This window comes from Papaver somniferum, chromosome 2 (assembly GCF_003573695.1).
Source record: "Papaver somniferum cultivar HN1 chromosome 2, ASM357369v1, whole genome shotgun sequence".
NCBI lineage: Eukaryota > Viridiplantae > Streptophyta > Magnoliopsida > Ranunculales > Papaveraceae > Papaver > Papaver somniferum.
The window spans coordinates 204136968-204209056 of record NC_039359.1 but is presented as its reverse complement, the minus strand read 5'-3'; the positions used below and the strand labels follow the sequence as shown (position 1 = coordinate 204209056).

At 35.7% G+C, this 72089-nt stretch overlaps 4 protein-coding genes, 1 long non-coding RNA gene, 1 other non-coding gene and 1 pseudogene across 9 annotated transcripts; 2 read left to right on the top strand and 5 right to left on the bottom strand.

Moving 5' to 3' along the window:
• Positions 1 to 28661: 28661 nt before the first annotated feature.
• LOC113350297 lies at positions 28662 to 32703 on the bottom strand. 4 transcript variants are annotated; one of them, XR_003360714.1, is made up of 10 exons: positions 32496 to 32703; positions 32287 to 32404; positions 32117 to 32173; positions 31955 to 32030; positions 30158 to 30348; positions 30003 to 30074; positions 29751 to 29903; positions 29521 to 29635; positions 29344 to 29421; positions 28662 to 28939 (listed from the first exon to the last, which is right to left on the bottom strand). It is a non-coding gene; the product is annotated as an uncharacterized LOC113350297 (long non-coding RNA). The 4 variants fall into 4 exon arrangements; XR_003360712.1 differs by having other exon boundaries at positions 29521 to 29903; positions 32117 to 32192; XR_003360711.1 differs by having other exon boundaries at positions 29521 to 29903.
• Positions 32704 to 35708: 3005 nt separating this feature from the next.
• LOC113350295 (U1 small nuclear ribonucleoprotein A-like) lies at positions 35709 to 38326 on the top strand. The gene is made up of 5 exons (XM_026594416.1): positions 35709 to 35880; positions 36001 to 36173; positions 36288 to 36381; positions 37241 to 37329; positions 37807 to 38326. The coding sequence occupies exons 1-5, from the start codon at positions 35808 to 35810 to the stop codon at positions 38083 to 38085; spliced, it is 708 nt and encodes a 235-aa protein (XP_026450201.1). The 5' UTR covers positions 35709 to 35807; the 3' UTR covers positions 38086 to 38326.
• Positions 38327 to 38354: 28 nt separating this feature from the next.
• Positions 38355 to 39526, bottom strand: LOC113350296 (phylloplanin-like). The gene is made up of 2 exons (XM_026594417.1): positions 38927 to 39526; positions 38355 to 38840 (listed from the first exon to the last, which is right to left on the bottom strand). Exons 1-2 carry the CDS (start codon positions 39111 to 39113, stop codon positions 38563 to 38565), a joined length of 465 nt encoding a protein of 154 aa, XP_026450202.1. The 5' UTR covers positions 39114 to 39526; the 3' UTR covers positions 38355 to 38562.
• Positions 39527 to 52225: 12699 nt separating this feature from the next.
• Positions 52226 to 54597, top strand: LOC113350294. Its single transcript, XM_026594415.1, has 4 exons — positions 52226 to 52371; positions 53066 to 53424; positions 53804 to 54165; positions 54284 to 54597. The coding sequence occupies exons 1-4, from the start codon at positions 52305 to 52307 to the stop codon at positions 54387 to 54389; spliced, it is 894 nt and encodes a 297-aa protein (XP_026450200.1). The 5' UTR covers positions 52226 to 52304; the 3' UTR covers positions 54390 to 54597.
• LOC113350293 (3-ketoacyl-CoA synthase 7-like) lies at positions 54449 to 56442 on the bottom strand. The gene has a single exon (XM_026594414.1). The coding sequence runs from the start codon at positions 56406 to 56408 to the stop codon at positions 54972 to 54974; it is 1437 nt and encodes a 478-aa protein (XP_026450199.1). The 5' UTR covers positions 56409 to 56442; the 3' UTR covers positions 54449 to 54971.
• Positions 56443 to 56769: 327 nt separating this feature from the next.
• Positions 56770 to 56843, bottom strand: TRNAI-UAU. Its single transcript has one exon. It is a non-coding gene; the product is annotated as a tRNA-Ile (tRNA).
• Positions 56844 to 57513: 670 nt separating this feature from the next.
• LOC113352609 lies at positions 57514 to 58935 on the bottom strand (annotated as a pseudogene).
• Positions 58936 to 72089: the final 13154 nt, after the last annotated feature.

The following is a 72089-nucleotide window of genomic DNA, read 5'->3' as shown; positions in this document are numbered from 1 at the left end:
AAGGTTGAATGTGAATTGTATGCTGTGTAATGTGGAGCATGTTTATACCTGTTAGTATCATGATTACAAGCATGTCCATGTTCTAATTCACTTGCTAGGGTTTAGAGGAAGCTCTTGATCATATGCTAGGAATGTTAATGTATTTGTATGTTCTTTTATTGAGCTGAATTGCCTTAGGATGAATGCTTAGCCATTTGGGCTACCTGCTTGTGATCACCTGTGCTGTTAGAAGACAGCTGATACTAGGAGTGGAGCTAGGTCTTTGGCCAAGAATTCAATCCACTAGAGAGACTGCCTTAAGCTAAACTAGCTAGAGAAGCTAAATGCCTGTGATTAGTTGTGCTGATTAAAGACAACTGATGCTAGGGGTAATTTGGCTAGGATAGTTAGTAGAATCCTCATTGTAATCTTTCAGGAAAGAACAAGACTTACATTGCATCATAATTTCCTTAGCCTAGGGTCAAGTAGTGGAATCAAAAGCCTTAGTACCTTCCTTTGAACTCAGATAACCTTAGAAATTTAGAAAACTTTAGCAAATCCTCCAAGTCCCTGTGGACAAACCTCTATTTACATTCTATCTTCATCAAGACCCTGTATACTTGTAGGTAAAACATAGGTTGTAGTTTTTAGGTCTCATTCCTTGAGCTACCACCTATCCCTTGAACCAAATTTTGCGAACTTTGTTGATCAAGAGAAACCAGAAGAATGGCTTGTTGCCAAGTCCGCGAACTACCGAACTTTTCATCCCGAGAAATTCTGCTGGAGTTGACAAACTTGTTGCGTGAGTACCAGTCCGCGAACCCAGTCTTCAAACCGACGGAAAGTCTTTGCCGAGATTTTCTGCTGGAGTTTGTAAACTCTGCCGGGTTGCTTAAGTCCGCCGAACCTATTGTGTTAACTTAAGAAGGTTATATATCTGAAGATGATTTCTGAACTTAAACATATAAAGACTAAGGAATGCAGTTTGAAACCGTGGCTATAAAAGTTCATGAACCGATTCAAGTGAATCAAATCATCTTTTCTTCAATTGTGTCTTGTGTAGTACATAAGAATTCCTTACAATTGAACAACTCTCTAACTAGTTCATTTGAAGTCATTTGAACTAGTTATGTGAAGAAGAATATGGTTGGTATGAAATGCTCATATGGCTAACCATTTGGTTAACTATTGTTGAACCAACAAATGTACATGTTTGGGTACGGTTAACAAACCTAGAAGCGTGCATTTCATTTGTGTATAACACGCTAAGTTTTCGATCTAACGGTTTAGAAATATTAGCTTAAATCTAAATCAGGTTTTCATCTAACGGTGGATATTGTTTGCTTTGTGACCAAGGAGAAACCCTGATTTGAAAGACTATATAAAGAAGACATCTAGTATTGTGCAAAACTAATCCCCACACTTCACGTGTGATACTAGTTTGCATGCTAGAGTCGATTCTTCTTCTAAAACCAGGTTAACGACTTAAAGACTTCATTGGGATTGTGAAGCCAGACCGATACTACTTTTATCGTCGTTGTGTGATCTGATCTTGCATCTTCTATCGTACGAGTACAATCAGATTGATTGGATTGAAATTAATATCTCCGATAGGCAAGATATAAAAAATAGTCATAAACATCTTCGTCTCATTGTTTGTGATTCCGCAACATCTTGTTTCGCTACCATACGATTAAGATTGTTGTGAGGTGATTGATTTATCTAGGCTGTTCTTCGGGAATATAAGACCGGATTATCAATTGGTTCCTGTTCACCTTGATTATTATCAAAAGACAGAACAAAAACTTTAGGGTTTTTCTGTGGGAGACAGATTGATCTTTTGATAGACTTATCTGTGTGAGACAGATTTTTTTATTGTCAAAGCCTGCGATTTTGGGTCGTAGCAACTCTTAGTTGTGGATGAGATCAACTAAGGGAATCAAGTGCGCAGTATCCTGCTGGGATCAGAGGCGTAGAGAGTATAACTGTACCTTGGATCAGTGGGAGACTGATTGGGGTTCAACTACAGTCCAGTACGAAGTTACCTTGGAGTAGGCTAGTGTCTGTAGCGGCTTAATCAAGTGTGTGTTCTATCTGGACTAGGTCCCGGGGTTTTTCTGCATTTGCGGTTTCCTCGTTAACAAAATTTCCGATGTCTGTGTTATTTCAGTTTCCGCACTATATTGTTTTATCTTTATAATTGAAATAATGCAGGTTGTGCGTTAGATCATCAATTAAAGTAATCCAACCTTTGGTTGTTGATTGTCATTGATTGATCTTTGGGTATTGTTCTTTGGTACCATCCAAGTTAATCCTTGTATTTGACTAGTACTCGCAGTATCTGTTTGAGGAAATCAAATCAAGAGAGAGAGATATAAACTCGTTTATGTACTTTCAATTGATTGAGTCTTGTTTTATCTTAAAAGTATATTCGAGTTTGTCCATACAGATTGCTAAGAGAAATATTGGGTGGTGTTGTTAGACCCCCGCTTTTTTAATTAGTATCATAGCAGGAAAACACCGTAAACCTGATAAGTTTGTGTTTGTTCGTTCTTTATAAATTGTCCTATGGGAAATTTCTTTGGAAAACTTGCTCTTGGCATATGTAACGCACGCAAGAAATCCTTAAAGATTGTTCAAAGATTATTATGGCCAAAACCTCTGGTTTCTCATGATAATCTTACTTCATCTAAAAGGGGAGATTTAGATGTTAAGAATCAATCAGAAGGAAAAAATAAAAAGAAGGAAAGATTGAGAAAACGCTCAATACGCTCAAGGATATGGAACCTCACTAGATTAACTCTTGATCTCTTTGAGGAATACTATCATAATGGATCAATTGATAAAGATCTGTTCAAAGCGTTCGAATGCGTTTTTAAATTCTTAGAAAAACTTAAATCTGTTAAGTCTAAGAATCATTCCGAAAAGCGGTTGTATGTGTTAAACCTGTTAATACTGTGCAACCCAGAAATCAGAGGTATCCTTCTTCTAGCCAGAACAAACGAAGGATAGAAAGCTCTAACTGCCCTGACTATCATCATTACTTTGATTATACTACAGGGACTGTTCACACATATCAACCAGAAATGTCGCATGAGAATTCCTCTGCGTATTATGCCTCTTGGTAACAAGGCTGGCATTTCCCCATTTGTATATATCTTGGAATGGGGCAAGAAATGGTTTGAATTGTGGACAGTTTTGTTATTCGTTGTTTGAATATCAATTTTAGCTTTCTATTGCATCTGTTGTCATTCACATGTGTGTTGTCACGGAATACATAACCTTTAATGTACAAATGGCTAAGAAAAACCCATCTTTCTCATGTGGGTCGCGGTTCATAAACGGGTCCAAGCCCATGTGTGGTCGTATAAAGAAGAGGTTCGCGCACTCTAGTCTTCTTCTTTATCCGTCCGCGTACGTGAACCTAGGGTTTTGTGTATTTCCTCCATTAAATCTTCCTTGGAGAAATCGAAAAAAAAAAGGTGTACAAATCTCACTCCAAGTAAGTAAAATCCTCTTGATCCTTTCAATTTCCTAGACCTATGATGAATTCTAAGGGCACAAAAAGGAGTTCTAAGAACTCAAAATCCTCTAGCTTGAATCCTCCTTGTGACCAAAACTCTCTTAGAATTAGGTTTGTGGATGATTCTTGTGCTATAATGTTTGATAAGATTGCTTCAAAAGGTATCATTCTAGGAAAGGGGTTGGCTTTCTCTAGTGGGCATGAAGAGGATTTGGTATGTTTTACAAAATTCAAGCTTGAAAATATCTTTGATGGTCTTGGTCAAGGATTTGATTCTCTTAAAAGGATTTTCTATGCCAATATTCATGATGTTGATTACAACAAGATGGAATGCAAATCCATGATTGGTAGAGAAAGGTTCCTTGTTGATAGAGAATTAATTTCAAGGATTACCAAAATCTCATTGGGGGACGTACGGCTACCTAGACCATGTGATTAACGTCCATCTTGTGATGATATCTCGATTGGGCTTTGTGGCAAGAAGGTCATCTGGAGTCACAGAAAGTTCCCTACTAATGATCTTAGTATTTCTTTGATGGCTTTTGGAAAACTTGGTATCCCCAATCTTTGTCCCTCCACAACTGAAAATTCTTGGTGGAGTCACGAGTTTGCGGAATTGGCCTATTTCCTTGATTCGGGTATTTCAAGTCTCGATATTTGTGGTTTCATTATCTTTCAAATGATTTTGATGACTTCACCCGTCAAAATTTTGGGTTACCCTTGCTTTATTAGTCAAATTTACCGTGATCGTGGGTTTGATTCAATATGCAACTCTCTTGGGGTCCCCAAAGCGGTTCGTCCGTGTACCTTTAGGCGCATAAGGGAAAATGCTTGCAAGCGACGAAGAATTGCTTCTCTTGATTTTAACGACCCTACTACCATAAGCCTTCTTCAAAAAATTCATAAAGGTGTGTGTAAGGTTGATTTAAGATTAAATTGTGTTCAAGAACAATTGTCCTTGATTGCAACAAAGTTTCCCGAGCTCAAGGAAGATTTGAACGCAATTCAAGCATCTTGGAGTATCTCTGATGAAGAAGAAGATGAGTAATTCGTGTTCTTATTGTTGCCTAGTATGTCTTCTTTTTGATTTAGTTGGAAGAATAACTAGTGCTTGAATAGCAATGATTGTGACTACACATAGCTATTATTTTTTCATCTTCTTGTTCTTTTTTAGGTTTATTGGTTTAAATTCTAAAAATATTTGGAGGATGATGGTTTGCAGTATTTAATCTTTGTGATTTGTTATCTTGCAATTTGTTATGGGATATTGGTGTTTACGTCCGTGAACAATGTTGTCCCATATTTTGTCAAAAGTAAAGTCATTCATGATCGGTATTCATGTATTGATTTAAGGATGAATAGACTTTTGACATATATAAAAGTTAAGCCTATATTGTCAATTCTTTGATGGAAGATATGTTAAAATCTTTTGTGTTCAAGGATTATGTCTATTAAATATCGTTATGCAAATAGTGATGGAAGATAGAATGAATCCTTGTGTATTCCACAATATTGATCTTCACTGAGCCATATTTTATGTAATGCTATGAGGCTCCGTAATGTGTCTTATGTCGAGCACGATACAACCAAGTTGATTAATTTTTGATTAGCTTTGTTGGTTGTTCCGTAAGGTACTTTATATTGAGCATTCTTGAACTAAATTAATCATCTTGTTTGGTTATTTAGTTATTGCTCCATAAGTCTTTTTATGCCGAGCAAAACAGATGACAATTAAATTGATTACTTTTGTAATTAGTTTGGTTGTGTATTCCAATTAGATTAATTATGGGTTTACTTGTGATTAATTTGATTGAGTTTTTGGATCTAGAAAATCATTCTCATGGTTTTTAGTGTCCAATAAAAATCCTTCTTTTCTTTTGAAATTAAGGTCGCTCTTGTTGTTCCCTTGGGAATGACATCTAATGGGGGAGAGTTCTTTTGAACTTGTGCTTAATGGTCATATCTTGAGGGGTGTGCAGCTGTGGAATTTTAGAGGGGTTATCTTGTATCTTTAAACTCCTTGATGAATGTTATTAGCTTCGGCTATATGATTGCATCTAAATTAGATGGTATGTATTTTTATTTTAGTCATGAAATGTCTCTTACGGAAATTTCATTATGATCCCGTTCTTGTACCTTTTCCAATTTTATTGACAAAAAAAAGGGAGAATTAATATGTAGTTCACACTACAAATACATATGGTTTTCAGATCATTATGTAAGGGGGAGTAGTTTCCATGTGAGATGGAGTATTTACTAAGGGGGAGTGATACATATCACCATAGTATTATTTTTGAAGTTGTGATACAATTGGACTTTGAAACTGTGTAATAATACTATGACACTGTATAATAATGATCGAGACCGATGCTTTCTCATTGTTATAGCTACGGATCTTCAACAACGGTGATGCTAAACTTACAACCTTTGGGATCATTGGAGTACTTGGAAGTGACGAAGATTTCGAGGAATGTTGAAGATTAGACATGTGGAATAGGATCTACTAAAGTTTCTTTATCTTTTTTGTATTCCATATATATTGATAGTTTTGTCACTAAAATTGACAAAGGGGGAGATTGTTATAGCATTTCTCGGTCAAACTCGCATGCATTGCTATCTCAAGCATGTTTATCAATGTTAGTGATCAAAACTATAAGTCTTGATTTCTAGTCTATTATAGCTAAGTCTCGGACTAGGATAGAAAGTGTAGTTGAGCTCAAGGACTTCATGGCGATTTATCATTCAAAAAGAAGAACTACTCAAGGAACCGGTGGAACTTCTCGACAAAAAGGTATGTGAATACTTAAAATTATCTGTCACTCAAAAGTCTATCTACTCTATCTCCTACTTATTGAGACAAAAAGTCGTATGTTATATATAGACTTAGATTATACACATTTGGTATTTCGATCCGAGTATACCTCGTCTATCTATATCTCGAAATATGTGTTGGTAAGTGTTTCGCTTCGACCATGTTTATCTTTACCTATTGACGAAAGTCATGATATGTTTCAATCACTTTGAAAATTTCTTTTACGAGAAATGGTGTAACAACTATATAACGTCTTCTAAGAATGTTTCAATGGTTGGAATGAGAGTTTAGATTACAAAACCAGTGATGGACATAAGTACTGTTGTGGAAACACATATGTGCATAAGTTATATCCCTTGAACCAAAGTTTTCTAAATTTGTTGATCAAGAGAAACCAGAAGAATGGCTTATTGCCAAGTCCGTGAACTCAGTCCACGAACTGCCGAACTTCTCATCCCGAGAACTTCTGCTGGAGTTGACAAACTAACTGCGTCCACGAACCGGAAAGTCTTTGCCGAGAGTTTCTGCTGGAGTTTGTAAACTCTGCCCGGTTGCTTAAGTCCGCGAACCTAGTGTGCGAACTTAAGAAGGTTATATATCTGAAGATGATTTTTGAACTTAAACTTATAAAGACTAAGGAGTGCAATTTGCAAACCGGGGCTATAAAGTTCATGAACCGATTCGAGTGAATCAATCTTTGCTTCAATTGTGTCTTGTGTAGTACATAAGATTTCCTTGCAATTGAACAACTCTCTAACTAGTTCATTTGAAGTCATTTGAACGAGTTATGGTTGGTATGAAATGCTCATATGGCTAACCTTTTGGTTAACTATTGTTGAACCAACAAATGTACATGTTTGGGTACGGTTAACAAACCTAGAAGCATGCATTGTTAAGTGTGTGTAACAAGATAAGTTTTCGATCTAACGGTTAAGAAATATTAGCTTGAATCTAAATCAGGTTTTCATTTAACGGTAGATATTGTTTGTTTTGTGACCAAGGCGAAACCCTGATTTGAAAGACTATATAAAGGTTACATCTAGTATTGTGCAAAACTAATCCCCACACTTCACGTGTGATACTATTTTGCGTGCTAGAGTCGATTCTCCTGTAACCTTTGGTTTTCTTCTTCTAAAACCAGGTTAACGACATAAAGACTTCATTGGGATTGTGGAGCCAGACTGATACTACTTTTATCGTAGTTGTGTGATTTGATCTTACATCTTCTATCGTATGAGTACAATCAGATTGATTGTCTTGAGATTAATATCTCCGATAGGCAAGATATAAAAAGTAGTCACAAACATCTTCGTCTCATTGTTTGTGATTCCGAAACATCTTGTTTCGCTACCATACGATTAAGATTGTTGTGAGGAGATTGATTTATCTAGGCTGTTCTTCGGGAATATGAGACCGGATTATCAATTGGTTCTTTTTCACCTTGATTATTATCAAAAGACGGAACAAAAACTTTAAGGTTTTTCTGTGGGAGACAGATTGATCCTTTGATAGACTTGTCCGTGTGAGACAGATTTGTTTATTGTCAAAGCCTGCGATTTTGGGTCGTAGCAACTCTTAGTTGTGGGTGAGATCAGCTAAGGGAATCAAGTGCGCAGTATCCTGCTGGGATCAGAGGCGTAGGGATTACAATTGTACCTTGGATCAGTGGGAGACTGATTGGGGTTAAACTAAAGTCCAGTCCGAAGTTATTTTGGAGTAGGCTAGTGTCTGTAGTGGCTTAATACAATGTGTGCTCAATCTGGACTAGGTCCCGGGGTTTTTTTGCATGTGCATTTTCCTCGTTAATAAAATTTCTGGTGTCTGTGTTATTTCAGTTTCCACATTATATTGTTTTATCTTTACCATTTAAATAATACAGGTTGTGCGTTAGATCATCAATTAGAGTAATCCAATATTTGGTTGTTGATTGTCATTGATTGATCTTGGATATTGGTCTTTGGTACCATCCAAGTTATTCCTTGTATTTGATTAGTACTCGCAACTTCTGTTTGAGGAAATCAAATCAAGAGAAAGAGATATAAACTCGTTGATGTACTTTTAATTGATTGAGTCTTGTTGATTCTCTTAAAAGTATATTCGAGTTTGTCCATACAGATTGCTAAGAGAAATATTGGGTGGTGTTGTTAGACCCCCGCTTTTTCACTGTCAAACTCGACATCCTTCAAGTGAACAGTGGTTAGGAGTCCCCAGTTCCATCTATCAATCATGCTTCCCAGGAGAGGTTGGGGTTTGGCAACGGCTTCCCTTGCTGGAAACAACTGCTTTCCTGATGTTTTGCGGTTGAGGGATACAAATATGTCTTGACGCTGCGCCTTAGAGAAATATAGAATTTCACATAAATGTTTCATCATAGACTGCACGATTTTGTGGGCTAAGTCCCAGAAATCATGCAGCTCCTGACGGGAAGAGGGTCTCTGTGAACTCAGGAGGGTTGCTGATTTTCTTTGCCTCAGTTTTGGTGAAGTCGTTCCTGATCTTCACGTATGATGAAATTGGTTTACTGATTCCCTTCTACTGGGAATTCAATAGAAACGCGAGCCTCCTCATCTATAAACGTGCGTCCTGCTTAAGTGCCCGCGTCGGATGTTAAAAGTATTCCTTGTCATCTCCATCTGGGGTTGACGTGACTCTTGTGGTGTCTGCTCTGTTAGTGTCTTAAGGAAAATAGGTATCTCTTTCTGAGTTGTAGCCATGTCTATCTGAGCCTTACGAGAAACTTTTGTCTTTCCATCAAATCAACAGTGATAAGAGGCGGTCGGCTTCTTATGGATCCTAAAGTCTCGCGTCCTGATGGTGGAGTAGCAGCGGCTCTGGTGATGGTTGGAGGTGTCACACTTGAGGAAACGTTGGGGGTGGCGGCAGCGGCTCTGGTCCTGGTGATCAGAGGTGCAACGCCTGAAGGAACATTTTCTGCGCCGCTGGTGTTGACAGGTGGCGTATTAATGCCACTGGAAGGAACGTTAATACCGAGGATGATTTCAGCGCTAGTGTTTTCAGGGTTTGTTGCCGATCCGGACCTGAGTTCTACCATCTTGAGACCGGGGTTGAAAAAATGAAATTGGAAATTGATATTGTAACCAAGAGATTAATCTCCCACTTTGGTCGCTAATTGCTTGTGGTTGAAAACGGTTTCTGCTGATTTTGGTAAATTCGTGTGTGTGAATGAGAAACGAGTCTAAACCCTAAACAATGTACTGCACGGGAGTAATTTTGATTCGAGAGATAAATCTGTACAAATCTGGCCTAATCCAAGAAATGGCCGTTCCAGGCTTGCTTCGGTCACAAAGTGAATGAGAAGGGTTGGTCTTAGAGAGGGAAGCGAAGAAAGTGTTGAGACCAGAATCGTCGTTCTGGAAGTATGGGTGTTTTGTGACTTGTATCAGAAAATTGGACTGCCTAGCTGAATGAAAAGTTGTCAGGTGATTTCTGAATGTTGTATTGTTATCCTGACCAAAAACCCGTGTCTTTGTGGAAATAGGTGAGACCTATTTATACAAGTCGCAACACAACGTACCATGGTCTCGTAGGAAGTGGAAACGATTCAGTAGTGTAAGAAGGGAGTAACGGATAACGCCTGGAATTGATGTTTCCATAATGAAGGATACGTTTAACCATTACTTCTTTCAATTACTAACCGCCCCTCTTTATGACACTTTCTTGTAACGGGCATATTGCACACCGCACGCTGTAAACCGCCATACCAATACCCTGATGAGTATCCCCCAGTTTGTGACATGTTTTGATGTCTCGAGTGTTTTCGTGAAAAACATGTAGCACTCTGCTACGTGTGGCAAATTGAAATTGAGAGGCTTGCCGCAGGTAAATAACATGTGATGCTATTAGGCTCGTCTTGGCTGGTCGCCTAAAACTTGCCACGAGCTCGTCGGCTTGGTGGTGAACTTCGATGGCTGAGATCGCATCTTATGAAATAAGGGTAGCCGTTGATTGTGGATACCTTGTGTTGGCGCCTGAAGATGGTGCAGTGGCGTTTTTGGTGCACGCCAGTAGCAATGCGGCATGGTTGGCATGGCTCGTGCATACCAGGGCACGGTGGTGCAAGTGGCGCTTGGCGTAGCCATGGCCATTAATTTTAGGCGGCTGGTCGCCTGAAAGTTTCCACAAGTCTATCAGCTCGGTGGCAAACTTGGATGGCTGAGATTGCATCTCATGAGGAAGGATAGCCGTTGGTTATGGATACCTTTTGTCGGCGCCTGGAAACTTTGTCTAAATTAGGGTTTAGCATGCCGAAACCCTAATTAGCGTATATGGCATGCCGTTTGGCATGTGCGCCTGGCATGCACGTTTTTGGCGGTTTAGGCATGTTGTTTGGCATGTGCGCCTGGCATGCACGTTTGGCAAGTTAGGCATGTCGATTGGCATGTGCGCCTGGCATGCGCGTTCGGCGAGTTTGGCATGCTGCTTTGCATGCGCGTCTGGCATGCGCGTTTGGCGGGTTTGGCATGCCGATTGGCATGCGCGTTTGGCGAGTTTGGCATGCTGCTTGGCATGTTTGGCATGTTGATAGGCATGTGCGTCTGGCATGCACGTTTGGCGGGTTTGGCATGCCGATTGGCATGTGCGTATGGCACGCGCGTTTGGCGGGTTTGGCATGATGTTTGGCATGTTTAGCATGCCGATTGGCATGTGCGTCTGGAATGCGTGTTTGGTGCGGGTTTTGGGAGGCCAATTGGCTTTGTGACCATCTAGCGTGGTTTCCTCCTTGTCAACGCTATGGCGAGTTTGAAGCAACCTGATTGGTTGTAAGAGGGTCGGCCAAGCATGGGCATGGCTACACTTCTGTGTGAGTGTGGCGGATTTAAAATGACCTGATTGGTCGATAGGAAGTGGCGTCGTTAAGCTAGGGCGTGGCCACACTTACAGTGTGTTGTGGGGGATTGTAGTTTGGCTAAGCATAGTTTTTCGACCAACGAGGTCTAGTGTACTGCGTGAAACCCTAATTTTGCAAATTAGTCAGGTTTATGAATTTTGTGAATTATCACAATAATTGGCTGGATTTTGTATGCTACCATAAAAATCCTTATCTACATAATGCAGTGTGCTTTTCGTCTGAGCATTTCGTGCAATGGCCTTAACTTTGGTACTTGGAGGTTCATGCTACTTCGCTGCGAGTGAACACAAATCCTTCATGCCATACCAATATTAAGGGTTCTGCCGGGGAACATAGCACAGGAAAGTACTCAGTGAATCTTGTATTGGCGAGGTGCCGAAATTTACAGAGTGTTTGGGATGGTTGCTACATTCGCCAGTCTGGATAAACTTCATGTAAATATATTGAATGGCTCAATAAATATGCTGGTGGAGAGGTTAGCACTCACGGTACCGTTTCCTTGCAGAGTGACGTCAGATACTAGGTTTTACGATTTTAACCCTAAGCTAAAAACCACCATCAACAACAGTGTAACACCTTAAAAAGGAAAAACTCTGTTTTGATGAATAAGTCATCTCCTGCACCTTCTTCTGTTTCTCACAAGGCTTTACCTAGTGTGAAGAATAGTTTTTCTAAAGAATTACTCACTATGAATCACTTGCGAAATTTGCATGTGGCAGAAGAAGTTATGGATCAAGGCAAGCAGATCTCTAATCCACGATGTTGTTCCTTCTGTGGGAAAAAGAATCACTATTCTCTCCATTGCTTTGCTAGAAAGAAACAAATCTCACATCTTCGTAAGTTGCTTCTCTCTACCGTCAATGGAGTAAGTCATCCGACATTCTCTTTAGTGAATTTTTTCCCTATAGAAAACCAGAATTCTTATAAGAATGATCGCTCTTCTAGAAATCATCAAAGGATGCATGTTCCTCTGTTTGGTATAAACTCTTGTGCCATTAATGAACAGAGTTCATGCACTTATAAGAATGTGTCTGGTAATTCTAAGTCAAGGAGACGGAAATCCTTTTTCTCCTCTCCTCTGGTACCTGTTTCTAGAGGGCCTAGACTTAGCCCTTAGAAAAATCCTTCTGATGGATATTTAAAAAGGTTTATGACAAATTCTTTTGGAATAATTCATAATCGATGGGAATAAGGAAATACATAGTTTAAACGCTCAAAGAACCTATACAACTCTTGTCCCACGATTCCCAGTGAGATTAATTCTCACCCCTTTACCTGATTCTAGGTAATCTAATCCTTGAATCTATCTTGAGAGGTACAAGGATGATGATTGTGGGAGTCTCAAGACTAGTTGTATGTTCTTAATACGTTTTCATTATCTTCTGAGTTATCGATGTTGCTATCAGTCTCATGCTCTAATTTGATGTTTTTCTCTTTAAATTATTGAGCCTTTTTTTTGTTTTCCTCTTATTGGGTTTTCTTTTAATCCTTCTTATCGTGTAACTGGTCCATGAACGTTCGTGTCCCTCCATGCGTGTTCATAGAGTTTCCTTAATGAGAAGCTTCTTCTCTTATTCAACTACATATATATGCTCTATATTGTAGTAATCCATCCATATCAAAAAAATTATATGGAGAACTCTGCAAAATCCCAAGAAATTGTGCATCTTGATATGGAGGAAGATACTCAAGGACGTGATTCGGTTCAAGAGCTGGTTCTGAAGAAGATGATTGCAATGAAAGAGCACAACTCCTGAGTTGGTGAATCTGTTAAGGATTTAACTCGCTTTCAGGATGATTCCAAGGTCGAATTTGCAAACCTTCAACTGCAAATAAACCAACTCTTAGATGGTCAGGCCAGAATCCTTGCTAATCAGAATATTCTGATACGAAATCAAAAGAATCTCATCATGGACTGTGTCAAGGATAGAAAACTTGCTCGGGTTGTTGATCGTAAAGTTTGTGTTCTAACTCACGAACATGGAGTATCCACGGTCAAGAGAATCAAGGAAATCAGTGATACCTTCTATGATGGATTCATTGAAAGGTATGAGGTTCTCAAAGAGCTTTGATTTTGTCCAGGAAACTTCTTATGAGAATTCTTATTCTTGTTTTTTTAGAAGGATTACTAGGGTTTGGAATAGCCATTATTGTGATTACACATAGCTAGTTCCAAACGTTTTTTTCATCTTCAATGTTTTTAGATTTATTTATTTAAATTCTAAGTTATTTGGAAGATGATGTTTGCAATTTTAATCTTTATGGTTTTATATATTGTAAAATATTATGGGATATGTTGTTTATGTCCGTGAACCTTGACTGTCCCATACTCTTTCAAAAGTTATCTCTATTATATGTCGGTACGAAAGTATTGATAAAAGATAGAATGAACTTTTGACAAACAAAAGTTATGCCTTTTATGTCATTATGCAAATATTGATGGAAGAAGGGATGAACTTTTGTTTACAAGAATTATCTTTTTTATGTCATTGTGCAAATAGTGATGGAAAATAGAGTGAATTCTTGTTTACTTCGTAGTATTGATCTTCCCGGATCCACATCTTTGTGTTTTTATTGTGTTGCTCCGTAAGTTCTCTTATGTCGACCATGTTCAATTGAATTGATCATCTTGTATGGTTAATTTTATTGATTTTTGGATACAAATTCATGTTTTCATGTGATTTGGTTATATCCAATGAAATCCTTCTTTTCTTGTAAAAGCAAGGTCGCCTTTGTTGTTCTCTCGGGAATGACATTTTATGGGGGAGAGTTCGTTTATGAACTTGTGCTTAATCGCCATATCTTTGTGGGGAGTGCAGCTGTGGAATTTTATAGGGGATATCTTGTCTCTTTATAAACTCCTTGATGAATGCATATAGTTTCGGCTTTATGATTACATCTAAATTGGTTGATATGTTTGTTATCTTTTGGTCATGAAGAATCTCTATGGAAATTTCATGAGGATCCCACTATTTTTCGTACCTTTGCCAATTTTTATTGACATAAGGTGGGAGAATTATTGTGTAGTTTCATACTTTACGGATCATTATGTAAGGGGGAGGGGTTTTCATATTGAGATGATTTTTGACTAAGAGGGAGTAATACATATCACCATAGTATTGTTTTCAAAGTTGTGATGCAATTGAACTTTGATGTTGTGTAATAATACTATGACACTGTTTGACAATGATTGAGAGCATTTGTTTTCTCATTGTTATCGCTACGGATCCTCAACAACGATGATACTAAACTTACAACCTTTGGAATCATTAGACTACTTGGAAGTGACGAAGATTTCGAGTAATGTTGAAGATGCCAAGGAGATCAAGCATTTGGATGAGAAGATACAAAGTTTTTATTTATTTTGTAATCCATATGTATTGATAGTTTTGTCACTAAAATTGACAAAGGTGGAGATTGTTAGAGCATTGCTCGGTCGAACTCGCATGCGTTGCTATCCAAGCATGTTTGTCAATGTTAGTGATCAAAACTATGAGTCTTGATTTCTAGCCTATTTAGATGTCTCGGAACTAGGACATAGATTGTGTTGTTGAATTTTAGACTTCATGGCGTTCATCTCTTGAAGACGAAGAACTACTAAGGGGAGCTTGTGGAACTTCATCGATAAAAGGTATGTGGAGACTGAAACTTATCTATCACTTGGAAAGTCTATTCTACTCTATCTCCTATATTGAGACATAAGTCGTGTTATGATATAGTTTTCTATTATAAACATTTGAGATTTCGAGCTGAGTTTATCTCTCTTATATATTTCTCGGATTATGTGTTGGCAAGCTTTCGCTTTAGCCGAATTCATCTTACGTTCGTGACGAAAGTCCGAATAAGATCATATGAAAATTGTCGAGTTACATGTTACATGGTTTGTGTGATACAATAATTTGGTGTTGTCTTGGAATGTTTCATTATGATAATTTCAATAACTTGAAAATCGTTTTGACGAAAAATAGTTTGTGAACAATAACTATATAACGTCCTCTAAGAATGTTTCAATCATTGAAATAAAGAGTTTCGAACCATGTGACCATGTTTGGATATAAACATAGTGTGTTAATCACATTAGTGTACAAGTCCAAAATCGGGAACCTGAAGTATGCGTACCCGTACGCGTACTGGTGGTTACTGATGTCTGAGCAAGTATGCGTACCCGTACGCATACCGGCGGAAAGTTCACGTCCGTGAAAATCTGCTGGAGTTTGGAATGTGTTGAAGTATGCGCACTCGTACGCGTACTGGCGTAACCAAACTCAAGTCCGGCTACTCAAGTATGCGTACCCGTTTGCGTGCTTGAGTGGGTTACTTTCTAAAATCGGATGTGTACATGAACTTATACATTTATATAATAAGGAATGCAATCTTTGAAAAATGTGGCTATAATGTTCATGAATTGATTCGAGTGAATCAAACAGATTTTGTTTCGGTTGTGTTCTTGTATACTTCTATGAGAATGTAGCAATTGAATGACTCTTTAACTAGTTTCATTTGAGTCATTTGAACTAGTTATGGATAAGATGAATATGGTTGATATGAGAGTTATCATATGGCTAACTTCGGTTGACCATAGTTGAGCCAACATAGGTGTCTACGTTTGGGTACGGTTACATAAACCTAAATGAGGGTACATTTCATTTGTGTGTAACAAGCTAAGTTCGATCTAACGGTTGATAGATATTAGCTTGGTTGAATCAGGTTTTTCATTTAACAGTGAATATTGAATGCTTTGTTACCAAGGTAACTTAGAGTGAAAACCCTGATTTGAATACTATATAAAGGAGAACTCTAGCAACTGGAAAACCTAATCCCCACACCTCCTGTGTGTTACTAGTTGGAATCCAGAGTCGATTCTCCTTTAACCTTAGGTTTTCCTAAACCTTGAAGGTTAACGACTTGAAAGACTTCTTTGGGATTGTGAAGCCAGACACAACTATCTCTTGTAGTTGCGTGTTCTGATCTTGCCCGATTCTATCATTTGAGTACTATCTTATCTAAAATTTACTCGAGATTAATTTCTCCGATAGGCAAGATAAAACGTGAGCACAAATATCTTCGTCTCATCGTTTGTGATTCCACAACATCTAGTTTCGCCATCTTACGATTTAGATTATTGTGAGGTGATTGGTAATACTAAGCTGTTCTTTGGGAATATAAGTCCGGTTTATCAATTGGTTCCTGTCCACCTTGATTTATCAAAAGACAGAACAAAAACTCTTGGGTATTTCTGTGGGAGAAAGATGTATTCAATCCTATAGACTTTTCTGTGTGAGACAGATTTGTCTATCAAGTCTTCGACTTTGGGTCGTAGCAACTCTTGGTTGTGGGTGAGATAAACTAAGGGAATCAAGTACGTAGTATCCTTCTGGGATCAGAGACGTAAGGAACGCAACTGTACCTTGAATCAGTGTGAGATTGATTAGGGTTCAACTACAGTCCAGTCCGAAGTTCATTGGCAGTAGGCTAGTGTCTGTAGCGGCTTAATACAGTGTGGTGTTCAAACTGGACTAGGTCCCGGGGTTTTTCTGCATTTGCGGTTTCCCCGTTAACAAAATTCTGGTGTCTGTGTTATTTCTTTTCTGCATTATATTTTGTTATATAATTGAAATATCACAGGTTGGGCATTAAGATCAATCAATTAGAATATCCAACTTTTGTTTGTTGATTTACATTGATTGACACTTGAACATTATTGGTCTTTGGTACTGTTCATGTTTACTCCTCTTATATTCAATCGGGCTCGCAGATTTCTATTTGATGATTGCAGATTGAATTAAGAGTTAGAGATATTAAACTCTTTGATATACTTTTATCTAGATTGAGTCTGACTCTAGTTGATTCTCTAGAAAGTATATTGGAGTAAGTTGATTTGATTTTTAATTTGTTGTCGTAGTAAATAAGATTCGAACTCTAAGACTTGTGAAGATTAAGTTTAAAGATTTAAAGAAAATAATAAACAAAGGAGAGAGTTACCGTGACTAGGATTTCACCGAATTCATATCAATAGGTTCAATTATTTATTCTTCAGCAATTATAGCTCAATAAATAAAACATGGACTCTTATTTTTTCCAAGGTAGAGTCTCAAAATATTAGTTATAAATCGTAAGAATGGGACATCAAACATTTAAGCAAGCATGACCCATCAAATAAAATAATAACTAATTAATTCAAATCATAAATCAATTTAAAATAAGTGCAAAAGTCATAAAAAGAATATAATAAATTCACCCATATATGAAATTCGGATTCATCCGTCGACCCAATGAAGGGGTTTAACTCCTCGTATTGTAGATACGCTCAAAATTCATTTTTATTACTCAAAAGTGATTAAAAGAGGTGAAAAGATAAGAAAACTGAGTTTCGCAACGCTGTAAAGCCGTTACAAAACTGTTACAATAACTGTTATAGAAAACAATTGTTTTGTTCTGTCGCAGAAAATTGTCGTTCTCGTAAAAACAGTGACAGTTCTAAACGACAGACTACAAGTGTAGTATGTTCTTCTTCTTCTTCTTTTCTGCAGCAGCAGAAAAATCTGCTCTGCAATCCTCTACTCTTCTCCCCAACTCTCGATGCCCATCTATGACTCCAGTAAAATCATTATATAGTCTCAGCAACACCTAATATCTCTTGTTCAATGCGCAAATATTCTCTCTTTACTCCATTATTCTCCACGGGAATATTTTCCATTATTATCACGCGATTCTGAGTTGTTTGATTCATCCCAAAAACCCCCATTAGACAGCCGCAAATATTAAAAGAATATCCTATGTAACTTCCTATTATAACTCAGAGAATCAAATCACTTAAACCCGAAAATATCTTCTTTTGACTTCTCTGCCAAATCATGGAGATTTTATTCTCCCTCCCTTTTCTGTTACGTGTATATGAGCTGTTGAACTATCTTCAGGATAATAACAAATCAAAACAGAATATCTTCTTTCCATTTCCTTCCATATAACTCCCAAATATAACAGAACACCCGAGTTATTCTCTCTTCCCTGTCTAACGATAATCAACAGATTTCGTCCCTTTTTTAACGTGAACAATCAATGTTTTGACCTAACAGGGAGATAAGAATCCAAAATCGAGAGAATATCTGACCAAAACTCGTGGAAATCAATTCCAGAAATGTACGCAGCTTAACACCATTTTCCTGCCAAAAATAATTACTTAAACCGTGAAGAAGAAGGTGTCCCCTTAACCAACAGTGAGAGTCCGCTTAGCAAATGCCCTCCGGGGGTGCGTTTAACAACTTTTCGAGCTGATTCTTCTAAAAATATTTATTTCCAAAAAAAACACCTACACACAAGTTTAATAGTGATAAAATGAGTCCCAGCTAATGTATTTATGGGTGAAAATGTGTCACACTTGAGTGTTCATCATAAGTCCTCTCAGATTGCCAAACGAATTGTTGGATGTGGTTGTTAAACCCCCGCTTTTTCACATATATTTCTCGCCCTTTTTGTCACAAAATGACAAAGGTTCGAGCAAATAAAGGACAAACCGAAAGGATCTTACAAATCTAAAAGACTTGTATACAACCTATAAGAGTTAAGCACGCATATACCATTTTAGTTAACCAATATTAAAACAAAAACTACAAAAGGAATTTAGTTTCAATATGATATCAATGAAACAATGGCCAGAAGAAATTTTCCATATAGTCTAACAAATTGACTAAGAAACCTAATTCTATTGTTGAACCGATTGCTATGTACAATCACTTGTTTCGATAGGACCAAAATAAAGATCAGGATTAACTTTATTTTTCTCATCAGGCTCTAATTATTCAGACAATAACTTAGACCTTTCTCTTTAGACAAGACAAACACTAGATTAGTTAACTAGTTTTTCTTGTCAAGGCATTCGATTAAAATTGAATAACCGAATCCTCCAATTGTTAAGTATAACTAAGATCAGAATTAACTTAGTTTCTCTGATCCGGAATAAATTGGACTAAAAAAATGATCCCGTATTTTCTTAAGCCTCAAACGATGGATACAAACCAAAATAAATTGACTTGCACAATTATTTTCTTAACCGGAAGCAATTGAAAAAATACAAACATTACAACACCGCATTGCACCGAATTTCGTTAAGCAGAGCACTTGATACCCAACAATAAAGAAGATACCAAACAATAAGTCAAATAAATTGACACAGTTTTTCTTAACCGGAAACAATTGAATCACATAAACAATCCATACACAACATAATGGAACATATCAATTTTACCGAAATTTTGTTAAGCAAAAGCAAAATATATGCAATATAAACAGGAAAACGATTAACTAACAAATAAAATCGTTACCTCAATCTCCGCAACCACATCTCCCCATAAAGATATATCATTAAGCGCAAGTTCAAATAAGAACTATCCCTCTGTGTGTTGTCATCCTCTCGCAAGAACAAAAGAACAACGATAAAAGCAACCTTTACCAGAGAAAGGTTGAATCAGTTTTAACTAATGTTTGCCAATAGCAAAAGTTGAAAACTCGAAATATATATGTTATGTTAAACACAAATTGATTAAACATATCGTGACTTTTCACATATGAGTTTCAATCGGAACACCTTATGGTCATTTGATAAAGCCTACCAACATGGGCTAGAACTTAATCCTGCTAAATCAAAAAGCCACACAAATTATAAGGGCTTCACCACATGAGATCGAATATTAAGGTTAATAAAAACCGAAATCAGGCATCTCATAAACCGAAAACACATAGCAAAAATATAAGCATTCATTCACAGGTTATGTAATCAGAAACTATCACATGAAACAAAAATTATAAAATAATAATTTTATTCATAAATAATATAATTGGTAGTTTTATTCAAAATAGACCTTATACAAAGATATCGAGATAAATCAATACATTGATGTTTATTTTCTGATTAGATCTTATTCATCTTTGTTTTCCTCAGTCTCCATGACTTCATCAAGATTTTCTTCAAAAATTTTCAGATTGGCATAGTGAAATCTAATCATTTGAAGATCATGGAAATCTCTTTATGATGCCCAACATAGAGCATGAAAAATGATTTCGTTGTGGGCAATTGAGGATAATTCTTTCAGGAGTTATTTTCTTCCAATTATCTCAAGAACTCCTTCAAAAAGACTAGTTGCACTAACTTCCGTAAGGGAGGGTATAATCTGATACGAGCATAATTCAGAACAGACTTCGAATCTTCCCTTATTAGAGGTATCCAAGACATCTTCAACTTGTTGAACATGGTATTCTCCAACAAATTTACTGTAAAATTTCTCATTCTCAATAAAAAGAATTATATGAAGTTTTTCTAGTTAAAAGATCTTGAAATCTACAAGAGTATATCAGATTTGATATAACATTATTTAGGTCTTTCATAGTTATTCCGAGGAAATCATGAAAGATTCGAACACAAGTTGGATTCTTATAAGACTTTGACCTCTTATAAAAAGAAACTTTTTATTCGAATTAATTGTAGATTTTTCGGAAATCTTTGTTAACAGGGAACAAATAGAATTACCCATATTGTTCAAACAAATCTCTAAAAAACAAAATAGTGTTTGGGCAAAAAGAAATTTGTTTTAAGTGACAGTGCATTATTTATGACTGTTTTTCCTCTTCCATTTATTGAGATACGATATATCATTGTATTCAAACTTGCTTCCGAAATTGTTCCTTTTAAAGGATAAGCAGCAGATCTTGCTCTTTTAAAGTCATTTTTCTTGTACCCTTTCTTAAGTGACTTTAGAGTATATTGAACAAACCATGGACTAGGGTAGTAGTTCCTTTGTCTGTTTATTGAGAAACAGGGATCAAAATTCTTCGTATGAAACGAAGCTTTTTCCAATTCCTTTGATACAAAACGAAGAGCATTTTGCATCCTGCGAATCTTACATTTTCTTTGCAAATGATCTTTATTACCACAATAATAACAATGTTTAGTATTATAAAAATTATAACTTTTGTTGTAAACTTTTTGTGGATATTCTTGAGATGACCCTTTCCTTTTATGCACTTCTAGAGGCTTTTATTTCTTCTCTTTTGTGAAAGAGCTTTTCTTTAGTCCCTGACTTGATTGATCATCAATTGTTGGTTTGTCATCATTAGTTTCTTCACATTTACAACGAGTGTCATTGACATTAGAGACCTCCGTTTGTGTAGAGAGACTAGAAGATTTGACAAATTTTATCTCTTTGTTATAATATTAAGGTATTACAACCTTCATATCCCAAGCCACGTATATCACCATGACTTCTTCCTATTTTCAACAAAGAAGATAATTGGTTTGTGATATCATTAAATTTTTTCGACTTAGCTTATGATTTATTCTTATCAAAAGTAGAATTAAGACTATCTTTTAAGTGTTTTATATGGGATAAAAAATTATTCTCTTTCTTCTTAAAGCACTCTTGTTGAGAATTAGATCTTGCATTAGAATCAGCAAGCTCTTCTTCCAAGAGATGAATCCTTTTGAGACTTACATCTCTTTCTTTCTCATCATTTTCTACCTGATAAATTTCAGCACTTACTCTTTCTTCGAGACATAGTACTTGTTGAGAGAGATTTTCTTTCAACAGATCATGCTCCTTACCAAGATTTTCATATATGGTAGTTACGAGTTGTTCACTTTCAAGTGCTGAAAGAAGTTCATTATAACAATGAACAAATTATCTTCCCAACTCTTCCAGTTCGGAGGTTTTTTCACTTGACCGTCCTCCAGGAATTTCAAGCATAGAGCTCAGTAATACCTTGTTAGGATATCTTCAATTAAGCAACATGAAATTGATGAGAGATCCTCTTTTGAGCACATATCATGCGGTACGTTAATTGAGTCTTTTGAATTTTTCTGCATTCTCTTAGTCTTTGCTTAACCCATAATTTATAGGTTGGATCACACCAAACATAGATCGTTAGATCTTTCATGTTTGCCCGCTCTGATACCAATTGAAAAGATGAGGGTAGCCAAATACACCACTATCTTTTATTTATCAACCTATAAGTCCTCTACCGAATGTGATTGTCTATAGACAGAGTCGAGACAATATGACAATTCAGTTCACACTTCGTGTGATCGTCTATGGATACAAGATCGAGAGAATACAACAACAAGATAACTTGTGTGATTGACTATGGATGTAAGATCGAGACAATACAACAACAAGTGTGTACTTGATAATAGGTTCGGTAATAACCAAACTTTGTAGGATCACTATCAAGTATGCGGAGATAACGTAAAGTGCAATTTACTTTAATTATAATAAAACAATTATAATGCGAAAAAGTAAAGTAAATGGAACAACAAGATTTTGTTAACGAGGAAACTACAAATGCAGAAAAACCCCGGGACCTAGTTCAGTTTTGAATACTCTAAGAATTAATCCGCTATACAATATATAATACCAACTTCGTATAGTTGAGACCAAGCAGACTACCCCTAGCTACTTAGTTCCCTCGGTATCCCTGCGCCTTCGAATTTTAGAGTCACGCGCGTGATAGCAAGTCCTTTGGATCGTATTCCAAACAACAAAGGAAGAATCTGTTTGGTAACCACTCTAATCAATCTTGATACAAGATATAAATGAGTCGTTGACATAGGATATCTTACGTTTAATCTAATAAACTCATATGTCTGGTTAGATCAATCTAACTATAACTACTGAAATAGTCAAGTATATATTCGCACTCAATCAATATACATCACAAATAAAAATATAGAGAATGTCGATCTCACGTAACTAATCAATCAGATTTATCAAAGATAAGTCGATTATAGTTGGATCCCAGCCGATCAAGGTTTGTGCACTAAATCCACAAGATACGAAAACTAATAAGAATTCTTCTTCGTCTTCAAATCTTTTATTGCCTTCATATACCTCCACAACACCAATTGAATCTCTTGTGATCAATCATGCACAGAACGGAGTCTGTTAACAATAAATTATCATAAGATGTATTTAGATCTAAAACTAGTTCTAAAGATCTTGTCGATACTTTGATCTAGTCTGACTGAATCTTATATCAGAAAAGAAGATTCTCAAGAATAAATAAACTGGGTGCAATCAAAATTTCAACAATTGTTAGTCAATCATATCAAATTGAAAACTAATAACACTGCAATTATCTAATTTCCCACCAACGGTACTCGTAGAGATTTTTGATCCCACATAAGTCTTTAAACGAGCGGTCGTAAGAGATTTCGCCTAATTATGATACTTTCCTCTCCGAATAGACGACTCCACCAGAAACAACAAGAAATGAAGTTTTCCTGGCTCTTAGGATAGTTCGATAGAAATTCAAACTTAAGTATTTATATACCAAGGATGTTTGGACACCAAGGAATTTCCTAAACCGAAAACATTCTCAAGATATGCAATGAATGCCCCGTTTTCATGATTCCAATAAATGTTGGTACAATATTTCCGAAATCCTCAATATAAAATCTCCAATTAGTAACTAATTTTTATTTTCTAGAGCTATACATTAATTGCTAGTAATTAAAAGATTCTTAATTTATTTCGGCACATGATCACCTTGAGTACCTAGGAATATATTTGAATAATAAATGATAAGAGTTACTGCTCGTTTTCAAAGTATGTTGACATCTTCTCACTACAAATTTGTATTTCATATTTACATGGATTTGCTTCTTGGAATCGCTTCTACCATACTTCCAAACAAGTTCAGAATTAGTTTGCCAGTATTTCAAGACTACTATGTGATTGGTCATACCAAATCACAATGGTTATTTGTGATTGGCCTTACCAAGTCACATACATGGGTGAAGATCGGTTATACCAATCACTAGGATTGGTTATACCTAAACACGGTATCTGCTTGTGATCGGTCACACCCGTCACTAGGATCGGTTACACCAATTACAAGGATCGGTCACACAACACTTATGATCGGTCACACCAATTACTAGGATCAGTCACTTACAAGGAACGATCATACCATATCATTGTGATTACTTAGGATCAGTTACACCAATTACCAGGACCATTCATACCAAATCATAAGTCTAGGTATTGTGATCGGTTATACCAAGATACGTAACCTGAGTTAAGATAGGTTCTACCAACTCACACATATTGGTCATCCAAAGATATACAATGAATATCAAGACCAATAAACCTATTGATTTCCCTTTCGATTTATGAAACAAGTTCATGAATATACTTCCTTTAAACAATGTAAAACATTGTTTCCTAGGATGAAATCTTCATCATAACCCATACAAATAATCATAAAACTATCTACAAGATTATGTCGATGTCATATCTACGAAGTTCAAAAGATAAGCTTCATACTTCATATTCTAATTCCTTAATACTATGATCATACTATTATGATCACGTCACATCATTAGAGTATAATATTCAATATATACAACTTCACATGTTATGTTTTCAATATGCACGACTTGAAAGATACGTTAAGAATTGAAACTAGTTCAAGTCATATTACTAACCTCAAGTGGAAGGATGTCGTCGTCGTTGTAGTTCATTACTTCTTCACATTCTTCAGGTCTTCAGAGTAATCTCAACATTCCTAGACTTTCTATTCTAACCTAAACGAAGTTGACTCTATTATATAATCAAGCGTAAATGAGTTTTGATACTAAAATATGACAACCAAACTTGAGATAACAACGGTTGGTGAGTTCAACCGAGATATGCTCTCACATGCTCAATCTTATGAAAGGTGATGAAGCACACGAAACTGAGCACATGACCTCTCGGTTATTATATGACTATTTGACATCTCAGGGAGATTTTTCTTTTCTTTACTTATACCTTCTCTATCCATAATTGATAATTTGATAGAAACTGTAATTATGAGTTTGTGGTGTTGATATATACAGGTCATATATGTGTATCTCTTGTTTATACGGTTAAAATGAGCCAAAAAACACTTAATTCGGACATCATATGCAAAAGTTATGGCTAAAACAGTTTTGAGTATGGATTCATGGTAGAACCGGTCCTAGCCTATGTTAGGAGTCAAGGTATAACTGGTCCATGCCTAGTCCATACGAAGGAGTGTAAACTTGTTTTCCCATAACTTCTTCGTCCGAACTCGGAATGACCTCATTCTTTTGGCGTTGTTTTCCTAACTTCATTTCCTACAAGATTTAGGTAATTGCAATACTTGATTTTTTGTTGAATATTTAATTTATGGTGTATTGCATTTGAGTTTATGAGATAAACCATTGTGTTCCAGTCTCATATATTGGCTCACTTCCTTATGGTTAATGACTTTTGAGTATAGACGATCTTTGGATCATATCTTCGTGAATGCTATATCAAAATCATAAGAAAGTTGTGATGGTGTGGCTCATATGTAAGTCACATGCACTAATGTTTTTTTATGTTATATAAACTAAACATTTGGTATACATATGAGTGCTCTCGATTTATGAGATAAACGTTGGTTTTCATTAACTTTAAGTTTCAATCTCATATTATGTATATCCCTTATGATTTGGGTGACTTTTTGATTTAACGAGATTAAGTTCTAGCCGTTTTAGGTAGGCTTTATCAAAGTATCATAAGGAGATATGATTAAAACTCATGCGTGAAAGTCACAATAATGTTGATATTAATTTATGTTTACATAAGTTTTGTTTAGAATAACATATGAGTTTTGGGTTTAAACTTTTATATTGGCACACAATGGTTAAAACCGGATCAACCCTTCTCTGGTAAATGTTGTTTTGTCCTTGTTGTTGTTCTTTTCTTTTTGAGAGAGGATGAAAACAAACCGGGGGGGTGGGGTGGGGGGTTATTATTGAACTGGTTCTTAAATGATATATCTTTCTGGGGAGAAGCGGTTGCGGAAATCAAGGTAACGATTCTTTTACTATTAGTAAATAGTTTTCCTGTTTAAGAAAAGCTTGATTCTATTGCATATATTTTGCTTTTGCTTAAAAAAAATTCAGTACAATTGATATATTCCATCATGATGTATGGGTTGATTATTGTGATTCAATTGCTTCCGGTTAAAAAAAACTATGTCAATTCTATTTGACTTATTGATTTGGTATCTTCTTTATTGTTTGGTATCAATTGTTTTTGCTTAACGAAATTCGGTGCGATTGTTATATTCCCGTTGGATTATCTTTATTTTAATTGCTTCCGGTTAATAAAAACTATGACAATTCAATGATTTGATTTGTATCTACTGTTTTTTTTAAACAAAAATACGAGATCATTTGGTTAGTCCATTTGATTCCGGATAAGAAAAACTAAGTTACAACTGATCTTAATTTACGCTTATCAAATGCAGGATTTGGTTATTCAAGTCTAATCGAAGTCCTTGACAAGAAAACTAGTTAACTAACCTAGTTTTTGTCTTGTCTAAAGGAAAGTCTAAGTTATTCTACGAATAATTAGAACCTGATAAGAGAAACTGATTTAATTTTGATCTTTATTTGTGTCTTTTCGAAATAAGCGATTGTACATACAAAATCGGTTCGATTAAGAACTAAGTTATCTTGGTTGATTTATCGAACTAAGGGAAAATTGTTTCGGACAATTGTTTCCTTGATAACATACTAAAACAAGATTACTTTTGTAGTTTCGGTTTTAGTACTGGTTATCTAAAATGGTATGTGAAGCCTTCGTGCTTAACTCTTATAGGTTGTACAATTCGTATGGATTTCTAAGATCCTTTCAGTTTGCTCTTTTGTTTATTTGTTTCTTTGTCAATTTTGTGACAAAAAGGGGAGAAATTTATGGAGTAAACAAGTGATTTATGATCACTAGGAAATGATATATGTGCTTAAACGTTATATCTAACGAAAGAGTAAAGCATAAACTAAGGGGGAGAAACATAACATCATTTTGTGTGGTATTTCATACTACAAAAGGGAAATAACAAATATGTTCGGATTGAATACTTACCTAGCTTTCATTTAGGGGGGGTAAAGATTTTGTTATTCAAATGTCAACATCGACATTTATTTTTTTGAGTATGTGCAGGATATTGTGTTGTTGAAACTTAGAATCAAGCATATGTAGAATGAGTTACTTTGTAATTCGTTTATCTCCATATGTAATAGACTTTTTTCACTAAAATTGATAAAGGGGGAGATTGTTAGAGCATAGATCGATGGAACCCACCAGGCGTTGGTATGTCAAGTTTGGTTGTCATATTTTAGTATCAAAACTCATTTAGAGTCGCCTGATTAATTATTAGAGTCAACTTCGTTTAGGTTAGACTAGAAAGTCTAGGAATGTTGGGACTTACAAGTATTACTCTGAAGACCCGAAGAATGTGAAAAAGTAACAACTACAACGAAGACATCATCCTTTCACTTGAGCTTAGTAATACTGACTTGATCTGTTTGCATTCCTAACGTATTTCAAGCCGCTTTATTGAAAACATAACATGCGAAATCTATATTCATGACACTCAAGTGATTAGACTTGTTCTTAGCATTATGAACAAAGTATCAAAGAATTATATTGAATTACGAAGTAAAACACAGATCTTTTGAACTTAGTAAATACGCCATCAACATAATCTATGTATATAGTTATTTAATTATGTGTGGAATATAGGTGTGATTTCACCCTAGAAAAATACGTATTATTACATTGGTTTAAGGAATTAGATGTATGAACTTTTTTCATAATTGAAAGGGAAATCATAAGTGTGTTGGTCCGGTTTTTCATTGAATAAAATTTGGATGACCAACGCAAGATGACATGGTAGAACCGATCTTAACTTATGTTGAGAATTAAGGTAGAACCGGTCATAGCCTATATTGTGTGACATGATATAACTGATTATTACTAGTTTTGGGAAGCATGGTGTAACCGCTTATAACCTATATCTAGTGACATGGTATAACCGATCCTAACTAGTATTGGGAAGCAGGGTATAACCGGTCATAACTTATATTGGGAGTCATGGTATAACTGGTCCTAACTTAATTTGGGAGTCATGGTATAACCGGTCCCAAGAGCAAATCCAAGTTTCCGATATTCACATATTTCTTTATGTTGTGTGTGAATTCGGAAATAGGGTTTTCCAAGATATAGGAAGCTTCACTAAACCAAATTTAGTGTTTCGCTACAGTACATGGCAGTTGCAAAACGGGGTCGCAACAGTTTACCTCTGTTACGAAAGTCGATGTTGCAATATTTCGCAATGGCTCATAAGCCATTGCGAATTTTCAGTCGCAACAGTTTCCATCTGTTGCAACACTGGAAAATCGCAACTGTTTCTAACTGTTGCATAATTTATGGTCGCAACAGTTGGAAACAGTTGCGAACTGGAATTTCGCAATAGGTTTGCAAAATTTTTGTAACATCAAAAAAATAGTAGTTTTGAACCAGGTCAGTATTAGAGTTCCCAGTGGCAAAATCAAGTTTCCCGTGTTCATTTGAAAATCTTATTAAACCAACAAAAGTATCAAGAAAGTGTTCTTAGAGTTAATTCACCATGATGAACTCATACACAAAGTATGAAGCACATTAAAAAAATCATATGAAGGATTGTCATGTGGATAAATCTATAAATTCAGTATTCCATCAAGGTCCTTACATAACAATTTAAAGAAAAAAGAACTCACATTCTTTGGAACTATGGAAACCAGCTACCTAGGTGAACATTTTTGCTGCATGAGGCATGCCCAGAGGTTGAAGTTTAAGTTGTCACCATGGATTGTGAGGCATTTCTACTGGAACCAACAAGAGCAATGTTCTAGATGTCGCACCCCACTTTCAGTGAAGCTGCTCAACATCTACAACAAACAATGAACCAATTTACTATTAGTATTCGATATCCGAAATAAGAACGCTACCGTTTTTACTCGCTAGACATGTGAATGCCTAATCCTAAACACCAAGCACTGTGTCAGTAAAAAAAGCACAGAGATGATAACAAAGTGATATGCAGGCGTGAAGCGTGCAGAACTAGATGAAGGGCCATCTATGTTACTTTGCAGTTCCTGAATTAAGTGCTTCCACTTTCGCACAGGTAGATTTTTCTTAGACTTTAAAAGGCACCAAAAAGAGAATGTAATGACACTGACATATATATATGTGCAAATAAGAGAGGATGGCATCAATTTAGTGAAACGACATAGAAAGATACTTCGAGAGAGAGAGAGAGAGAGAGAGAGAGGTAGGAGGAACATCTACTTACGTTGCTTTTTGCAGCAGCTCCACTTCTTAATGCATCAACAGTCTCTATTGTAGCTTTTGCTCCTTCCTACACAATCATCTAAATTTATGACAAAGGTAAAGCTAGATTAAAATCTATATAGGAAATTGGTTCACTAAAACCAGTAATTGATATTTGCTAATAGCAAACTATATGCACCTGATCATGAATTCACAATTTGAAGCCAAATTAGCAAACCAAAGCAATATCAGGTGGTAGTGGAATGAAGGACTGGTGGTGCAGTGGTGGCGTATGAACTGGAGTTATTCATTCCCTTTCTCCGCCATGTATTCATAACAAACCCGGACACATTCAAAAGTGGAAGCCTTTAGTACTTCAATTAACTAAATTTCCTAAACTTAGACCAAAGAGATCAGTAAAATACTCACATGAAAGTGCTTATTTCTTGCTTTTATCCATGCAAATGGGCGACACAAATATGAGTTTCTTGAAGATCCATATAATTTGAAAGGTGAGAACGGAAAGACTCACATTAATCGAAAAAAGCGAGCTGCTAGATCCAGCAAGGGACCACTTCCAACCTGAAAGACAAGTTCAAACAAGTAAAATGATTAACTACCCGACGATGAACTGATCTAGAGTTCAAAAAGAATACACGGCATATGACACTGTAAGAGTACCTGACATGAGAAAAGTGGAGATCAACTATAGCGAGCGAGCTTCTCAAGTGCTTGACAGTAAGGCAAGATATCCTGGAGGAACATATATAAGTTAGGATTAATAAACAAAGAAGAACAATGGGTTAGTTATGCCAGTATAAAAAAGATCTACTTACTTTTGCAGGGTACAGATAGAAGTTCTTATTAATGCTAGAAGCTCCTTTTAAAAACCTTCAAGAAGCAGCCACAAATCTACCAGAAATATTAGTTACTACTTTAATTAGAGATAGTTTTATACTTGTACTCGTAACGAGTCTCCAATACTTTTTTGCATTATATAGTTATCAAATTGATCATTCGTCATAGCCTGCAATACACAATAAAAGGAACCAAATGACAATATAAGAAACAAACAACTACTATGTTCTGCTTTGATTTTAGGATTCACTTCTCGAGAACAATATACTTGTATATAGCAAGCCACAAGGTAGAAGAAACAAACCTGTAGAAGAACATTATAATACTTGGAGATACAAAGCATCTCACTGACCAAAAACTGGCATTCCACAGGACTACCAAAAGTTAAACATTTCTTATCAACGTTAGAAGCAAATTTCTGCTAAATGCATTCGATACATTTCTGAATGACATGGTTCTCATTATGATCACGTAGACCATGCATGATATGACCATCAAGCTCATCAACCATTCTAGTCTGCTGATATTCAGCTTCTGCTGGTTCTTGCTGGTTCAAGAAATTTTGCAAACACTTAATGTGCGTTTTCTGGTGGTGGTAAATCCAAGTATTGGGTTCAGATGTAAGGTTATTACAACTAAGGAACTAATGGGAGACATACATGACTCAACTCTACTTGATGGAAATCTCCAAGAGGATACCATCAGAAGCAACGGAAAAAGCCGACAAAAGACTTACAGAAGATCCACACAAGGATAACAAAATAGACGCTTAGCAGATTAAATCAAACACCCTAGGACAGTCTAAACTATTGAAAAAACAAATTTATTGGGAGCACATAAAAGTTGCATACGTTCTATATGCATATCAGACTAAACAAATTCCAGATATGATACTGATATTCAATATGCTATTCTCACTATGGTACGAAACTGAGAAATAGTTCAACTGAAATACGGAAATACGGCTCCAACAACACACTGAGAAATAACTCGAGCGGGAATGCATACTTTGACCTAGAAAGAGATTCATGTATCCTATGACAATTAGTTTCATCTAAGAATTTCATTAACTAAAGCCAATAAGCACATGGTGACTGGGCGAGGCATAAAACTAATGAAAAACAAAAGACCAAACATTATGACTCGGAATGAAGCAACATAACCCAGAGATTTTGAGATGCAATATTGCAAGCAAGCCTAGCTAACAACAATCACAAAATCATGAACGCATAAGACAGACTTTAAACGGAATATAAATGCTAGAACTCAATCAATCTAACATCCTAGAGTGTACAAATAAATCAATTTTATAGAGTATACGACATACCTAAAGAGAAGGTTTCAAACTGAGTTGAAATATTAATAAACAAGGCAACGCTAAAGAAATCAAGGTATTCCTACCATAGCCCATTCAGAAGAATAAAAGGATTAGATTTCTCACAACTTCCTATCTTCTAAACATAACTTTACCAATAAATGTTGGCCCTTCCAGAAAACAAAAATTGTAAATACAGGTATTAGAGGTGAAACGTAAAGGCATATTCATCAAACAGTAAAGGCATACTATTTACTAAACCAACTGAAGTAATGTTCTTACAAAAATCTTAACAAAATCACCGATTAAACCCTAGATTTATCAGACAAGAGAATGTTGTTAACCTTTGCTCCACTTCTATACAAATCGAAAAACATAACAACTCGTTAAAAAAAAATAGTTCCAACAGAAAAGAAGAACCCAATATATATATATTTAAGTTTGAGGATCATGAATTGACCTTTTTTTGTTTACCACCACCAGATTTGGCTGGCTTTGAAGAGTTTTGGGAGCTAGGGCTTTCTACTCTTTGGTGCCTGCATAAAAAAGAATACACACAATCAGTAAAACAAAAAATAGAAAACAAACAAACTGAAAAGATGAGCAGATGCAAAATACCAACCATTGAATTTCCATGATGAACTCTTGTACTCTGAAAACCTAATCCTTAGGAAGAATTCTGGTAGAGGAGAAAAAAACTAGAAATCAAAACACTAATTAGAAATCAATACAGAACAGTAATTAGAAATCAATCAAAACAACTAAATATCTATTGAATTTGAGTCGGCTTACCATTCATTAAGAAATTAACTTGAACACTTAAACATCTAATTGAGGTGGCGCATCATCTCTACCATTGTCATAGGTTTGATGAAGACGACTCCTCGAGAGATTGAAAACCCTAACCACCCTGCAATAAAGAGCCATACACTAAATAAAATCAATCAGCAAAATCAAACCAGGGCTTGTAAGAAATATTAGGGTTTTCTTAAAACCCTAACCTTATAATATCGAATAACTCCTCAGCTGCAGTTTTATTTGCGATGCAAACCCTAACTTTGTAAGAAATATTAGGGTTTTGCTTGAGAAAGATCAGATATACAAATTCAACAATCTTTTCGTATAGAGAAAGTGAAAGAGAAGAGATCGGTGGTAGTGGTGGTGGTGATGGTGGTGGTGAGAGCATAGCTAGGTTTTGCTGGAGAAAGAAAGAATGATAAAGGTAAGAGTGAATGAGAAAGTGATTTCTTTCGATAATAACAAGTTAGCCGAGTCAGTTTTGGTCTGAATGACTGAATAGTCAACTAGACCGAGTCAGCTGAAGAGTGTAGGAAACCACACTCATTTTTCACACGCGTACAAGTGGGTTTAGTTGCGAGTCGCAACTGAGTCAGACAGTTGCGAGTTTCGTAACTGTTATAACTGTTGGGAATCTTTTACAACAAAAATTAGTAACTGGAAATTCGCAACAACTGCTAAGTTGTTGCTAATCTGAGTTGGTAATCCCTATATTTGGTGTAATGCTTATAGATGTCGAAATTATTTGAACATGTGCATAACTGTTATCATTAATTGTTGATACATATTCCTTGATACTCACAGTGATCCCAAATGGAAATATTCAAAAGCATTTAATTATTATTTTCAATTTTATATGTTTCAATTACCAGCAATTAAAGAATATCCTCTGGAAAATGACTATTAGTTAATGTGCTAAACTAATAATAGAAATTCTTGAAGAGAGATTTTGGAAATATTGTTTGACCTTAATTGGAAATAGGAAAACCGAAATTAGGTACTTTAATTTATATCTTGAGAATATTTTCGGTTTTGGAATTTCCTTATTGTCCAAACAACCTTGGTCTATAAATACTCGAGTTTATATTTCTTGCAAACTATCCTAAGAGCCAGACAAACTTCATCCGTGGTGTTTCTAGTAGAGCGGCTATCCGGAAAAGAAAGTAACCTAATTAGGAGAAATCTCTTACAATCGCTCGTTTAAAGTCTTTTGTGGGATCAAGAATCTCTACGAGTATCGTTGGTGGGAAACTATATAATTGCATTTTTATCTTAGTTTCTGATTATTGATTTGACTGACTAACGATTGTTCAAATTTTGATTTCATCTAGTTTTATTATTCTTGAGAGCCTTCTCTTCTGACATAAGGGTCACTGAAACTAGATCAAAGTATCGATTGGATATTAAAAACATGGTGTATGTGCAATACTCCATAAAGTAAGGTATTTGATTATTGGTTAGAACAAATATGATCTAACAGTGCTAGAGCAAAAAAAAATCTGGGAAAATAGGAGAAAATTTGTTGAAGGTTCGCTTCGATCTGCTCGCATGAGATCCGACCAGAACAATAACGTTTTAGGGTTTGGGATTTCTCATATCTTATGAGAGAGAAAGTGTTTCATCGTTAATCAAACATCTCCTAGTCATAGACTGGACGATATCAGTCTCTATTCACCACCAGTTATCGTGTATTTAACGCCATATTATCCAAGGAAGTTGCACACCACTATAAAAAAAATTGGTAAAATGTCATAGTCACGAGTCTCAACCCAACAATGCAGGCAGGGAGATGATTGCCACTGTTTATTTCTTCTTTTCTTAGTGATTCGAAAGATAATGATTTTTGGTGAAGTTGGAAAAAAAAATCAAAAGAACTCATCAAAAGAACAAAAAAAATTGTATTGAAGAATTGATTGAAAATAATAAATAATGAATGGATAACAATGGAGTACTTATAGAGTGTTTAAAAGGAAGCCGTTGTGATTTAGCTGTTGTTTATCTACGTGGGTATCCATTACATTTTATTTTTGGCAATTTCCATCTTCCCTTAGCGAAACTACAAACTCATTGGCTAGATAGTAAAATACGAGTCCTTGTATCATACAACGATAACACCAATCCTCTTTCGTTCACAGTGCGTGCAGGAGGTACGGCCCATACGGGGATCGATTTCCCTAGAAAATAGTGGATTTCCCACATTCTCCAATCTCCTTCCACGGGAATGATGATTGTTGTTGAGAATCTTAGGAAAGCGTTTACAAGTTGGAGATTTTATTTATAATATATATATAAGTTATTGCTATTCATATGAAAAATTTACCATAATATTCTCTCATCTACCACAGTGGTGTTCAGATATTCCGAGCAAAAAGTTATACTTTGTCCTCTATGTGGTGAAGCAAATGAAACAACTCTACATCTATTTATAAAATGCACATTTGCTAAAGCTATATGGTTCGCTGTTTCTGAGTATATTCTTCATCACTTAATGCTAGTAAGTAACATCCAGGAATGGCTACATCATGGACAAATAGGCAGAATCCAATTTCATTCAAACAACCCTCAATGGTTAATTTAATGGTGGTTACATTCTGGCATATTTGGCAAACTCGGTGTTCTTTTGTTTTTCAGCACATAAGACCAAATTCCATTAATACAGTTCACTGCATTTATAAATATTGCACTTCATATGGTATATACATCTCCCTAGTTCATTTAATACATCTTTCATCTAGGTCCATTGTACAACATTTACATTGGTCACCTCCTCTTGCAGGATGTTTTTCCTTCTCTATTGATACATCAATAGGTCTTAATAATAACTATTCTAGTTTGGGTATTGTTATCCGAAACCGAAATAATGCAGGAGAGTTCGTAGAGGCCAAAACAATTTCCACAATAACAAAGATATTGCTGAAGCTGAAGCTTAAGCTGTTTTGGAGATTATGCAATGGGCTCAACAAATGCAATATAATAAAATACTTATATAGACTGATAATAAAGGTATGTCTAAAGCTATTTCTCTGTTTTATAGTTGTTGAAAAGAAGATATCAATCTTTTCTCCCATATTAGAACGATTTTATCTTCTTTTCCTTTTTGTGTGGTTGCTTTTGTGAATATAGTGTACCAACCATGTGATATGCTCGTAAGCATATATGTGTACGAGAATATAGCATGTAAATCCTCATAATATAATTAGGAACATGTAAATCCTCATAATATAATTAGGAGGCAGGTTAAACGGAAGCTAGCTTGTAAGATCTTTGATGTCAAACGGGTTGAGTTTTCCGTTTAAAGAAAAAAACAAGCCGACGGTTCGATCAACAGTAAGGATGGCCCTACTACTAGGGCCTGTGCCCTTGCTGTTAAGAGAAGTTCGGTCCCGCTGTGCCATATCAAAAATAAAAAGTAAAACAGAAAACGTTTGAGAAACTTTCACGGAGGTTTTAGGGGTGTATAAATTAAACCTGCAGAGACAGAAAAAACGAAGAGTAAGGGAATTGCAGAAGAAAAGATGAGTAATGGCGAAGTAGCTCCGAATAATACAATCTACATCAACAATCTCAACGAGAAAATCAAACTTGATGGTACTTAATTTTTTGAACTCATTATTGCTAGTAGCTTTTGCCCTAGTTTCAAAACCCTAGTTTTGTATTTCACGATTTCGCTAATTTGGTTGAGGGGATTTCATTTTGTTTCTTCTGCAGAGTTGAAGAAAACATTGAAATCAATTTTTCAACAATTTGGGAATATTTTGGAGGTTTTAGCATTCAAGACACTGAAACATAAAGGGCAAGCTTGGGTTGTTTTTGAAGATGTATCGTCAGCTACTAATGTTCTTAGACAAATGCAAGGATTCCCTTTATACGACAAACCCATGGTTAGTAAGTCAATAAAATCTTCAATTTATTTTTTTTGATTTTTCGCTCTTGTCTAATGGTTTTTAGATTTGTTTCGTCTGATGCGATTGAGGTTTGCTTGGTGATGAGTGCAGAAGTTGCAGTATGCAAAGACGAAATCGGATGTGATAGCAAAAGCAGATGGTACTTTCGTTCCTCGAGAGAAACGAAAGAAGCATGATGAACGAGGTATGGCATGTCTCTGATTTGTTTTTATTGATGTATCTAACATGAACTTTTGCTCTCTTTAAAGTGGTAATTTTTTTTGCTCACCAAATTTGGTGCTTCTAATGAATTATTTGGGTAATCTATTTGTATTACCGCCATACCATGTCAACTACAGAGATGCTATGCTACAATTACAGTATTAATGTCAGGCATTAGACAGGTTGTCTTTATATGCAATGCAATCAGACATACGATCCTCTAAACATTAAGCTTATGAATATATCTCTGTGACATTTGTTTCCTCTGTGGAAATAGAAGTATAAAACAAATAAAAAGTCTTTTGAACTAGAGATTACTGTTACATCTTGGTATTGTCTGTAATCCCTTAAAATGGTTCCCTCTACTCTAAGTATGCGCTAAACACCCTACTTAAAGAGTTGTGTCAGTCACTGTGAAAATCCAACCAACTTTAGGGGATTTTTCATAGATGGTCTTTCACTAGTGAACATGTAAATGGAAACAGAACAATGTCTTCTGGAGTTGCCACAAACTTGGCCTAGGTAATAATCGCATTGCACTATTCATCCTCATAAAGGGACAAAGGTGAATTTCATGACCACCGCCACAGAAACCTATCAGTTGGTCGAGTTCCAATTCTTGTACTTGTATCTGTCCCAATCTCTTCATGGCATCTGTTATCTTAATTGTTTATTTTCCCTGCATTTTCTGAGTTATGCCTTCAAGCTACGCTGTTACATGTTACTGATGAACTGCCTATATAGTTATCATGATAAGCATGTGAGTTTACATACATTTATTGGTGTAGTTATTTTCTGGCTTCTGTTTATTGTTTCTTAACCTGTATCATTGCCTAATGCAGCTGATAGAAAGCGAAGAGAACAACATCAAGATGCTTCTCAATCAATGGGTCTAAATGCTCCTTATCCTGGTCCCTACGGTGCAGCTCCTGTAAGAATCTTTACATCATTGATGGCTGCTCTCTTAGTTTCTTTTCGAGTTTGTTAAGAAGTGGTTGTTGAATTAGTACTTAGATTCGCAGAACATATAGTCCCTGATTCTCGATCCTTGATTATTTGAAATTTGGTAGGCATATCATGATCATCGTCCAAACAACAATGACATGAGCCTCACTCCTCTAGGCACGAAATCATTGTGTTACTAAGATAAATCCGTTGATGCGGACATAATAAATTTTTGTGTCCCAATGAACAAGAACATTAGATGCTACTGAAAGTGGAAATTTTTTCTGGGAAACTTTAAACAAGCAGGAGGTGTGAAATATATATAGCTTGAAGCCATTGGGCAAGATGACGAACTTTTTGGCTAGGTTTTGATTTATTAAAAGTGCTTGTAATTTTTGTTTGCACAGATTCCTATATTTTGTTTCTTGTGTAATGAGTTACTTTCTTCTCCCTCCTTTTGCAGCTTCCATATCTTGGAGGAGTTAAACCTGTTCCAGAGGCTCCTGCTCCACCGAATAAGATTCTATTTATCGAGAATTTGCCTCATGAAACTACACCTGTGGTACTAGATGGACTGCTCTCACAGTATCCTGGGTTCAAAGAAGTTAGGATGATAGATGCTAAGCCTGGGATTGCTTTCGTGGAATTCGGTAATGAGTTAGAATCCACAGTGGCAATGCAAGCTCTTCAGGGCTGTAAGATGGCACAGCACCAAATTTTGATAACTTATGCCAAAAAATAGTTTGAGAGGCTTTTGAGGTGCTAGCTAGTCTTCTAAGACTAGGATTGAGCTCCAGCCACCACTGTACTAACCCTTCTGCGGTAATAGTTACATCTGAACCTCCATTAAATGATCTGTCTGTTGTTTCCTTCATTTTGTTTCAGGGTAGTATGACAGTCTCGTATGTATAATTCTATACTGGGTTCAATTTTTTATTGCATGTCCTTATTAAAACTTTTTGGATGTAATCAGGTTGTCTTTACACTACAAAGTAACTGATATGATTAACAGATACGAATTAAGATTTATTCATTAGGAAAAGAAGAGATGTCCTCTTCTGGATGATACATCACATACGAACAGGAAAACACAAACATTAACTGCTGAAAAGAGAGAGAGAGAGAGAGAGAGAGAGAGTTTACATATACATTAACTCCTGAAAAGAGAGATGAGATACAGTAACGTACATATCCGTTCATAATAGGTGATTATATCTGGCTATGCCATATTGAAACCAGTGGGGATGAGGGTGAAGATGTTTAAAACACCGGAGGCAGTAGTTCCGAACAGCTTTAAGGTTGAAACAAGGTTATTGGTAGGCAGTTCAACGTTGCAAGTGGAGAGTGGAGTATTCACAACGACAGTGCAGTTAGATAAGAGGTTCAACAAAAGAGTTATAATTGGATCCAATAGCATGGTAAATCCACCAGCTGAATTTGTCGTTGTACTAGATACCACATTTCCGGAGCTGCCACATTTCAGTTGAACTAGAGCATCTGCAAGAAGAAAATGTTCTTCATTCAGAAACGTACTTTTAAAAATTGTGCTCACAGAGAACTCGCACAAACAACAAATAACTTACTGGGGAAAACTGGCGTTGCAGCGCCATTGGCACCTGCACTTCCATTGATGCTGCAAAACACAGTCCCTTGGATACGGATCAACCCCAAAAGACTTCCCAGACCCCCGAGCTGGGCTTCAGCCAGTGGTGCTGCTGTCATAGCAGCAACCAAGACAAAAACAAAAAGAAAAGGTTTCAAACCAGCCATCGTTTTATTCTTACAGAACAGTACCAACAAGTATGTTCAATTTTTAATTGCTGAAGTTGCAAACTTAGTTATAGATTTGCTAAAATAGCTCAGTGAATTTATAGGCAAAATAACCCCAAGTTGCAGCAGTTCATTGATGACTATTTTGGTATGAAAGTCCTTCTTACTTGCACTACTAATTATTTTTTTTGTCTTTGGTTTACAATCAAAATCTACAACTTGTCTCATTAGTTCCTCATAAGATTGCACACCACAACCCTTTTGTGGTCTCGAGTCTCGACCCTAGAAAGGTAAAACCTAACTCAAGCTCTAAGCATGCATGCTTGTGGACATCGTATATTTCTGCCTCTCCATGTAAACTACTTGCTGCTGCAACTTGTTAACCTATTTCCAATGAATGAATTTAATCACAGCTTCAGAAAGCTTATCGACGACCACTTAACTCAAGTCTATATTTGCGTCTAGATATAGATGCTACTGTTTCCCACCGATTAACTTGTGCACGCTTGCATAATAAGTCGCGAACTGACTAATTCGACATTCCTTTACAGTCATACTTGTGTGGAGGCATCGTGACATTAACAACACAAAGATGATAAACCGTGTGTGGTTTGAGAAAGTTCCCATGCTTCCGGGTTAGATGATTCTGTGAATTTTGGTTTAAGAGAAGAATTTTGGTTAGATGAAACCAAAATTTGATGTTAACGTGGTACAATCATGTCATGGCTGGACCAGTGAATCAATTACAGCCTACAACACAAACCTTTACCATTGGAGAAGAAACCAAAGTAATAAAGTAAGAACTCCTAAATTTCTTAATTCGAACATATTTCTGAAACTGAAGCATCGGGAGAAAGATTTTTTATTTTATTTTTCTTTCTAGGAGGGAGGATCCCCTCCATGTTTATTCTTACACTATCTCACACATTATACGTCATTTTTGTGAATAAAAATCAAATAATAACGAATTTGAAACTAATATTTTGAATATATAATTCTCTTAAAAAGCTCCACGTGCCTACCAAAAATGAGCATATTCTGAAATACTAAACCTCGCCATCTACCAATCTTAATTTCAATGGTTAAAAATGCATTGATTTTCAACGTTTCATTTCTAAAAGTACTAGACGGTAGTGTTATACATCTCAGAATGTATTCACTTTTGGTAGGTGAAATGCGAGGGTACCAAAATACACCACCAATTTTTTCTTAGGCAACCTGTATGGATTAAACTCAAATACAATTACGAGAGTTACAACTTAATGAATCTCAATCAGAAATTATATTAGAAGTTTATATCTCTTTCTCTCACAATCAATATGAAAACAGAGACAAGTCCGTGAACCTGATTATAACGTGAGTACTTGGCGATACCAAAGGTCAATCAAGTCATATCCAACGATTACGATGGATGTATCTACTTTGATTGATTTACGTACAACTTGTGATATTTCAATTATATAGATAAACAATTTAATGCGAAAAAAAGAAATAACACAAACACGAGAAATTTTGTTAACGAGGAAACCGCAAATACAGAAAAACCTCGGGACCTAGTCTAGATTGAACATCAAATTGTATTAAGCCGCTACAGACACTAGCCTACTATAAATAACTTCAGACTGGAATATAGTTGAGACCGAATATACCGTCACATCGATTTACAATCGCGCTCCTTACGCCTCTTGAATCTCGCAAGACTCTGCGCAATTGATTCCCTTAGCTGACGTCCCTTACAACCTAAGAGTTGGTTCAACTCAATTGAAGACTTTAAACCAATCTTCCTCCCACAGATAAGCCTATATGTGATTTCCGTTTTGATCAACGATCCAGGTGAGATAGGAAATCGATTGCAATACACAAAGTCTAGCAAACTTCAAAAACCGATACTTACGAATCCCGAAGAGCAGCGTAGATTATTATTCACCTATTCCATGGTGGTCGAATGTCAAAGATTAAAAACTGAATGGGATTTTCTGAATCTGTCTTGGATTGTACTTTTGGCCAATTACATTGTGTCGTCGTTCTCGAAGCCAGCATGATCAAGGTATCAGCTGTTAGCGCGGTGGTGATGGTCAACGGTTGTGTTACTGCAACCATAGTTCTTTTCTCTAAGTCCCTGCATATGAACCTTGCACATGCGACTCCGGGATTTCCTCTAGCTGCACCATCTGTATGTATATTGATCCAACCCAAGTTAGGGTTATTCCAACCGACCAAGATGGTTGACATGGATCTTGTGTTGCTTATTGTTATAAGTGGTATACCAGGTAACACAGGAGGTAAGGTCTCATTAGCCCAAGTGAATTCCTAATAGTTCATATGTAACATGCCTTACGAGTTCAGTCGTTTTTGGCGGTATACTAATTCATTCTTGGATATCCATAAGGACCAAAATAGAAGAAGAAAAAAATGTGATGATAGAGGAATGGGTTCTTATTTGTAGAAGTTGTGGGATTATTATTTGGGGGGGGATTATATTATTGGGAGATATATGAGTGCCATTTGATTGGAATGAAACTTTGAGAAGGATATCCCATGATGTTACAACAATTTGATACTAGAGAAGGATATGCACAATAATTTTCGGACCGTTATAACAGTATGGACAAATGTTTGAATTGGTGAGTTGGATACTGAAGGTCGATAGACCCTCATTGATCACTTTCAAAGAGAACAAACTGTATGTTGGAGGGGGTGTGTGTGTGTGGTCCAAAATAGATTGGTGGTTGGGAATGGTTTTGCTACAATTGATCTGTTGTTCGTCTTAGGCGTTTGTATGTCAATGGTGTAATGTATCTGTCGGTTTTGGTATACAGCCATATGAGCTTAACTGGGGGTCGTCATTGGGTAGATTGGTATTTACGATTTGTTAGGTTGCGATGAGGGTATGTAAGCTAGTTTATAATGTATCCAGTTATGGTTAAATGATCGATTATGTCTGGCTTCATCCGGGTGGGGTGGCATTGTGAAGGAGCGAAGTTACTTGATTTTAACTTTGTTAATTCATGATGCAATTCGAGAAGCACAAGCATGCCTGAAATACTTTTATAATAGAAAAAGTAATATGTTTTAGACTTGATACTCACAACCGAGGTTAGAACTTTTACTTCCAACCGACCAATCAATCAAAAATCACAAACAAGTTGACCTGCTGGTATTAACAGCGTCGTACATGCTATAAGATGTGTTGTCTTATGATTCATCAAGTATGACTCGGTACCATCAAGCTTATAAAATTTGGTTTACCAATATTCAAAAGTATATATAATGCTTGTGGAATCTTTAGTGCACGCTTTGGTACCAAAACTCAACAAAATATCTAACATCTAACTCAATGCTGATTCAGCTAAAATAACACACATTGTGACCACTAGAAACCAATTGGTGAATCTAGTTGGCATCTATGTTGCGTTCAAGTAAAAATGCAAGTGATAATATAATATAATTTAAATCAACACAAACGTAAGTTGGAATATGAAGGTAAAGGAAATTAAAACAATAAAAAAAGTGATTTACATGGTTCATCCGAAGCCTACCTCCACAATGTAACAATTTTGAGTTCTTACCATTGACTAATGAGGGTATAAAGGGTTTACAAGTTTGTGTATAAGTAAATGAATACACTTACCGCATGTTTGGCTCAAGTTATTAACAACCTAGGAATTAGATAACACTCTAATCCAATTCTAGGAATGATATTCCTAATTCAGATTCTATTGTTTGGTTTGCATAATTCAATTACAGGGTAATCCATATCTGACAAATCATTATTGTTTGATTTTAATACCCTTCTTCCCCTCCTTTAAAATTTCTTAAATCCCCAAATCATACTGCTGTTTGCAATCCCTATAAATCGTTAATATTGGTTTCCCATCGAAGAAGAAGAATAATAAATGAATAACAACAATCAATTAATCATAGCTGATGTCCATCACTTTAGGTTTTCCTTTTTTTCTTTCATTCTCTTTCTAGATCGATTTCAGAAGGAGGAGAATGAGAGAAACAATATTGAATTTAAATTTTTTGGACTGGATTCGGATTATATTCCATCGATAGTTCGTTGTAATTGAAAAGAAGGATTTGGAGCGAATTGGATTCCGTGGGAATCCAATTCTTAGACTATGATCACTGTTTGGTTCGGGTTAATTGGGCCAATCACCTTGGAATTTGATTTCGAGACTCCCAAAAACTTGAACCAAATGCGCTATTAGTTTATAAGTCTTCTTGCTCAGACACCATCTAGCCTGAGAACTCTAAAAATTCAAAGCTGAGCCAATTACGATATCATTTTAGTTCATAGTGACAGACAGAGGCTCATAATGCATAGTCATACTAGGCTGAAAAAGGATCCAACATACGAAATTTGTACCACCAATGTTATATTTAACCTTGCAGGTTTTACACCGGATGTGCAGTATAGATAAAAGGAGAAAAACATATTGCAATATATTGTAACTAGCACATTTCCTCCTATATATGTTTTGTTTATAAGTGCACCACACACAAACGCAGGTGCAAGAGAAGAAGTGACAGCTAAAAAATAAATGAAATGATAGAGGAAATTGCTGACGCAAATTTTGGGAAAGGAAAGAGACAACGCGTTAACACAACCCAATATTTCGGTTAGCAATCTGTATGGACAAACTCGAATATACTTTTAAGAGAATCAACAAGACTCAATCAATTAAAAGTATATCAACGAGTTTATATCTCTCTTCTTGATTTGATTTACTCAAGCAAGAACTGCGAGTTCTAATCAAATACAAGGAATAACTTGGATGGTACCAAAGACCAATATCCAAGGATCAATCAATATCAATCAACAACCAAGGGTCGGATTTCCAATTGATTGATTCAAACGCACAACCTGTATGATTTCACTTATATAAACAAATATAATGCAGAAATAGAAATAATACAGACACCAGAAATTTTGTTAACGAGGAAACCGCAAATGAAGAAAAACCCCGGGACATAATCCAGATTTAACAAACATTGTATTAAGCCGCTAATGACACTAGCCTACTCCAAGCTAACTTCGGACTGGACTGTGGTTGAACCCCAATCAGTCTCCCACTGATCCAAGGTACAGTTGTACTCCCTACGCCTCTGATCCCAACAGGATATTGCGCACTTGATTCCCTTAGATGATATCACCCACAACTAAGAGTTGCTACAACCCAAAGTCGAAGACTTGACATAAACAAATATGTCTCACACAGACAAGTCTATCAAAGGATCAATCTGTCTCCCACAGATAAACCCTAAAAGGTTTTGTTCTGTCTTTGATAATAATTAAGGTGAACATGAACCAATTAATAATCCGGTCTTATATTCCCGAAGAACATCCTAGAGTTATCAATCACCTCACAACAATCTTAATCGTATGGTAGCGAAAAAAGATGTTGCGGAATCACAAACAATGAGACGAAGATGTTTGTGATTACTTTTTATATCTTGCCTATCGGAGATATCAATCTCAATCCAATCAATCTGATTGTACTCGTACGATAGAAGATGCAAGATCAGATTACACAACTACGATAAAAGTAGTATCGTTCTGGCTTCACAATCCCAATGAAGTCTTTAAGTCGTTAACCTGATTTTAGAAGAATAAAACCAAAGGTTAAAGGAGAACCGAATCTAGTATGCAAACTAGTATCACATGTGAGGTGTGGGGATTAGTTTTGCACAGATACTAGAGTTCCCCTTATATAGTCTTTTAAATCAGGGTTTGCAATTTACTTACCTTGGTAACAAAGCAATCAATATCCACCGTTAGATGAAAACCTGATTTAGATTCAAGCTAATATTTCTCAACCGTTAGATCGAAAACTTATATTGTTACACACACTTAACAATGCATGCTTCTAGGTTTGTTAACCGTATCCAAACGTATGCACTTGTTGGTTCAATGATAGTTAACCAAATGGTTAGCCATATGAGCATTTCATATCAACCATGTTCTTCTTCACCATAACTAGTTCAAATGACTTCAAGATGAACTAGTTAGAGAGTTGTTCAATTGCAAGGAAATCTCATGTACTACACAAGACACAATTGAAGCAAAGATGATTTGATTCACTTGAATCGGTTCATGAACTTTTATAGACACGGTTTGCGAACTACATTCCTTAGTCTTTTTAAGTTTAAGTTCAGAAATCATCTTCAGATATATAACCTTCTCAAGTTCGCAGACTAGGTTCACGGACTTAAGTTACCGGGCAGAGTTTACAAACTCCAGCAGAAATTTTCGGGTATGAAAACTTCGTCGGTTCGCGGACTAGGTTCGCGTACTGAGTTCGCGGACTAGGTTCGCGTACTGAGTTCGCGGACTTAGTTTCACGCAAATAGTTTGTCAACTCCAGCAGAAATTCTCTGATTTGAGAACTTCGACAGTTCGCGGACTGAGTTCGCGGACTTGGCTCACGCCATTCTTCTGGTTCTCTTGATCAACAAAGTTCGCAAACTTTGGTTCAAGGAATATGACTTATAAATAAATGTGTTTCCACAAAAATGCTCATGTCCACCATTGGTTATGTAATCTAAACTCTCATTTCAATCATTGAAACATTCTTAGAGGACGTTATATAGTTATTATACCATTTCTCGTCAAAGAAATTTTCAAGATGATTGAAACATATCATGACTTTCGTCACATGGTAAAGATAAACTTGGTTAAAGCGAAAAGCTTACCAACTCATATTTCGAGATATATATATAGGCAAGGTATACTCGGCTCGAAATACCAAATGTGTATAATCAAAGTCTATATATATAGCATACGACTTCTTGTCTCAAAGAGTAGGAGATAGAGTAGATAGACTTTTGAGTGATAGATAAGTTCAAGTCTTCACATACCTTTTTTCGAGAAGTTCCACCGGTTCCTTGAGCAGTTCTTCTACTTGTATGATGAACCTCCATGAAGTCCTTGAGCTCAACTACACTTTCTATCCTAGTCCGAGACTTAGCTATAATAGACTAGAAATCAAGGCTTATAGTTTTGATCACTAACATTGACAAACATGCTTGAGATAGCAACGCATGCGAGTTTGACCAAGCAATGCTCTAACAAACATCTGCTGAACAAGGTGGGAATGTTTGCATAAAGCGTAGAGGATATGCGATAAAGCCGAAGATTTCTTGACACAAATTGGAAGTAGGACCAAACTCTAAGCTTTTTATTCAAAACCGAAGAAAGATGGCACGCAATTGCATAAGTGAAATCCAATTGAAAATAGATAAAACGCTAAGAAGATGCCAGGTTCATAAAAAAAAGTCCAATATCCAGACTGGATATAAAAAAGAATGGAAAAGTACAAATTTGTTTTGATTATATGGATATCAACAAATTCTAAGAGTAGGAGTCAGAACAGACATCCTGTATCAGATACTTTAATAAATGGCATGCATTTTGTATGAAAAAAAATTAAACCTGCTGAAAAGCTGACAAAGTTTATTTATAAGTTTGGAATCTTCAAAAGACTGGTTCATCTTATTGTTAACCGATAGATATATGAGTTTGATCAAATGTATTAATATAATATTTTATTTGCGTGAAGTAAAGTAAACCAAAACACTTGAACCAAGGTCTTTGAAAAGGTTTAAATATGATTTCTTTTTCTTTGATACCTATTCTTGAGACGCACCATTCTAGACAATTAAAACCTTACCACTGAGGAAGATTTCTTAGCAGAGAAAATCTTCAGAGAATAAGTGGCGAAAATTTTAGGATCTGGAATTTGAGATGTTTCAGAGTACGGGCATACATGATTGTCAAAGGATTCCCAATTACACGAAACCAAACCGAACCCGGTTGGTTCATGTCCGGTTTGCGGTCTTATAATTGGACCCGTTAGCAAATTTGATATCCGGTGGGTAGAACCAGTTGGAACTAATAATATTTCGGGTCTTAATAGATATTACTCGTCGGGTACCCGAATAATTACCCTTTTTTTGGTGCATTTGGTCAAAATATAAAGGATTTTCCTAATTTTGGCTTTAGATGTTTAATTATTTTTCACTTTTCTTATCAATTATGATATTAATAAAAGAATAACGATTTTAAAATATAATAATTTAATCATTACGTCAGTCTTATTAGATCAATGAACATAGAAAAGGTGGAACTCGATGATAAATATCTAGGCATTTTCCTGTTTCTCAAGAGATCTAATTTGCTAAACTTAGCGACTATTTTGACAAAAAAGTAACAAAAGGGAAAGGTAAGTATTTTTCGCAGTCTGGGAGATCTATCTTGGTCAAACATATTCTCAAATCTTCCCCTACCTTCTATATGAATTCCTTTCTATTGCCGGACAACACCATTAACCAAATGGAAAATGCTCAAAAGGATTTTGGTCGGGTAACAAATCTCAAGGTGGTGTTTATTTGAAAAAATGGAAAATGTTTGTTCCCACAAAATGAAAGTGGTCTTGGTTATAGAAATATGATCAAGGTTAACCTTGTAATGCTATCCAAAACCGCTCGGAGAATGATTCACTCTCCCGGAGATCTCTAGGTGAAAATATTGGAATGTAAATATTTCAGAGATTGTCATCCTCTTTATCACAAGAAAATCAATAATACTAACCGGGTTTGGACTAGTATTTGTAAAGGTTTTGAAATAATCTCTCAAAATACCTTTTGGGAAATCAGAAACGAGTATAACGCTACTGCATTCATAAACAACTGGGTTACTAATATTAATCTTCCGCTACGAAACTCCTATCATAATCCTAATCTCACTTTTACTAGCTTCATCAACCAAGATGCTAAAACTTGGACCCAAGATTAGTACAAGCTTTCTTTTACCAGTTCAAATAGGCAACATGTCTTCAAAATTTGAAAACCAATTTCAGGAGAGGATATAATCATTTGGACTTTTAGCAAATTTGGAACCTTCTCTGTTAAATCTGCTTATAAACTTCTTGCTGATGAGTTCCCAAACCCTAGTATCTCTGGAAATCCTATCTGGAACTCTCCATTCCTTCCTAAAATTTAACTTTCATGTGAAATTGTTATGAAAACACAGTTCCTACAAAGGTTGGGTTTTCTAAATTTTTACCCAATCAAAATATCTTTTGCAACATAGGTGATTCCAACATCCATGAGTCAATAAAACACTAAACTCTTCATTGTAATTTTTTTTAGAGATATCTGGGCTGCTAGTCCTTTTGGTTATGCAGTCTTGCAGGATGTAAAATCAGCTTCCATTATCCAGGATTTGTATAAAATTGTCCTATGAGGAGTCAAAACATGGATCAACGGTGCTCCATTTTCACCACTGCTTGGTGTATTTAGAAGGAAAAATGTTTTTGAAAATACGGGGGTCTAACAACCACACCCAACAATTCGTTTTGCAATCTGAGAGGACTTACTCCAATACACTTTCTAGAGAATCAACTAGACAGTCAGACTCAATCAAGAATAAAGTATATCAAAGAGTTTAATATCTCTAACTCTTAATTCAATCCGCAATCAACAAATAGAAATCTGCGAGCCCGATTGAATATAAGAGGAATTACTTGAATGGTAACAAAGACCAATGTTCAAGTGTGAATCAATGTAAATCAACAACCAAAAGTTGGATATTATAATTGATTGATCTTAATGCAAAATCTGTGATATTTCAATTATATAACAAAATATAATGCGAAAAATAAAAAACACAGACACCAGAATTTTGTTAACGAGGAAACCGCAAATGCAGAAAAACCCCGGGACATAGTCCAGTTTGAACACCACACTTTATTAAGACGCTACAGACACTAGCCTACTACCAATTAACTTCGGACTAGACTGTATTTGAAACCTAATCAATCTCACACTGATTCAAGGTACAGTTGCGCTCCTTACGTATCTGATCCCAGCAAGATACTACACACTTGATTCCCTTAGCTGATCTCACCCACAACTAAGAGTTGCTACGACCCAAAGTCGAAGACTTGATAAAAAAATATGTCTCACACATAAAAGTCTATAGGATTGAATAAATCTGTCTCCCACAAAAAATACCCAAGAGTTTTTGTTCCGTCTTTTGATAAATCAAGGTGAACAGGAACCAATTGATTAACCGGACTTATATTCCCGAAGAACAGCCTAGTATTATCAATCACCTCACAATAAACTTAATCGACTAGCGAAACAAGTTATTGTGGAATCACAAACGATGAGACGAAGGTGTTTGTGAATACTTTTCTATCTTTCCTATCGGAGATATAAATCTCAAGCCAATTTTACAATTGTACTCAATCACGATAGAAACAACAAGATTAGATCATGCAACTACAAAGAGAATAGTTGGGCCTGGTTTCAAAATTCCAATGAAGTCTTCAAGTCGTTAACCTACAGGGTCTCGAGAAGAAACCTAAGGTTAAAGTAGAATCGACTCTAGTTATGCAACTAGTAACACACATGAGGTGTGGGGATTAGGTTTCCCAGTTGCTAGAGTTCTCCTTTATATAGTTTTCAAATCAGGTTTGCAATCCAAGTTACCTTGGTAACAAAGCATTCAATAATCACTGTTAGATGAAAAACCTGATTCAACCAAGCTAATATCTTTCAACCGTTAGATCAAACTTAGCTTGTTACACACAAATGAAATGTACCCTCATTTAGGTTTATGTAACCGTACCCAAACGTGTACACCATGTTAGTTCACAAATAGTTAACCGAGGTTATCCATATGATCACTCCCATATCAACCTTATTCATCTTAACCATAACTAGTTCAAATGACTCAAATGAAACTAGTTAAAGAGTTGTTCAATTTCTATATTCTCATATAATTATACAAGAACACAATTGAAGCAAAATCGGTTTGATTCACTCGAATCAATACATGAACATTATAGCCACGATTTGCAAAGATTACATTCCTTATTGATAAATGTTTAGGTTCATGTACAACCGATTTTAGAAAGTAACCTACTTAAATATGCGTAGGGGTATGCGTACTTAAGTAACCAGATTTGAGTTTGTTTTAGTTTTTAAACTCAGTAGAAATTCACGGACGTGAACTTTACGTTAGTATGCGTACGGGTACGCGTACTTTAGGTAACCAGATGAGTTTGGTTTTGGTTTTCAAACTCAACAGAAATTCACGGACGTGAACTTCCGCCAGTGTGCGTACGGTTACGCATACTTACCCAGTCTCCTACAACCTTTTTGTATACACACAAGTATGCATACTTTAGGTTCCCGATTTTGGACTTATACACTAATGTGCGAACACACTATGCTTATATCCAAAGATGGTTACAAGATTCTAAACTCTTTATTTCAATCATTGAAACATTCTTCTATAATGATAATAGCCGTTTTCACACACTATTAGCATGAAAGAAATTTTCAAGATATTGAAATAATCATTACCGAAACATTCCAAGTCTTACACCAAATGGTTGTATCACATAAACCATGTAAGATGTTACTCGGCAATTTTCTCATGATATAAGATGAACTTGGTCAAAGCGAAAGCTTACCAACACATATTTCGACAAATATGTAAGCGAGATATATTCAGCTCGAAAGCTCAAATGTGTATATAAAAAACTATATCATAATATGACTTGTGTCTCAATATAGGAGATAAAGTAGAAATAGACTTTCCAAGTGATAAATGAGTTTAAATCTCCACATACCTTTTGTCAATGAAGTTCCACAAGCTCTCCTTAGTAGTTCTTCGTCTTCAAGTGATAAACGCCGTGAAGTTTAAGCTCAACTACACAAACCATGTCCTAGTCTGAGACATCTATAAATAGGCTAGAAATCAAGACTTATAGTTTTGATCACTAACATTGACAAACTTGCTTGAGATAGCAACGCATGCGAGTTCGACCGAGCATTCCTCTAACAGTTTTCACATTTTTCAGTGCAAACAACTTAATAATTTAACCACTTCTAGAATGGCAGTTAATCTTACTAATTGATTCTTTTAGTTATATGAATGACAACAACAACAACCACTCTAGCCTGAATATTGTCGTGACTTACTATTGTCTTTCTAATGAGAATCTTTCTAAAGATTGCCTGTTAGATCATCGTAATGCTTTTTATGATAAGGATTCTAACCATATCGTTATGATAAGGATTCTAATCATATTGTCAGATAATCGTGTTTGAAGCATTAAATTGGTTGAAAAGCGAGCAAGTTCCCATCATATGCTTGGGGCAACACGAAGAACGTTCAATCTTATATACTATATAAAAATAACAAAACTAGTTGGTTTAGCAACTCTATTTAGATGATTGCCAATTGTTAGCTAACTTTTTTGAATTTGTTTCGGAATCAGAAGAAGTCCCCCACCACTCCCACTTTTGAACATATACTTATTCCTTATTAATTTATTTTTCAGATACCTGTAGATACCCAAATTTTTTACCAGTTCCAATTCTGGGCCCATCCATTTATGATCCGAACATGGAGTCATTGAGAAGACAATACACAAGCTTAATAGCAACCTAAAAACAAGTGAAAGAAGAATAGTGATTTTAGATTACCTGGCGGATTCCCCTCCATCAGGCTCGATCCTTCTATTACTTTTTTTCACCACCGGAGAAGACTAAAGGAAAGAAGGGAGAACTTGAAAGAACAGAAAGAGATTGAAGTATAAAAGAGGAAGAAAAGAGTTAGAAATGCCCGATTATGATTTATGGGTTTGGGTTATTTACTTTACCTATTAAACCTCTGGTTAAGTTAACGACTTAAAGGATTAAATTGTACTTTAAGTACGATTCAGGGTCAAACAGGGTTGCCCGCTTTCACTCGGTCCGTCAACAAGATTTGACTTATACCTTGTCCTTCCGTAAGGTTTGACTCAAACCTTTGGATTTCAGTGACAATGGGCCAAAATTTTCACCAGTTCCAATTCCGGGCCCATCCATTTATGATGCGGACATGGAGTCATTGCGACCCAAACCCGACTTTGATAGACCAGCCCGGTTCCGGTCCGGTGGTACTCGAAAGGAATTAGACGCATCGACAGCCCTAATTTGGTCTGAGACTTGTTTGGCCTCAGCACCCACGGTGTGAGCCAATATTTTTATACACGTGGAAACATATCAACGGTTGAATGAGTATAGTGAGTCAGTCTCACTGACTTAAATCAGGTCGTGTTTTAGATTTCAGGAAGAATAGAGAAGAAGAGGAAGATCAAACACCAAAGCGATCGACACAGATATGAAATGATGAGTACGGGGAGGACTCCATTGTTGTTGCTCTTCTTTAACCTAATCATTTTCTCAGCAGCTGGTAAGTCCACTTACCTAATTAAGGGCATGATCCTTGTTATAGAATTCAACAAACCCTAAATAGTATGGCTCTTTGTTAGTTTGATTTGATTAGGGAAGATGCACCTAATTTGTAAGCTCAAATCACATCTACTGTATGATTTTATCTATGAATGTTTTAACTTTATAGGCATTAGCTAGAGCCCTAATTTTGTATTTGTTAATGATGTTGTGGGTATAATGGGATATTATATAAATGAGATGCAGCCGCGACCAGTCTTTGCTGTCTTAGTAAATGAATGTATGTTCACGTATAATACACACAATGGGTAAGATTTGAATGCATATAAACTACAGAAAATGAGGTTGTGTTACTATATAGTTGGTAGTCAGGAGCCCATGTGAGACTTTTGTGTTGATTGATATAAAAATCTTCTGGGAGTTTTGTTAATAAAGTTGGTTGTAATAATTCATTTAGCAAGATTGCTAAATCAAAAATTCCATGTTCGATGTTTACATGTGTCATTTCTGGAGCTTTACTTCGGATTTCGAATTTAAGCTAGTCTTCATAGAAAAACTGTTTAATCCTGGAGAAAGACTATGTACATTTCATGGCATAAGCTGCTATTACTTTGATGCTTATTGCATTACGCATGTGTTTTTAGAAACAAGGTTAATTTTACGTGGGGATTTTTGCTGATTTTGTTGTACTGCAGGCAAACATAATGGAGTGTGCATTTCCCAGGGTGGTCGCTTTGCTCCATTCTCTTCTGAAGGGAAACCTCCTAGTAAAGTAACCAAGGGACCCAAGGATTTAACTCTTTGCAGGGTTTTTCGTAAAAGAACTTGCTGTGATGTAGCCCAGACACATCCAGCTTTGCTAACTATTAGAAGGTTGGCTTCTGCTGGAGAAGCCAGCCAGGAGTGCTTACAGCTGTGGGAGCTGTTGGAATGTTCTATCTGTGATCCACGTGTTGGTGTTCAGCCAGGACCCCCTCTTATATGTGCTTCTTTTTGCGATAGGGTCTTTGAAGCTTGCGCTGGTGCGTACTTCTCTGAAGATGTAAAGACCCAGGTGAGGATATTCTTTATCACTACATTTATTACTAGATGTATAATGAAGAAGATTTGTGTTCTACATCTGGCAAAGTGATGGTGCTTTTTAGTTCCAAATTGGATACCTCAACTCCTAAACCTTACCTAGTTCGTATGTAGTAAGCACCACCAAACTACATCCTGTAACTGCTGTGCGTCTGTGCCTGCATTTTAGAGTTAGTCGAATGAAACTAATTCGAAGTCCAGACATCAGATAGGTTGTCAGTATCGGCCTTAACTTAGGTTATACAGATTACCCAACTATGGATCCTCATCATTGTAAAGCCTTATATAACTTAAACCGATGCTTTGAAATTTGATAATTAGTTATTTTTATTAACTGTAGTTTGTGATGTCAGGTACTGTCGCCGTGTGGCTTAAACGACTTTGTTTGTGGCAGAGTATCTGAATGGGCTTCTAATGGGACAGAACTCTGCAAAATTGCTGGTTTTGCTATTAAATCTTCGGAAGATAACTATGGTGCTGGGATTGAACCATCTTGTTATGGTGGGAAGGCTAGTCTAGATTCAATCGCTGATTCATGGAAGACTTCAAGACCTGCTAATTCATGGAAGACTTCAAGACCTGGCGTGCCTAGGAGAGCTCAGAAACTAGGATCATTTCAAGACTTTCAGCAGTGGGTTAGACAGATGCCAATTAATGAAAGAGTTTCATGGGCGGTAGGAGGGATGGTACTCACAGCAGGACTTCTGTTTGTTAGGTTGAGTCTCCTATACTTTGCACTTATGGTTTTGTTATTGTCTAGAATCATTTACAAAGATCGTTGTTGTTCCTTACACTAAACACCACTTATATTAGCTATATGCTGTTATTTTCAGCAAAAGGAGAAGTCAGGGCCACATTCGTACACAAGGAGCCTTTCCAGGGACAGGAAGAAGACTGGACGGCAGGTCGAGTCTGCAGTCATCTCCCAAGTCCAGGTAATAAAAAGCAAATTGGACGACATGGAAATGTCTTATTTTGTATTTCAATAGGTATTTCCTGTGTTTCGATACTGTAGGTTATCTGTAGATTCAGTTTTGTAATAGTCCTTGGGAGCTTTGTTTACTTTATCAAGGAGAAGATCAGTTCCAGGATAAATGGTGTTGACCAGTATTCCGTAATTAATGATTTCATACATATCAAAAACAAATTTTGATTGTGGTGCTTATTAGCCTCTGCATCTATAAAATTAGAAGGTTTTATCTCACCGATGTTGTCAGTTTCAATTTGAGAGTTGGAAATGATCCTTTCCTTTTCTTTACTGTGAGACCTATTGCCTTGTTATTCTTCACACACGTTCAGAAACCCAAGGCACTTAACTAATCCTAATTAGCAAGTTGATTACGGTTTTTATGGTTTGATAGACTTCACATCATACATTTATTGGTCAATATCTATTCTGGACCTGTCTGATAGGTGTAGAAATTGTTTGAAAAAGAACCAGAATTTGAAATCCATGTATTTTCGTAATATTAGGCAATTGGGTACTGATTAAGTGATACATAATAACCAAATCAGTAGTTCTTAATAATCGAATACTTCAGGCACCTCCACAGGATACCTACCAATTCGATCAGACCATGCATTTTTAACCGTTGCATCAATCTTTGACGTGCATTTCCATACGGCGCTGTTGCATTTAAATCCACTACCAAACGCTATTTGCCAAACCCTATCTCCTACCTTCATCCTCCCTTTAGCTTCTATGTAACAAAGCTCATACCATACTGATGACGCTGAAGTGTTTCCATATCTATACAATGTCATCCTCGACGTTTCAGTGTCTTCGTCAGTCAAGCTAAGGCTCTTCTGAACAACATTGATCACTGCTCTTCCTCCAGCATGTATACAAAAATGTTCGAAAGCCTTCTTAAAATTAGGCACAGGAATACTACCATCAGTTTTGGCTGGGGGGCAAATTTTATGCCTTGTGTATGTTAAGCCATATCTGAGTTGTTCTGAATAAGGCAACACACGAGGACCCAATGAAGTAATGTTGGTCGTTAATGCTTTTACTGCCACCTTTGTGATATCCTTCGACAATGAGACACCAATAAGTCCATCTTCATCTGGTCCTAGATGCACCGCACGGTATGGTTGATCGTCATAGGCCATGGTTGTCCGGATGATATGCTGGAGCGTATACTTTGCAATTTTTCGGTCTTGGCTCTTGTTTGATAAGAGTATAGCAGCCCCTCCCATTCGAAAAAGCGTGTTAGACAAAAGCATTGACTTCTTTCTACCAAAATACCCACTATTTGTCAGTATTTCAAACGACAGGATGAGAACTAATGAGTTCTTATGGACTTTCAGAAGGTCTTTGGCTAAACTAATAGAGACAAGGCCGGCGCTGCAACCCATTCCAGAGAGGGTATAACTACTGATATTACTTCGCAGTTGAAACTTGTTGATGATCATAGAGGAAATGGAAGGAGTAGGGTTAAACATACTACAATTCACTATAAGAATATCGATGATTTTTGGGTTTGTAATGTTGGTTTTATGGAATAGATCTTCAACCGATGTAAAAACGATGTCCTTAACCTCTTGCAAAGAATCTTCCAGGCATGGTTCCGGGGGGATGTTGCTCATCACTCTAGGAAAATGCGTACTGCTTCCTATACCTGACCGGAGAAGTAGTTTCGTCACGAAATCCATGCTTTCCTTGTTGAAATATTTACCTTGTTCGAAGTGTTCAAGGTTGGAACAGACAGGTGCACGTAACCAAGTGGGCGGCTGGTAACAAGAGAAGTCTATGAGATAAACTTTATTCGATGTCGATAAATTGTAGAATTGTTTAGTAAGGATTAGAAGAAACATTGTAGCTATTAAGATATGGAATTTGGATAAGGAAAAAAAGGTTTGTACAAGGTTTTCATCAACAGCTTCAGCAGTACAAGTTCTCAGTAGATAGAAGAGTTCCACGATGAACATCGACATCATTTTGAGAAACATCATCATTGTAGTGAAATTTAGGTTCACGAATAGCAAATGCATAAGCATGGATATATGAGTGTGTGGATAATGTGTTGAGCTAGAATTCATGGGGGTCTTAATGTGTGGCTAACAAACTAACAAGAAATACCTGAATATAATACTCATGGAGATTTCATGAGTATGCCTACCATACTGAACACCTCGGATCTACAACTACAAGACTGTTGGACTTAATGGTCTGATAGTTCGGAGTTCCTGATTAGAATTTAGAGCTGGTTTCTTGTAATCCAGAAAAGAAAAAAGAACAAAAAAAAAAGGAATTTTTTGATCGCTCTAAAAGCTAAGCAAAACAAGAATAAAAAAGCTAACTAAACAGGAAAGATCTTAGTCCCGGCGGGGCTCGAACCCGCGACCTTCGGCTCATAAGACCAACGCTCTAACCAACTGAGCTACGGGACTTGCACATCTGCTACCCCAATTCATATGAAGAAAAAGGAAATTTGTTGTTTTGGTAAGAAAGACAAATCATTCTAGTCAACACATGTTGACCGAGCCAGGGAAAAAAAGATGGTTGTAACACTCACACATGCTGTTTTGCGGCTTGTTTGCCAGGCATGGAGTCTATTGACTACTAGTTGCAGACTTGGAGTTCAAATTGATTATTTTCAGACCTTCCTCACACTAGAGAAGCTAATGCAACCTTCTTTACAAGTTATGGTTGTGGAGGTTTATGAAATTGTTCCCAGCTGAGCTCCTCCTATACAGAGGACCTGAAGAGCAGGGGCGGAGCCACATGGAGAGGAGGGTGTGCAATTGCACCCCTCGAATGTAAGCTCATTGGAACTGTTTTATCCCATTTTTAGTCATTTTAACCCTTTTGCACCCCCTAAAATATGTGTTGATTGGTAACTTGCCCACCCATTTCTCGAATCCTGGCTCCGTTCCTGCTGAAGAGCATTGTCATCGAAGATAATGTGGAGATAGTATGCTCGGATGTAACTTTGTTTTGTATCATTTGGTTGGTTCCCGAGGAAAAAAAAACAAACAACAGAAAATAGAAAAACAAAAACCTTAAATGCATAAAATAGAACCAAAGAAACCAAAATCCACATTCAATTAAAAATGGTTCCTAACAGTCGAATACTTCAGGCACCTCCACAGGGTACTTATGAATTCGATCAGACCACGCACTTTTAACTGTTGGATTAATCTCTGAGATACATTTCCATACGGCACTGTTACATTTAAATCCGCTACCAAATGCAATTTGCCAAACGCTATCTCCCGTCTTCATCCTTCCTTTAGCTTCAATATAACACAGCTCGTACCATACTGATGAAGACGAAGTATTTCCATATCTAAACAATGTCATCCTCGATGCTTCACTGTCTTCCTTAGTTAAGCAAAGGCTCTTCTGGACAACATCAATCACTGCTCGTCCTCCAGCATGTATACAAAAATGTATAAAAGCCTTTCTAAAATTAGGCACATAGATATTTTTGTTCCGTTTTGCTGGAGGCCAAATTTTATGCCATATGTATGCTAACCCGAAATTGAGTTGTTCAGAATAAGGCAACACAAGAGGACCCAATCTAGTGATGTTAGTTGTCAACGCTTTTCCAGCTACGCTTGTGATTTCCCTCGCCAATGAGACACCAATGAGTTCATCTTCATCTGGTTCTTGAAATACCGACTGGTACGACTAATCGTCATAGGCCATAGTCGTCCGGATGATATGCTGGAGTGAATACTTTGCGAATTTTCGATCTTGATGCCTGTTGGATAAGAGAACTGCAGCCCCTCCCATTCGGAATAGACTGTTAGTCAAAAGCATTGATCTGTTTTTACCCAAATATGAATTATTAGATATAGATTCCAACGACAGAATGAGAGCTAACGAGTTCTTATGGACTTTTAGAAGGTCTTTGGCTAAACTAACAGAGACAAGCCCGGCACTGCAACCCATTCCAGAGAGGTTATAACTGCTGATATTGCTTCGAAACTGGAATTTATTAATGATCATGGAGGAAATGGAAGGGGTTGGGTAAAACAAACTACAATTCACAATGAGGATGTCAATGTCTTTGGGGTTCATGATGTTGGTTTTACGGAACAGATCTTCGACTAAAGAAAAAAGAATGTCTTCCACCTCTTCACGAGAAGCTTGTAAGGTCGGTTCAGGGACAATGTAGTGCAACACACTAGGAAAACAAGAACTGCTCCCTACACATGACCGGAGAAATAATTTCGATGCGAATTCCCTGCTTTTGTCATCCATGGTTTCATTTTCTGCAATGTGTTCAACGTTGGAAGCAACAGATGCACGTAAATAAGACGGTGGCTGGTAACAAGCGAAGTCTATGAGATAAACTTGATTCCTTCTCGATAAGTTGTATAGTAGTTTAGTGAGGATTAGAATGAAAATTGCAGATGTTAAGATATGGAGTTTGGGAAAAGAGAAAAGGGTTTGTAAAAAAAGGCTTCCATATAGAGCTAGAGTTGCACTACTGCTTACCAGAGAGTAAAACTTCATGATTAACGGCATAACCATCGTTTATAAGAAAACCGAAGAAAGTTGTAAGAATCTTAGATATAAATCAAGTCCGGAGGAAAACGTGTTTCAGGAGATTAAGAAATGGTGATGTCATTTTGCTAAAACAAGCAAAATATGTGGGTAACAGACTAACAAGAATTGCCTGAATATAAGGCCACGTTGACACTTCATGCGTCTTCAATGTATTTATTTTTATACTCAGTGTGGGCAGAATGAGGCGATAAGAGCTTCTCCAACTCTAACCTCTTTAACTATCAAGTAGGTGACATGGCATACTTTTAGGTAGATTCTCTTTCCCAACCTCTTGTTTCAAAGGTTCACCAAAAAGATTTGTATCCATCCTAGTCATCTTTTTAAAATTAAAAATAGATTTAATTGAATAAAATTGATGTTTCAACAAAAAATAAAAATAGGATTAACAAATTTTCTCCCTTCTCCCTCGTTTTGTCTAGAGTCATCAACTTGGTATTACTAGGAATCAATCACGCGATTTCCCATGAAAACAATCTATATTATAAGGACAATGGTGTTTTTTCATATGGACGATTATTTACATTTGGGATACATAAAGGACGCTCTAGATTTAAGTTTTTCATTCTACATTTTTATCACATAAAGAAAGGTTGAGATTGAGCCTCAGATTTAATATTTTCAATTTACATTTTTATCATCCAAACAGTGATCTAGATTGTGCCACATATTTAAAAAGTTTTTGAATTTCCTCTCCACCCTCTTAATGTAATTTATTTGGGAGCTACTTTTCCCATTTAATGTGAAACCATTTCTTTTATTCAAAATTAAATTCCCTTTTAACTTAATCCCTTTCATAATCAAAATCTACATTTTTAGCATATAAAAGAATGGTGGTGCCTCATGCCTAATTTTTTTGGCCGTATATGCAATTTGATTTTTTTTGTTTTTATTCATTAATGTCGTATTTTGTGATAAGGATTTTGTTTCTTCGTTTGAAGTTAAAAGATATTCAAATATGATTGTTCTCTATTCATTTTTACTCTTCTATTAGGTTTTCTAATACCCATATCATTTAATCTTTTATTTTTTTATGTTGTCCAATTTAACTTTGACTTCTTCGGCCAAAAACAAGAAGATTTTCATGGAGTGAAAATAATTAACGAAGAAAGCCCCGGTTCCATTGTTATTGCCCTTAGAATTTTTAAATATTTTTTTAATTGTATTGCTACTTCTGCTGGAGAGTTTCGGTCTCTTATTTGGACTATGTCATGTACATGTTGGTATCAAATGGATTGAGGATTCCTGATTAATTTTCTTTTTCTTTATATTATATGAACCTTGAAATTACATCTCTTCATACGGTGCAGGCATAACTTAGAGATTTTATATATCATTATTGTCTAGGATTATGACAATAAGCAAAAGTTTTTCTAACACGAAATCTGAAGGGAAGCCGTTTTTAAGATCCATACTTTCCCACCCCTAGATCCTAAGATTCCTAGAGGATGTGATTGGTTTTGAATTATATTCGATAAAAAAAAGGGATATTTTGACTTTGGGTCACATAAAAGTGACCAAAGTTGTGTTTGGGTCACCAAGAAATTTTAATTAGAGTTTGGGTCACAGGACCGTCGTTGGTCGTATTGACCGTTACTAAAATAATTATCATTTTAATTAATTTGAATTTAGTTAACAATGTTAGTGACTGTCTGCATGTGACTGACATGTGTACCAAGACCCAATTTTAATAACCCTAAAATCTAAATCGAGAAGCATCCATTTCTTCCCCTTTTCGTCTGTGAGTTTTTTGTTGTTGCCGTAATTGATTCGATGGGCTTCACTCTGTGTGAATTGGGCAAAGATGATGAATCAGTGAACAAGAAAGAAGGCAATTAGTTGGTTGAGATTGTAAATTAAAGAGGTCGAATTTATGGTGATGAAATGAGGGGAACAATAGGTTCAAGTTTAGGGTTTGCTGATTGATCCGAGAAACAATACAATGGGAAATGAATGGTGAATGAAAGATTTGGAGAAGAAGACTCTGTTGCTGTGAAGAATTAGGGTTTGGTTTGAATTCTATTTGAATATTGGTTTGGTTTGAAAATCGATCGTAGATAGATGGTGTTGTTCTCTTGGTGATGATTTCAGGTGGTGGTCGATGTTGATGGGTTTTGATTTGTATTTATTTTGAATCCGAGGAAGAACAAAGAAGATGTAAAAGTTAGCAGTTGTGGTTGCAGAAAGTGGCTAGAGTTTTGGTCATGTTAATTGATGTTGCTATACAAACTAAACATAACAAATTGGGATCAGGTTATTCCCATAACCTCGACATGGAGCAAAAATGGTTTGATGTGCTTACATTTTTCTCGACGCACAACTTCAATTGGGGTCTTGTATTCTAAAATTAGTGGATTTTTATCTCTGGTTTTTATTTTTGGACATTGAAGATGAAGATCCGTTTGGTTTGTGAAGATTCGTTCGGTTTAGTTAGTAAAACTAGGAAATTGTTAAGGTCAGTTTAGTAATTTCAGGATATAACAGAGTTCTCAAACGGTCAAGGCGGTCAATAATGGTCCTGTGACCCAAACTCTAATTAATATTTTTGGGTGACCCAAACGCAACTTTGGTCATTTTTCTGTGACCCAAAGTCAAAATATCCCAAAAAAAAATGCATTAAAATATCAAGAACCATTGATTGACCAGCTTATGCCTACTGATACCCGTATGAGGATTTGATGGGCACATCCTTCATGTAGGATTTTAAAATAGAATGATCACAGAACACCCTCTCATGTGTTATTTCACAATCTTTGGTTGAAATCTGATGGTATCAATCAGATTTTCACGTATCGCTTGCAAAATTTATGGTTAATGAAAGTTCATTGAAAAATTGTCATATACCAAGAACATAAAAGAGGACCAAAAAATACCATGGAAATACATTACCTCCCTCATAGGTTGACCGCCGATGGATAGGAATTTAAGAAGGCTACCATAATTGGAACACGTTTTAGGTTTAACAGCCGTTCAATACCAATAGAATCTAACATACTTCCCTAATTTTCTTCGAAGGTTACACTAATAAAACCAAATGGAAAAATTAATAGAATTATTTAAGCAATGACAAAGGGAGCCTAAAATCGAATGACGGGAAAAGATGAGCAACCACAAGATTTCTTTACTGGGAGACACAAATGTAGTTGAGTTTTCTGGGTTAACGTATACGAATTGGCACTCTAACCGAATTAATAATAATATCGTTGGAGATTCACTTTAATTATAACAATGGAACCCGGGCGTTCTTCGTTAATTATTTTCACTCCATGAAAATTTTCTTGATTTTGGCCGAAGAAGACAAAGTTAAATTGGAAAACATAAAAAAATAAAACATTAAATGATATGGGTATTAGAAAACCTAATATAAGAGTAAAAATGAATAGAGAACAATCATATTTGAATATCTTTTAACTTCAAACGAATAATCAAAATCCTTATCACAAAATACGACATTAATGAATAAAAACAAAAATAAATCAAATTGCATATATGACCAAAAAATTTAGGCATGAGGCACAAAACACCCTCTCATTTGTTACTTCACAATCTTTGGTTGAAATCTGATGGTATCAATCAGATTTTCACGTATCGCTTGAAAAATTTATGGTTAATGAAAGTTTATTGAAAAATTGTCATACACCAAGAATATAAAAGAGAACCAAAAAATACATTACCTCCCTCATAGGTTGACCGCCGATGGATAGGAATTTAAGAAGGCTACCATAATTGGAACACGTTTTAAGTTTAACAGTCGTTCAGTACCAATAGAATCTAACATAGTTCCCTAATTTTCTTCGAAGTTTACACTAATAAAATCAAATGGAAAAATTGATAGAACTATTCAATCAATGACAAAGGGATCCTAAAATCGAATGACGAGAAAAGATGAGCAACCACAAGATTTCTTTACTGGGAGACACAGATGTAGTTGAGTTTTCTGGGTTAACGTATACGAATTGGCACTCTAACCGAATTAATAATAATATTGTTGGAGATTCACTTTAATTATAAGTACGAATACTAAAACATTTCAGTAAATCGAAGTAACTGAACTGCATTCACATGCATCATCGAATGTTTGCAATGGGTAGAAAAACGGTAATGATAATTTGGCGGTATAGAAATAGGACCATCACATTTTACAACTTCATAAACATAAAAAAAATGGTGGAAAAATATTTCATTGCCAATTTCATTGTTGATAGATCGATCATCTGGTCCATCACACTAACAACTATGATATAAAGTAATATACATGATACAAATTCATAGTATTGTGAAATCGTCACAATAATGATGTCTTATTCCACATTTAACTCCTAAGGAGTATGATTCACAATAATATAACTAATCAAACAAGTGAAGCAAACATTCTGAAACAAAGCCCATGCCGTTACAGCACGGGTCATATCCTAGTCCATTGAATATGGTAACAAGGTATGTATATCAATAGCAGAACTAATCCATTCACTGTTATGTACTCAATTTCAATCCATCACCATCTATAATTAAGCTAAAACTATATCAATACCATAAAATATCAATTCATTGTACGTATTCCATCACTAGGATATAACCCGTGCCGTTACGGCACGGGGCTATTACCATGAAATGAGCGTGGGAAATTTTGGGGAGTGGTAATCTTTCTTAAACTGAGCTCGAAGATTTGATCGATATTATTAACATTTGTGGGATCGATTTCTTGTTATATGGTGATTAGGATGTCCATAGATGAGTATCCACTGATATCTATACATCAGGGAGTATTTTTTTCAGTGATTAAGATATCCATGTAAGTGTGTACACTGGAACTCCAAAGATTCATTTATGATAATTGAGATAACCATCCATTCACAATTGCTGCAAATAATATCAACAAAATTGAAAACCTAAAGTCCCAAGCAGGAACTCGTAGAAACTCATAGTTTGATAAAATTAAATTTTCGATTACATTCCAAATTACAAATGCAGTTCAGTCAAGTGTAATTTTTTTCTACATTCAAAAAGTTAAATCTGAGTTGCGAACCCTTCTTTCATATCCATGAAAACTGTTATATCTACATTAATTTTTAGAACCGCTGACTATTTTCAATGTATTGGCATGGTTATACATTAGTAATACTCAAACCCATGCTAAAAAAAAATGGTTGATCGGTTGGGTTAATATAATTGACGGCCATCAAACATGTCATTTGCATAAATATGGTAATTAACATTCATCATTCCCTACAATTTTCTAGGTTTAAGAGACGTTACATTGTACTATGAAGCCTCTTGTTAAAGAATGATGACTATACATTTATGGTTTAAACTAACATATGAAAAACGCGCAGCTTACAAAATAGAAAAGAAGATAAAATGAAAAACATTGAATCCTCCAACATTCCCTTGGATATTAGTAGTATGAAGCGTCCTTGAATATTTCGTAGTGGTGAAAAACGATGCACCTGATGAAGTTGCATACAACATATTCCAACTATGCTTTTCCTTGTAAATTAATAATACAATCTTGTAGTCTTATTAAATAGTAAAAGACTCGCATTAAATAAAATTACGTACAGATCCAAATAAAAGAACTTTACCCCTATAATATATGAATTGATAAATGATACATGTATAGGAGAGTTGCTCTTTGTAGGCACATGCATTTGAGACCTCAAAGTAAGACCCTGTCTAAATACCAATAATATGAAAACTTGCAAATGGAACTGATATTACACCTTGACCTAAGAGTACATAAGAGACCTAAATTTCAGGCTTAGCAAGATGGTTAACTATGTATAAAGAATTTAATATGATCTTATAAAATAATAACCATTCTTGGTGTCAACTGCATATAATCATTATTTGACTATGCATGAAGAATCTAGGGAAACAAATACTCAATTTGTAAACCATAAAAAGGTTATAAGTACGAAGAGATGTAATTTCAAGGTTTATATGATACAAAGAATTAGAAGAATAACAAATATAATCAAGAAACTTCAATTTATTTGATACCAACATGTACACAACTCTAATCCGATTAAGAGTATGCACTCTCCAACGACAATAACAATACAGTTAAGAAATGCCATTTACCGACCAAGATTAAGGGCATAATCAATGGAATCATCATTTTCTTCGTCATTTATTATTACTCCATGTAAATCCTATAAATTTTGGTTGAAGAAGTCAAAGTCTTATTGGACAATTCCCTGTCCAGAGAAAAATAAAAAATATTGTGTAAGAAAATATAAATTAAAAGGTATGGTATGGTAATAAAAATAAACCTAACAAAAGAATAAAAAGGAATACCTAGCAATCATATATCAGGTCAGTATCATTTGACTGCAAATGAAAAAACAAAATCGAGATAAAAAAATAAAAAATTAACGAAAAAAATAAAAGAGAAATTAAACTGCATAAATGAGAGAAAAATTAGGCGTATGACACCATGAATCCATGGATGTTAAAAACAAAAGAAGAGAAAAGCTAACAACAATTATCTCAATCAACCAAAACAAAAGTGAATCATACATGGGGAATAAAGTTGTGCAAATGATGAACCTTGGGAAAAAAATTAATTACAAAAAGGATTAAGTTAATGGTCGTTTTATTTTGAAAAGTAGTGTTTGACATTAAATGGGAGGAATAACTCCCAAATAAATGCACATTAAAAATTTGTTATGCATGAAGAATATAAGATAAACAAATAGTCACTTTGTAAACCATCAAAAGGTTATAAGTGTGAAGAGATATAATTTCAAGGTTTATATGATACAAAGAATTAAGGGAATAACAAGGGTTATTTGGTTTTTGGTACTTAAGTTTTGACCAAAACCTGGGTTTGGTCTAACATTTGTCCATCCTTTGTGTTTGGTATAAAGACCAACGTTGACCATCGTTGACCCAATTAGATATTGACTTCCGTTTGGTAATTATTAAAAAAACATAAAACAGATATTTACTTAACGCTGGTAACGGCAAGTGATTCATCCCTGATTTGATAGGGACTCAACTCCTACTAGAAAACATTCAAATCAATATCCTAAGTGAAGATATAATCATTCAACGACACTTTCACAGTAGTAAACATCGCAGATGATAACACCTTCCAGAGCAATCTTTCAACTGTTTAGGACTCCTCCATGTTCTATTAGTCGAAACCCTAATTCCAAATCCACTATCACGTTTCCCATTTCTCGATTGTTCCCCTCGATCAGTTCCTTCTCCTGGCAAGGAAGAAACATCACAACCGCAAGACTTAGGGTTTTCGGACATAAAATTCAGCCAAACAGAGAGTGATTTAGATAACGATTCGAGTGATTTTTGTTTTCGAGATTGCGCTTTTCTACATGACTGAGATTGTTCAAGCTCAAATGCTTTGAGTCTTATAGCAGCAGCTGGCTTTCACCTAATCGATCGATTTAAATTCAATAAACCCTAACCTATCATCTCAAATTTAAGGAATTTCAAATCAACAAATCCACTTCCTACAAATAAAAAGTAACATCATCGTCTTCAATTTCTACTCCCTGTTCAATCAACCAAACCCCAACCTAGACACCATCGTTGACCCAATTAGATATTGACTTCCGTTTGGTAATTATTAAAACATAAAACAGATATTTACTTAACGCTGGTAACGGCAAGTGATTCATCCCTGATTTGATAGGGACTCAACTCCTACTAGAAAACATTCAAATCAATATCCTAAGTGAAGATATAATCATTCAACGACACTTTCACAGTAGTAAACATCGCAGATGATAACACCTTCCAGAGCAATCCTTCAACTGTTTAGGACTCCTCCATGTTCTATTAGTCGAAACCCTAATTCCAAATCCACTATCACGTTTGCCATTTCTCGATTGTTCCCCTCGATCAGTTCCTTCTCCTGGCAAGGAAGAAACATCACAACCGCAAGACTTAGGGTTTTCGGACATAAAATTCAGCCAAACAGAGAGTGATTTAGATAACGATTCGAGTGATTTTTGTTTTCGAGATTGCACTTTTCTACATGACTGAGATTGTTCAAGCTCAAATGCTTTGAGTCTTCTAGCAGCAGCTGGCTTTCACCTAATCGATCGATTTAAATTCAATAAACCCTAACCTATCATCTCAAATTTAAGGAATTTCAAATCAACAAATCCACTTCCTACAAATAAAAAGTAACATCATCGTCTTCAATTTCTACTCCCTGTTCAATCAACCAAACCCCAACCTAGACACCACCGTACCTATAAAAATCATCATTGTCCCGTCAATTCTTCACAGCACCAGTTCCATCACTGCATCTATAACCTAATTTCACATCTCAACATTAATTCTTCCTTGTTTCATCACCATACTCGATCTTGTTCGTCACAGCAAACCCTAACTTTTCAATTTCAGAAATTCATTATATCTGCAACAAAATTACTCCATTCGAATCAAAGTCAATCTTCCTACATCTCTATTACTCCATTCGAATCAAAGTCAATCTCCTACATCTCTCAATTTGATTTCATTTTAGAGATGATGTTGGTGACGATGAGTTGGATCGATATATTTTAGGGATATATTAATTAAATCCTTAATGAATCTCGTCCATAAATCTAAAAGAACCGCTACCGTACACACGTGCACTGTTAGGACATGACAAGTAATTGTTACTAAAGTTTAATTTTATTTAGTATTTTCCTATTTAGTTAACAGAATAAGTGACACGTCAAGGTCAAAACGAGTCAATGCGGGTCAACGTTGGTCTTTAGACCAAACGCAAAGCCTGGACAAATGTTAGACCAAACCCAGATTTTGTTCAAAACCTGAGTACCAGAAACCAAATAACCCGAATAACAAATATAGTCAAGAAACTTCAATCTATTTGACACCAACATATACACGACTCTAATCCGATTAAAAGTATGAACTCTCCAACGACAATAACAATACAGTTAAGAAATGCCATTCACCGACCCAAATTAAGGGCATAATCAATGGAATCGTCATTTTCTTCGTCATTTATTTTCACTCCATGTAAATCCTTTTTGGTTGGAGAAGTCAAAGTCTTATTGGACAATTCCCTATCCAGAGAAAAATAAAAAATATTGTGTAAGAAAATATAAATCAAAAGGTACGGTATGGTATTAGAAATAAACATAACAAAAGCATAAAAGCAATCATATATCTGATCAGTATCATTTGACTGCAAATGAAAAAACAAAATCGACATAAAAAATAAAAAATTGACGAAAAAAATAAAAGAGAAATTAAACTGCATTAATGAACAAAAATTAGGCGTAAGGCACCATGAATCCATGGATATTAAAAAATTAAAGAAATAAGCTAACAACAATTATCTCAATCAACCAAAACAAAAGTGAATCATACATTGGGAACAAAGTTGTGCAAGTGATGAAACTTGGGGGAAAAACTGATTATAAAAGGGATTAAGTTAATGGGCGTTTTATTTTGAATAAAAGTAACGTTTGACATTAAATGGGAGGAATAAATCCCAAATAAATGCACATTAAAAATATATTGTGCATAAAGAATATAAGCTAAAAAAATACTCACTTTGTAAACCATCAAAAGGTTATAAGTGTGAAGAGATATAATTTCAAGGTTTATATGATACGAAGAATTAGAAGAATGACAAATATAATCAAGAAACTTCAATCTATTTGACCCCAACATGTACACGACCATAATCTGATTAAGAGTATGAACTTTCTAACGGCAATACCAATACAGTTAAGAAATGCCATTTACCGACCCAAATTAAGGGCATAACAATGCATTTTCTTCGTCATTTATTTTCACTCCATGTAAATCCTATAATTTTTGGTGAAGAAGTCAAAGTCTTATTGGACAATTCCCTTTCCAAAGAAAAATAAAAAATATTGTGTAAGAAAATAGAAATTAAATGGTATCGTATGGTATTAAAAACAAACCTAACATAAGAATAAAAATGAATACCTAGCAATCATATATCTGATTAGTATCATTTGACTTCAAATGAAAAAACAAAATTAAACTGCATTAATGAGACAAAAATTAGGCATGAGGCACCATGAATCCATGAATGTTAAACAAAAAATTAAAGAGAAAAACTAACAACAATTATCTCAATCAACCAAAACAAAAGTGAATCATACCTTGAGAAATAGAGTTGTGCAAATGATGAACCTTATTGGACATTTCCCTTTCCATAGAAAATAAAAAATATTGTGTAAGAAAATAGAAATTAAATGGTATCGTATGGTATTAAAAAAAGACCTAACATAAGAATAAAAATGAATACCTAGCAATCATATATCTGATTAGTATCATTTGACTGCAAATGAAAAAACAAAATTAAACTGCATTAATGAGACAAAAATTAGGCATGAGGCACCATGAATCCATGGATGTTAAACAAAAAAATAAAGATAAAAACTAACAACAATTATCTCAATCAACCAAAACAAAAGTGAATCATATCTTGAGAATAGAGTTGTGCAAACGATGAACCTTGGGAAAGGAATTTGATTAAACTTCATAAATGAGACAAAAATTAGGCATGAGGCACCATGAATCCATGGATGTTAAATAAAAAATTAAAGAGAAAAACTAACAACAATTATCTCAATCAACCAAAACAAAAGTGAATCATACATTGAAAATAGAATTGTGCAAATGATGAACCTTGGAAAAGGAATTTGATTAAACTACATAAATGAGACAAAAATTAGGCATGAGGCACCATGAATCCATGGATGTTAAACAGAAAATTAAAGAGAAAAACTAACAACAATTATCTCAATCAACCAAAAAAAAAAGTGAATCATACCTTGAAAATAGAGTTATGCAAATGATGAACCTTGGGGAAGGAATTTGATTATAAAAGGGATTAAGTTTATGGGCATTTAATTTTGAATAAAAGTAATGTTTGACATTAAATGGGAGGAATAACTCCGAAATAAATGCACATTAAATATGCCTAAAATGTTGATTAAAAAATTAAATATGTAGCTCAATCTGGACCATTCTTTATATGCCAGAAATGTAACTGAATAACTTAAATATGTTCCTCAATCTGGGCCGTCCTTTATATGTCCAAACTGTAGATGACCGTCCATTGGTGAAAACACCATTGTCCCTTATAATATAGATAGTGATTGATAAATCCTATGTTGTTGTAATAACAGATCAGCTATCTATCCATACATTTTATCTCAATTAGTCCCATGTTATTATAATAAAATTGTTTGCCCATTATTTTGAACCATCACCGATCACCAAATTTAATTGAATCGAACGATCAATCTGGATTTTAAATGTTATTGCATAGTTGTACAAGTAATCATTGTATTTTCCAATTTTTAAAGACAGATGCAAAAACACATAAACCTTTTGAAATTGCATAGTTGATTGCTCATCAATTTCCCCCTAGAGCACGTACTCGGTATTGTGCAACTTGTTTTGTTCTCTCCAGTATGGAAGAAGGATGTTAAAAAAAAGTGTTAACCATCACTTGGAGCCACATAGAGGAATTATCCAAGACCGCATCCTTCGTTCAATTTGAAAATAAAAGACAACTTGGCAAAAGTTATATAAAAACGTAAATAGGGTTGGAGAATATTTTGATATATCCTCATAGTTAGGAAAAATAGGTTTCCAAATAAGATAAAGGATGTCTTCTCACATTACCACATGTGAAGCCGAGCACGTTGCCATTGGAGAAGCTCTAAGCAAGCGAATTGGCACATGGTAATGGATTGGTGTTGTTGGAAATGGAAAAATTGCCAGTGTGAGCCGGCGATTATTTTGGGTGGATTTTTCCGCACCTTTTCCTGGACCTTGTTACTCTTTTTATTTTTATTTTTATTTTTAAACCCTAACAGGGGTTAGTCCAAGAGTGAGTTAGGGGAGTTTAATGTATTTTGAATCTTGGGGATTTTGAGGGAGTGTAAGAGAGTGCAGGTAGTTTGAGAAAGTTTGGTGTTTTTGAGTTCAAGGAGTTTGGAGGAGTGTAGGGAGTTTGAGAGAGTTTATTAGAGGGAGTTTGGGAGAGTTCATTCCTAACTCATTGTCTTTAAGTAAAAGAAACAACAAATCCTCATGTGCAAGTAAAAATAATCTTTAATCAAAAGAAAAAAAAATGAAAAAAAATAAAAATAATCTTATCTCTAAATCAATAATATGTATGTTATTGTTGTGCAACGGGATAATTATTCTTTCATTTTAACGGTCTTCATACAATTCTAACTCCCTTAGTCCACGAACATTATCCCACATATCATCCGCTATACTCTTTCTCTATGCATTAGCGTCTTGACGTTGTTGTTCTTGAGTTTGTGTTAAAACTTCGTCGTCATTTTCAAGCGTTGATGAGGATGGTTGGCTATCTTCCTCTTCCTCGACTGCAAACTCAACTGAACGGCATTCTTTTCGCAAGAAATTGTGTAAGCCTGCACAAGCGGTCACAATATACGCTTGCACTTGATATGGGAATGGAGGTTGAGACTTAAAGATAAAAAAATGATACTTCAAAACACCAAACAATCTTTCAACTGTATTCCTCAAAGAAGCATGACACAAGTTAAATAATTTTTCAGCCTTTTTCGCATGATTACCCGTACCAGAAAATTCTTTCAAATGATAACGTTGGCCATGAAATGGTGTTAAAAAATATCGCCGGTTTGCAAACCCACCATCCCCTAAGTAATATTTACCTGAATAAAACACAAAAAGAAAACTTCGTCAAGTAGAACCCAAATATAACTTAACCAAAAAAATTAAAACTTCACATTAGATAAAAGTAAAATTACCTTGCGGTATTTTCAGTCCATGTCTTTTTGTCATTGCGTCGATAAGTATTATCGAATCATGAGCAGACCCTTCTCATCCACTGACCACCTAAATGAATTCCCAAGTCGAAGTTGCAAAGCGCTAACACATTTTGAGATGTAATTCCATGTCGATTCCGATAAACGGTTGCATCTCTTTTCTTTACCATTGTTGGGATATGTATATCGTCCATAGCTCCAATGCAATTCTTAAAGTAAGCACAAAATCATGTACTCTCTTGATTTTTAGTTGGAATTGTACTTGTTGGCTTAGCCATCATCTTCGGGGTTATAGCATTTAAAGCTCGCAACATCCTGTTGAAGGTT

Excerpts from the sequence above, each read along its gene's own strand:
- LOC113350295 (XM_026594416.1), top strand. The coding sequence starts at position 35,808 with ATGAGTAATGGCGAAGTAGCTCCGAATAATACAATCTACATCAACAAT. Across the intron at positions 35,881-36,000 it reads CGAGAAAATCAAACTTGATG|AGTTGAAGAAAACATTGAAA; the intron begins GTACTTAATTTT and ends TTTCTTCTGCAG. Across the intron at positions 36,174-36,287 it reads CTTTATACGACAAACCCATG|AAGTTGCAGTATGCAAAGAC; the intron begins GTTAGTAAGTCA and ends TGATGAGTGCAG.
- LOC113350296 (XM_026594417.1), bottom strand. The coding sequence starts at position 39,113 with ATGGCTGGTTTGAAACCTTTTCTTTTTGTTTTTGTCTTGGTTGCTGCT. Across the intron at positions 38,841-38,926 it reads TGCAACGCCAGTTTTCCCCA|ATGCTCTAGTTCAACTGAAA; the intron begins GTAAGTTATTTG and ends TTCTTCTTGCAG.
- LOC113350294 (XM_026594415.1), top strand. The coding sequence starts at position 52,305 with ATGATGAGTACGGGGAGGACTCCATTGTTGTTGCTCTTCTTTAACCTA. Across the intron at positions 52,372-53,065 it reads AATCATTTTCTCAGCAGCTG|GCAAACATAATGGAGTGTGC; the intron begins GTAAGTCCACTT and ends GTTGTACTGCAG. Across the intron at positions 53,425-53,803 it reads CTGAAGATGTAAAGACCCAG|GTACTGTCGCCGTGTGGCTT; the intron begins GTGAGGATATTC and ends TTGTGATGTCAG.
- LOC113350293 (XM_026594414.1), bottom strand. The coding sequence starts at position 56,408 with ATGATGATGTTTCTCAAAATGATGTCGATGTTCATCGTGGAACTCTTC.